General features: G+C 48.0%; 3 protein-coding genes across 3 annotated transcripts in view; 1 reads left to right on the top strand and 2 right to left on the bottom strand.

Moving 5' to 3' along the window:
• The window catches only part of LOC143838941 (myeloid cell surface antigen CD33-like), a 15,594-nt gene extending 2,464 nt beyond the window's left edge, over positions 1-13,130 (bottom strand). The window contains exons 1-4 of the mRNA XM_077340837.1: positions 13,083-13,130; positions 8,305-8,455; positions 3,944-4,372; positions 1,382-1,684 (exon numbers count right to left, since the gene is read on the bottom strand). Coding sequence (XP_077196952.1) covers positions 1,382-1,684; positions 3,944-4,372; positions 8,305-8,386 — 814 coding nt within the window. The 5' untranslated portion in view covers positions 8,387-8,455; positions 13,083-13,130. The remainder of the gene's footprint in view (positions 1-1,381; positions 1,685-3,943; positions 4,373-8,304; positions 8,456-13,082) is intronic.
• A 10,895-nt stretch (positions 13,131-24,025) lies between these two features.
• Positions 24,026-30,979, bottom strand: LOC143838940 (putative G-protein coupled receptor 33). Its single transcript, XM_077340836.1, has 2 exons — positions 30,813-30,979; positions 24,026-26,637 (listed from the first exon to the last, which is right to left on the bottom strand). The coding sequence occupies exon 2, from the start codon at positions 26,629-26,631 to the stop codon at positions 25,480-25,482; it is 1,152 nt and encodes a 383-aa protein (XP_077196951.1). The 5' UTR covers positions 26,632-26,637; positions 30,813-30,979; the 3' UTR covers positions 24,026-25,479.
• Positions 30,980-55,305: 24,326 nt separating this feature from the next.
• LOC143837013 (chemerin-like receptor 1) lies at positions 55,306-70,005 on the top strand. The gene is made up of 2 exons (XM_077336411.1): positions 55,306-55,586; positions 66,470-70,005. The coding sequence occupies exon 2, from the start codon at positions 66,474-66,476 to the stop codon at positions 67,431-67,433; it is 960 nt and encodes a 319-aa protein (XP_077192526.1). The 5' UTR covers positions 55,306-55,586; positions 66,470-66,473; the 3' UTR covers positions 67,434-70,005.
• Positions 70,006-71,123: the final 1,118 nt, after the last annotated feature.

Below are 71,123 nucleotides of genomic sequence, written 5' to 3'. Positions count from 1 at the left end.
AGACGGAGCTCTTCCACCATGTCTACGGTTGAGGCCGGGATGCTAAGGAAGATCTATATGACCCCCCCCCCCAGATTCGAAACACAGTTATACAGACGACGGCCATGGGTTCCACCTGCCCCCTTTTCTTTCTTCCCGCCCTCAAGGAGATTGTATTGAGGGGAATGTGTCTGAGATGGGCTAGAACTTTTTTTACCGCCATATCCTATTTCATTTTATTTTTCTGGATTGTAAATTATGTCTGTGATTTTAAGGGGAAGTTTTATTGAGGTTTTATACAGACTTAGTAACCCGCCACGAGCCACCCAAGAGTGGCGAGTAAGAAACTGAATAAATCATCATCATCATCATCATCATCATCATCATCATCATCATCATCATCATCATCATCATCATCATACCATAAAGTCCCCTGTCCAAAACAGCCATTTTCTCCATGGGAACCAACCTCTGCATCAAGAGATCAAGTGTAAGGTGCAGGAGATCTTCAGGCTTTACCTGGGGGTTGACGTCAAAGAAGGAAACCAGAATACCTGGAATCCCATGTACACAACCTTCAAAGACACTATATTCCAAGTTCTACAAACAAGGTTTATATTCAGAAATCAGACGTGTGTTACAAAGTCAACGGCCAAAGTCCTTTCATTTCAACGATTCTCCCAAAATTGTTTTGCTTGAAGAAGCTGAAAAGGACTGATGTCGAAGAACGTGGCTTTTGATGACTGTTGATGATCACGGCAAGGGGGGTGGGGGGTGGGCAGCTATTTAATCCCCGCCTCTCAAGAATTCGGTTTCAAGCTGCTCAACAAGAGGAGGCAACCTTCCTTAATTTTTGTCTATTTGACCTGGAGGTTGGCAACCGTAGTCCAGTGGCACTTCACCCACGAACAAAATCAATTTCCATGTGAACATTTTAGCGCTCTCCTGCTCAGACTCATAATGTGTAAATCCATTAGGACAGAGGTTCTCAAACTTCCTAATGCCGCGACCCTTTAATATAGTCCCTCATGTTGTGGGGACCCACAACCATAAAATTAGGCAAGGGTTCTTTCACAGACATTAAACCAAAATGGACCAATGGCATGAAAATCCATTGTTCGTGATTGCATATAAAATGTTCTTTTTTCCCGGGTTTTCTCAGTTCAGTTCTGCCTCTTGTCCCACCATGCTGATCTCACTCTTTTTCGGCTGGTCCAGACAGACAAATGCTCTATCTCAATCTACCCTGCAAGGCTGTTGTGTGGCTGCCCCCCCCCCCCCTGTGGCCAAGCTGCTCACCCTGCCACAATCTCAAAGGGGTCCCGACCCCCCGGTTGAGAACTACTGCATTAGGCAGATGTGTTTATTTATAACACAGTCTATAGAGAAGGGAGCTACTCACTGGTGACATCAAGACGGATGGTGCTCTCAACTTGTTTCTGTACATGAGGGTACCAGACCCGGCAGGTGAGCAATTTGCCCTGATCATTTAGGGAGGGTGTGAAGATGAAGTTGGACCCATAAGTCCAGCTGTCCTGGTTGTGCTGTTCACTCCACTCAGACGTGTCGTATCCTGTCACAGCTGTTTCCCATGAGATTTCAGGCTCAATCCTAAAGCAAGGCCCCGGAGCCAAGCAGGTCACAATGGCTTCCTCCCCAGAAACCAGAGTAGGCAATTTCACAATATCTGGTTTCTCAGTGAACTCTGAAAGAAGGATCTCCAGGTAAGAATGATATGAAAACACAGGCGGCGGATTGAGAACAGACCCAGAAAGGATAAAAGACTGATAAAAGCTCTCACGGTTCAATTGTTGCACAAAATGCAGAAAACGGAACCGTTCGGCAGGGCATTTAGATCACGGAGAACAAGTCTGCGTAACGTCTGTGAAATTTATTCCCTTTTCATCGCCTTGTTCCTTTATATACCACCCTGTTCACTGCATGGTTCATCAGTTTTGATGTTCAGCCAAGTGGTGTTGTTTGTACATACGATTCTGCTCTCTTCTGGTCCTGACCTGGGTTGCCCATGCTAGACTGATCGCGTTAGGCCTCAGTAGTGAAGCAGGGTCAGCCCTGGAGAGTAGTTGGATGGGAGACCTCCAAAGCATACCGGGATCATGACTTGGAGGCTGGTAATGGCAATTCTGCTCTGAATATCCCTTGCCTTCAAAATCTTGCAGCAACTCTTGGACATAGAGGCGCAAAATGAGACTTCTATATTACGAACGGCTTATTTTAGCCTAAAATCATGGCCAAACATCCATTGTTGTTCTTTATCTACTGAATATTAAAAATCCCAATCATAGATGGGCTTTCTCAACCAGGGTTTTTTGAAACCCTGGCATTTCTTGATGGTCCTGGAAGGGTTTCCTGAATGGATGGGAGTTAATAAATTTTGTATTTATAGTTTAAATTTGTTAAACATCTATCGGTCAAGATGACCATATACGTTGACCCACCCACTCCTTTGAAAATGGCCAGTGATGGGCCTGGAGGTGGTGGGGTGGGGAGGGGAGGGAATCTGGGTGGGCGTGTACACATCTATGCTTCCCAATCATGCCACTTCTAGGATTTCTCAAAGCCTGAAAAATGTTTTAGGAGTTCGCTGGCAGGGGGCTCCTGGGAATTGTAGTCCACGGACATCTGGAGGGCCGCAGTTTGACTACCCCTGCCCTACAGAGTCACCATAACCGATTCTGTACCAAGATATAAAAGGCATGCCACTTCCTGCTTGCAAACCCTCATTTGGAAACCGTGTGATTGCACGCTTTCCGACGGGAGACCCCTCCCATGTTTTCCCGCCATCTCATCGTGGCTTTTAGCCTCCCGACGAGGCAGCAGAGAATCCAAAAGCATAGACGACCTGAACTTCTCTCCCTGCTCCTTGGGCTGTCAATCAATACAAGTCACTAATCCCTTCTCAGCCACTGTTTGGGAGACTCAAACTTCCATTACCCCCCCCCCCCCGAGCACTGAAATAAAATTAAAAACAAAACAATACACTTTCACGTTGCTATGGGGAAATGCTACAACTGTAAAACATTTCTTTAGATCCCTTTTTGAGATCCTTTGTACAATGGTCTCTCTTTATGTTTGGGTAGATTTGTGATAGCCTGGCTATGGTAACTAGGCCCCGATGATTTTGTGTTCATGATAATGATTTAAAGCACAGAACACAGATGCCAAGCTAATAGGGAGAGGGCTGCTTCATCACATGCCCCCCTCCCTGTTCAGACCCCACCACCAGAAAACACAAACACGTGAGCAATGAGAGGCTGTCCAGGGGCAAATTCCACGTGCAGAATCAGTACAAAAGTCAGCTAGGACTTGACGGCATGTTCCAGCACATACTGGCCTGATTTTGGGCACCTGAGACAAATGACTTCGCCAGTTTCTCCTGGTGCCCATCCTCACACTACCTTCACTGGGGCCAAGGCTACACCAGCTTATAGTACCCTACATCCCAACAAGGATAAGTGTGGTATTCAAATTTAGTAACTTATTTGGAAATCCTGTTTCTTTTTTCCTGCTCCATGAGCCTGAGGCATTTAAAGGGGACTGAGATCCCTTTCAATGATTTGGAGTCAAGAGTTCAGGCCAAGCTGTGAGCTTACCAGGAAAATATCAAAAAGGGGGGGGGGGAGACTGCTGAGGTATGAGGTTTTTTTTTTTTTTAGCTCTGATTAGCTGAATGCACACCCTAGGAACCAGAAGTGCAACTGCTTCAGGAGTCCAGTTTCTCAAAGTGTCTCAAAAAAACCCATGCAGTTTCTCCAAGACGGAATTGGGCAACTTTGCTCCTTCTTCAGGAGACCTAAAAGACGGGCTGGGAAGGGTGAAGCATTTGCATTCCTGTCCGGTACCGTTGCACATAAGCTCTGTGGTCTCCAACTTTGCCTTCCCACCCCTACAGCATCAAAGGCAGCAAAGCGCAAGGAAAGAGGTAATTGGAGAAAATGCTTGCCTGTGACGAGGACTTGAACTGTCCTAGGAGCTGGGTCATGGCTGGTGAGATAGATGAATTTCACAAGGCTGTCCGCAATTTGAAAGACGTACTCTCCGTTGTCCTGCAACTGGGCGTTAAGGATGCTGAAGGAGCAATCGCCTTTATTCGGATCGCCTGATAAATGGAAGCGGTTTGCAAAGAACGGCTGAACCCTTTGCGTCTTGTCGTTGGTGGCCACAAGAACGCCTGGAGTGAGGAAAGCTTGCAGCAAGACATCAAGAAGGTTTGTCGATGTTTCTCTTTTCTGATACCAGTAGCCATAAAGTTTCCTCGAGATCTTTGAACGATCATACGTGAACTGGCAAGGAATGTGAATGCAGAAGCCATGTTGTACAGAGACAGAGTCAGGAACCGCCAGTGTAAAAGCCAGATTCTGGCTTGACGAACCTATTAGAGGAAGAAGAGATATATATGGGAGATTTCAACAGATCCTGTATTCAGCTAGGCTGTGCCCCTGTGGACAATGCTGTATAGAATCAATGACACACGTTTTCTTCCATTGTCCATTTTATTCTTCGATCCGAGCCAAATTTCTTAACTCGCTGCTGTGTAAAAGAGAACTGCATTCGGATGAACGAAAGACTCAGTTTCTTTTGACATCCCAGAACCCTGATATAATCGAACCAGTAGCAAAGTTTTTACATCTTGCCATGAGAAATCGTGAATGTGTTATGTCTAAAGCATGATCTTTGCCTTTGTCTTCACTAGCAGTGGATCCTTTTGCACTTTCCCTTCTTATGTTGTACTTTTATATGCTATTAAAGTCTTGTTGTTGTTGTTGCTGTTATATACAGGCAGTCAGGAAAGAATCAGTACAGGAAGATTTTTGACGTATAACCTCTCTGCAATTAAAACTAGCAGAAAGAAGAGTGAAGTGGCCTATGAGTTAAGAAATCAACGAGCCCATGGGGCAGGGTTAGTCAAACTGCGGCCCTCCAGATGTGCATGGACTACAATTCCCATGAGCCCCTGCCAGCGAACGCTGGCAGGGGCTCATGGGAATTGTAGTCCATGCACATCTGGAGGGCCGCAGTTTGACTACCCCTGCCATGGGGCCTGCAATGGCCTAGCACAGGGGTCTCCAACATGGTGCATGTGGACATCACAGGGCCTGCCATAGTGTTCACCAAGTGCTTTTAGAAAGTAGGCAAGTGAATTTGATTTTCATAAGCATGGTGGTAACTTACTGTAAGGTGTAGCTCCAATTCGCCTTTCTAAAGTATCTGATTTGTAGCCCACCTTCTAAAACGTGTATTATCTGAGGCCACCACGATGTAAAGAAGATGGAAATAAAATTATACAGTTCAAAAATATTAAAAATGCCCATATTTTAAACAGAATATCTCCATACATATGTGAGTGTGTGTGTGTGGGGGGGGGGGGGAGGAACAGAGATAAACCACTATGACAAGCCACCAGACAGATAGTTTAAAATGTAATTGGTTTGACATAGTGGTTTATCTCTGTTTATCTCTGTTCCTTTCCCCCACACACACACTCACATTCCTTCACTAGGCTTCAACACTGACCCATAGAAAATTGCTGGTGCCGTATTCTATCGGCCTGTTGCACGAGAAAAATGGATGATTCCAAATTAGTGACAAGAGAGAAACAGAATCTATCCAGTGGCTTAATAAAGCTTGAAAAGATAAAGAGTCTCTTATGTTATTTATTCAGGCTTCGACTCTGCCAGAACGGTCTCTAGATTTGTTTTCCGTTTTCAATCTTTCATCAGTGGCAGTGAGTCCGTCCTTGTTAATATTTGAGTATAATTAGGCAAACGCTCCTGTATCATGGAGAGTCAAGGCTGTGAGCTCAAGAGATCAAGACATCAAGAGATCAAGGAGATCAAGAGCTCACAGCCTATATTAAGGTGACCAGATTGTCCCACTTTTGGGGGGACATCTGGGGGTACCTGGCAAATTGTACTTATGTTGAAATTAAAATATATATATTACAATACTATTTTTGCATTCTATGTGTTCTATGAAACTTTTTGTTGCTCCATAGAGACCAAATTTTTAATCAAGAACCCCCCCCCCCCCCCCGGTCAATGGTGTCCCACTTTACCAATGTTAAAATCTGGTCACCTTAATTTATATAGTATAATATTATGTATATAGTATAATCAGAGTAGCTCAGCAGTGGAATGGACTGCCTAAGGAGGTGGGAACTTCTCCCTCACTGGAGGTCTTTAAGTAGCAGCTGGACTGAGACCTATCCTGGATGCTTCAGACTTATCCTGTGTTGAGCACAGTGTTGGACTAGATGGCTTGCATGGCCCCTTCCAACTCTATGATTCTAAATAACAGCGACCTTTTCCAGGCTAAGCATGTTGTGTCTGAGACCCTGCAGAAGGGTAGCTCCAAGCAGTAGTTATCAATCAGGCCTGCATATACCAAAGAGACCACACTCATCAGAGATGGCAGCTAGGAACCACCATTTTAACCAATCAGTCTCTTCATTTCAGTCCAAGTGGTGATAAAGTTCTTAAAGTGAAAGCCCAGAACGTCTCTCTTTTCAACAGCTGTTGGTGAAGTTGGTGTGGAGGAGCCAAGATTTGGGGGTGGACCATGGGGTGCGGGAACAGGGACTTCTGGGGGGGGGACCCCACCTTCCACACATGAGAGCAATGGTTCACAACGAGATTCTGCCATGTCACACAGGAAAACCCACTGACATAATGACTGCTGTAATACCTCAAGAGTGCATCATCCAACCATGTGTGAATGCAGCCTTAGAGACAGACCCTTCTGCCCCTCCACCCAGCATCCTAGCAGCATTTCTTGTGGTAACATTTCTGGGGCTCAGGCACATGGGCAGCCAGGTTGAGACGATCCAGCACCTGGCTGCACAAGCTCTTGGTCATTTCTCTATGAGAAACTGACCCCCACAGGCTCACATAAAACACATGATAGACTCAAAAGGAATGTAAGCCTTGCATTTGAAAATATGCTGGGCTTTCCAACAAGCAGGGTTGGAAACGGAATACCTGACTCAAATATAGTTCCTTAAGACCCCTCTGGAAAAAAAATCTCTGAACATGATGGATACTGGAATATGCAAGAACTGTACCGTGCATAATTCAAAGGGATATGAAGAATACCTACAGGGGGCATCAGAAGAGGTGTGTTTTTAGCATATTTAGGGTAGGAACTTTCAAATACTCTCCTCCCGTGTTCTGATTTGTTCCCTTGGAGACTTCCTGCTCTTAGTATACTTCCTCCCCACTTGCCTCAATTAACAGACAGAATGAATTAACAGAACAGTTAAACAGTTAGGTCTCTCTCTCTCTCTCTCTCTCTCTCTCTCTCTCTCTCTCTTTTTCCTATACAGAGTTTGTTTCCTTACTCACAATAAAACTATTTCATTCTTTTAAGCAGCATGCCACTTTGCACCTCTTGGCATATTTAAATTCTGCCAACACTGGAGCTGCACCTTGGCAAGGAATACCACTTGGATGTCTTCTCCGAATGTTGTGTGGTTAAGGTAGGAGAACGAAGGAGTTGAATTAAGCATTCTGCGCTCCTCCACTCACATTATGGGGGGAGAGGGACATCTCATTGACACCATAGGCTCCACAGAACTGCCTTCTCTCTAGCAGACTGGAGGAGGAGGGCAGATTACTTGCCTGATCCAGGCCAGGAAACACCTGGAGATTTGGCGATGCAGCCTGGGGACAACAGGGATATCGGTGGGGTACAATGCCTTAGAGTCCACCCTACAAAGAATTCATATTCCCCAGGCAAACTGATCCCTGTAGTCTTGAGAGCAGCTGTAATTCCGGGAGGGGGGGATCTCCAGGCCCCACCCGGAGGTTAAAATGAAATAGGAAGGGTAGGGCCCAGTGAAGGACCAGACACAAAGCAAGTAATAGGGTACTGGGATATCAGTATGGTATCTGGAACGTCTGGAACGCCTTAAGCTAGGAGGGGCAGTTGTTAGAACAGTCTTACTCCCTGTTAAGAGATTGTTCCTCTAAACTGAAGTTTCCTGTTGAAAACAATGAAATCGATCTCCCTTGAAAAAGCCGCACACCGAAACGTGTTGGGATCTGTTTAATATTCTGGACATCAAAGAACCAACTGAAGTTTGAAGTCTCCTTAGAAGTCTATTTATTATACTGCAACATTTGATACATCATAATGGTCTCCCAGTGGCCTATGACTTGCTCTGTCCCCACCTGGAGGTTGGCATTCGATAATGGAATTCAGCTCCTCTCCTCCCCCCCCCCCTCCCATCACCACCAGCAGACCATCCAATGAACTGACCATCTGGGTCATTGTCAGAGAATTGGCATTTCACCAGACCACACCTACTTCTGCACAGGAAAGCCCACACCAGAACAGTTAGTGTTGTTGAGGTTGTCACCAGATTCTGCCCTTTCCAGGGCGGGTCCATGATTTGGGGCCTCCTCCTGCCCCCCGGTATCTTCTTATGGCCGCAGGAAGTCTCGTCCTGGGGCAGCAGCTGTGGGGCAGAGGGAGGAGGGAAGGCAGAGAGTGAGCCCATAGTGACACCCCCGGCTTCTGCTTATGACCAAGATCTCTGGCCCCAAGCCCAGGAGCTCACATTTTATCGCTTTGCAGTTTTGCTCAGAGCCAACTTAGCTGTCAGGGTGCATGAGCAATGATTTCGTGCCACCGTCTTTTCTCAAATTTGATACTTTAGAAGTTAAGATCTTTCAGAAGTTACAATATTTTGCATAAAGCTGTATAGTATTCCCATTCATTGGGTCCTGGGGACACATGAGGCTGCCTTCTATAGAATCAACCCCTTGGCATATCAACATCAGCATTGACTTCTAAGAGTGGCAGTCACTGAGGTCAGAGTCTAGCTTGTCCTAAATTCAGTGCCACCTGTGGCAGAAAGGGCTTGCTCTGGCCTACAGGCCCCATTCCACCTTGCCCACTTCAAGGTTTTTGCCATCTCCTGGGCCTGTTCCACACACGTTGGATAAATGCCCTTTCAATGTTTCATGTATTGTTTGGACGTTTTATGTAATCTGCCCTGAGCCTTCAGGGAGGGCTGTCTATAACAATGAATGAATGAATGAATGAATGAATGAATGAATGAATGAATGAATGAATGAATGAATGAATGAATGAATGAATGAATGTGCTTTTGTAGCTGGATTTTCCTGGGTGGAACAGGAAAACCTACTTGAAAGTACATTATCTGACATGTGCAGAATGGACTCTGGAGAGGCTTGACTCTTGCACTCTAGGGTAACTCACCACCACTACCTGACCACTAGCCTTATTTTATTCCAGCATCCTGATTTCTAGGCATTTAGACATCACAGCAAACTGAGGTTTCCTAACCCAAGAAACCTTCCATCGCATCTTTCCCAGAAGAACACTAAAGAGGAACAGCAGGAGAACATACTTCAGAAGAATGGCCTGCAGGGAGGGTCAAGACTCCTTCTCTTCCCAGAGATGAGCTACGGGTGCCAGTCTTCAGGTCTGTTCCCCTGGAGAAAATGGCTGCTTTGAGAGTAGACTCCATAGCATTACACTTTAATGAGGACCCTCCCCACCCTAAATCTCACCCACTTCTGGTCCCACCATCAAAGTCTCCAGGTATTTTCCAACCCAGAGCTGGCAACCCTGTCTGAGGCCTTGATTCTGTGACTCCTGCTGCCCACTACCTGGTCTCCCTAGGGACAATTTACTACCCGGTGCACCCCTGGAGGAATTGCCACTTGCCAACTGCCAACCTCCGCCCTCCCTGAGCTTCTTTTACAGTAGTGTGTTTGAAACAATTGAGTTCTATCTGGTACAGAGAACCACTACCCACATCCAAATTTATATAGTATTTACTAAAACGAAAACCATAGAATCCTAGAGTTGGAAAGGACCATATAGGCCATCTAGTCCAACCCCCTGCTCAATGCAGGATCAGCCTCAAGCATCCAGGATAAGGATCTGTCCAGCTGTTGCTTGAAGACCTCCAGTGAGGGGGAGCTCCCCACCTCCTGAGGCAGCCCATCCCACTGCTGAACTACTCTGACTGAAACATTTTCCTTAATGTCTTGCCAGTACTCTTCTACATGTAGTTTAAAACCATCGCTGTGGGTCCTCTCCTCTGCTGCCAACAAGAACTGCCCCCTGTCCTACTCCAAGTGACAACCTTTCAAATACTTGAGGAAATCATGCAGAATATAGTTGGGGAACCATAGCTGTGTACATGCCCACCTGGGACCCCTCCCCTCCCCAACCCTTCCAGGCCTATCATTGGCCATTTTGGGAGGGAAGGGTGAGTCCACATGACCATATATGGTCATATCACTCTATAAATGTTCAGAACATTATTAAAATACTAGTAATCAAGCCCGCTGTATGAGTAATACAGCGGGCTCTAGGCACTAACCAGATCGTAGGAGGCCCGTCAGGCGGCGGGGCCTCTCCCGGGTGGCGGTCATTTGGCAGGCAGGGAGTCCCCGGCAGCCGCGCTCCGCGCAACTGCTGGGAGCTCCCTGCCTGGTGGCCTGATGCGGCCTGACGCGCCTGGCGGCCTGACGTGGCCTGACGCGCCTGGCGGCCTGACACGCCATAGAGGCGGAGGGCAGAGCGGCTCCGCGTCGAGGCGAGGGCGCAGGCGCGGCAGCCATTTTGGAAGGCAGCGGACAGAGGCGGGAGGCAGCACAGAGTCGCCTACAATCAACATGTCCCGAAGATATGATTGCAGAACGACGATCTTCTTCCCAGAACGCCGCCTCTATCAGGTGGAGTATGTCATGGGGCACGCGGGCAGCTGCCTCGGGATACTCGCCAACAACGGGGAACTGCTGGCTGCGTCAGGCCGCCAGGCAGGGAGCCCCCAGCAGCCGCGCGGAGCGCGGCTGCCGGGGACTCCTTCGGGCGGCGGCCTGACGCGGCGAGAGGCGCTTCGCACCTCTCACCGTGTCAGGGCGCCGGGCAGGGAGCCCCTGGCACCCGCGCGGAGCGTGGCTGCCGGGGACTCCCTTGCGGCCAGCCTGACGTGTCAGAGCAACTGCGAGCCGCGCTGTGCGCGGCTCGCAGTTGCTGGAGCTGGGAATCGGAGGAACCAATCGGCAGGCGCTGCGCGCCTGCCAATTGGTCCCTCCGATTGTCTGTCCTGAGGAAGGGTCCAATCCGGACCCTTCATCATCACGGACACATCCCGCCTTAGGACCCCTTAACGCTTTATTTAGTCCGTGGCGCCCGTGGCGCTACGGGCGGTTTAAAGATATTAAAATGAATGAGCTCCCTCCCATTTGGGAAACTCTTCCAGGGCCATCAAGAAATGCCAGGATTTCACAAAATCCTGGTTGAGAAAGCATGACCTAAGCCAATTTATCAGGCTGGGATTTTCAAGTTTTCATATATGATGTTAAAATATAGTCGTCCCCCCCCCCCCTACGACCAACACTAATTGGTTTTACCCACTGGGTAACCCAGTAAGAGTTGAGCTGAGGCTCTCACAATTTCTATTTTATAATGTTATTGTTATGATCTTGTTAAGTTATTATTGTTATAATGTTATTACTGTTACTGTTACCTGTTACCATATGTTAATTGTATCTTTTCCTGTTTTCTGTAAACCGCCCTGAGCCCTTGGGGAGGGCGGTATATAAATCAATCAATCAATCAGAAGAAGAAGAAGAGTTGGTTCTTATATGCCGCTTTTCCCTACCCGAAGGAGTCTCAGAGCGGCTTACAGTCGCCTTCCCATTCCTCTCCCCACAACAGACACCCTGTGGGGTGGGTGAGGCTGAGAGAGCCCTGATATTCCTGCTCGTTCAGAACAGTTTTATCAGTGCCGTGGCGAGCCCAAGGTCACCCAGCTGGTTGCATGTGGGGGAGCGCAGAATCGAACCCGGCATGCCAGATTAGAAGTCCGCACTCCTAACCACTACACCAAACTGGCTCAATCAATCAATCGATCAATCCTGACAGCCCCTCCTCCCCCAGACACACATCCTTGTTCTGCTTTGCCTGAAAGGAAAATAATATTAACTAAGTAAATACAAATTGGTGAGAAGTCTCGTTTACCCTTTTCCGTGAACGAATACACAGTGCATGCACTTTCCTCATAATGTGTGTTGACTAATCCCATGTTACATCACTTTCAATGCATGTGAACTCCAGTCTGTAGTTTTAAACCTATATTTATCCAGATACTGATCCCTGGTGCCATTTGTGAAGTGAGTGTGCAATAGCTGTTTTGTGAAAACAGGTGAATGCATATAATTGCACTCGCTGTAACAGGTCATAGGGTTGCCAATCTCCAGGGGGAGCCTGGGGACACCTCCAGACTACAGGGATCTGTCCCTATGGAGAAAAATGGAGGCTTTGGAGGGCAGACTCTATGGCATGGTACCCCACTGAGGTCCCGTTCTCCCCAAGCTCCACCCCCAAACCTCGAGGGAATTTTCAACCTGGAGCTGACAGCCCTACATTTGAACGAGATTTCATGTTCTGCCAATGCACATTCAGAAGAGTTAATGCACATTCAGAAATCTTAAAGCTTATTAAGGATTTCCCTTGGACCTTCTGCTAAGAGACAGCAACACAAGGAAGGCAAATCAAATTTCTCCCCCTTGCTTTGATTCCCTGAAATTCACAAGAGGAACAGTGGTTTTTTAAAAAATATATATCTATTGCTATTTTGAACCAGTTGAGGGTTCAAGAAAACCATAAGATTTTTAGATTCAGTTTCTTTCCTCATTCTTGGGGGGAGTGGGAAATGCCTCTCTAACGGGTGTTTTGTTTTTGAGCTGGGGAATCAGGTTTTGTTTTGACTACCCCAGGTTTCCTATCCTCCAGGTGGCTCGGGGAGATCTCTCATGATGATAACTGATCTCCAGAGGACCCAGATCAGTTTTCTTGGAGGAAATGTCTGCTTTTGAGGATGGACTCTACGGCATTATGTCCTGCTGAGGTCCCGCCCCTCCCCAAACCCCGCTCTCTCCAGACCCCAAATCTCCAGATGTTTCCTGGCTGAGAGCCAGCAACCCTACCAATGGTAGGGAAATAAAATTGGGAAGTGGGTAAACAGCTGGTTCCCCTCTTCCAAAACCTCCTTGCCCCCTCTCAACTCACTTTCTATGCACTCCTCTGAGTAGACTTACTTCTCCTGCAGCCACAGAGGAACCACCGACGTGCCGCCGCCACCTCCTTTCTACGGTCTCAAGCACTAAGAAACTTCTTGTAAAGACAGAGAGGAAACGAGGAGACAGGAACCAGGAAAAGGAGAAGTGGTGGCACGCAGCTTCTCTGAGATGGCCACGAGGGGCTTTTCTTTGTGATGTAGTGCAGACTGCATTTTCATCGCCTGCATGTTAGTGGCATTTTCAACGATTGCGTTTCTTGAAAACGTGGCTGATTTTGAGAAAAGGTAGTCAGGCCTCGGGCCCTGTTCTATGCTGAATCTGACTAGGATTTGGGCCAATTTGATAGCAGAGTTTTGTCATAAAAGGAGGCCATACAAATTCTGGCTTGTGTTTTCTTCACTGGTAACTACAGGCAATGAAGAAGAACAGGACATTTCAACTTCCCTTACAAGTCAGTTATTATGTACCCAAGTGCTGTTAAGTCCCAATGGACTGACGGAGACCCGGCAAGGTGTCACAACCGTCTCTGGTTTTGCCATTTGTTCTTTTATTGCTTTGCGCTGTTTTCTGTCCATGTAACTGATTACCTTAGATGTCTTAGATGTGAATTATAGCAATAGGGGTTGGTAGGTTAGTAGGGGGATTTCCTGTCCTGTCTTGTTGCCCGCTATCTCTATGGCAGCCTTGAAGGGTGGTTGTGTCTCCCCAGTTAACTGAAGGATGGCATCTGGAATCTTTGCACCTAACTGGACGGGTGGGTGGAGCAGTGGGGACTTGGAAATTATAGTAGGGCAACAGATAGCAGAAATTAGTCTTAGCAAACCTTCCAGGTAGCGAACATTGACGTTCTTTTCAATAAAGATATTTTCCTACAAATGGATTTTTCTTATTGAAAGCAATTGGCTAAAACCTCACACAAGGGGCTTTCAAGGCCAGGGAGAAACAGAGGTGGTTTTACATTGCCTTCCTCTGCAAAGCCTTTCTTGGTGGACTCCCACCCAAGTATTGGCCCTGCTGAGCTTCTAAGGTCTAAACAGATTGGGTTTCACCATGCTGTTTCCCCCCACATGTACTTAGTCCTGACCTGGGTGGGTTCTGCATGTAAAGGTTTTCATCAAAGCCAGCAAACATACAGACCCTTTTAAATCATCATTTTTTTAAACGGTTGTGTTTTTCTACAAGGATTATGCATAAGACAGACTTATGACAGCAAATAGTGTGTGGAGGGGGGCAATTCCTCCACTGTGCTAGATCAGTGGTTCTCAACCTTGGGATCGGGACCCCTTTTGGGATCGGGACCCCTTTGAATGTCCCTTTCACAGGGGTCATGGCAGGGTGAGCAACTTGGCCAGAGATAGAGCGTTCATCTGCCTGGAGCAGTGGAAAAGAGTGAGATTGGCATGGTGGGACAAGAGGCAGAACTGAACTGAGAAACCCTGTAAAAATAACGCAATTTATATACAATCATGAACAATGGATCCTCAGGCCATTGGTCAGTTTCAGTTTAATTTCTGTGAAATAACACTTGCATAATTTTATGGTTGGGGGTCACCGCAACATAAGGAACTGTATTAAATAGGAAGGCTGCGAACCACTGTGCTAGATGCTCATTGGCAGGCTATGGTCAGCTGCAATGTCACATGACCACCACGCTGGCACAGGCTACTGGCAGAGCCTTATGAGAATTGTAGTTCATGGCCAGGGAGACCTCAACAAGAAATTTCTGTGGGGGCAAACAGTTTTCTGAAAACACTACAATCTTCCCCCTCAGAGGTAAGCTGCTCCTTGTAGAGAGTGGATTAAAATGCTTGCAAATGCCTTTGAGGGAATGAATAAATTAATCTTCCGCTGGCATAATCTTCTGCTGGCATAATATTGTTGGGAGGGTCTGCGCCAAACTAGGGGTGCCTCAAGCTCTCATTGGTGGATGAGGGACTAGAGACTGTCTGTTTCCCCCATTGGTGTATGGTGGCACAGGGGAGGAGATCAAAAGCACACAAGCAAATATGCAAGCAAAAACAGGCATTTTCGTGACCGCTGTAAAAAGAAGCTTGTTTTAAGGTTAGTTTTAAACGCACACAATACCTTTATTGTCATAAAGTAGATTAGCAAGATAAACAAAGAGTCAAGTTACATCAGTCAGTTTGCATTTAAAAACTGAAGACATAAATTCTGCCATAATAAAAGTGACATCGGCATCCTTATCACTCAATAAAAATTGGCAGATCAGGTCTCTTGAATGGTTTCTCCATTTTGGTATAAAAGGTATAATATGCCTTCGCTGGACAATGAACAAGGGACAATCCAGTAAGATATGTTGGATGGTGTCAGGAGAATTTGATTCACAAATGCATAGTCTGTTTTCAAAAGGAATTTGGAAAATCTCCCTTGTAATACTTTGGATGGAAAGGCATTTAGCCAAGCAAGCGAAAACGCCCTGCGATAAAGAGGATTTGCCAATTTATAGAAATAAGCCAGCATTATCCCTTGCTTCACTTGGAGACCAAGAGCACGGAGAGAGCAAATTGCCGGAACACTAGGATGGATTTTTTGAAATTCCTGATCAAGTAGCCTTTGTTTGATTTGGCACATAATGGAGTATTCATTCAGAGATAAGATGTAATTGTAGTCAGTGCCAATGTGTTGGAGTGTAGTCAGGATGGTAGAGAAACATTTAAATTTAAAAGAGTCTCTCAGTAAACAGGCCAATAGACTATCTGATCGAACCCTAAAATGCAGTTTTAGCCAATATTTGAAGGTGAAAATCCAGGCCTTAGTTTCAAGAAGAACATGGCCAATTTCAAGACATAAAGAGGAGTAAGGGGCACAATTTGGAAATCCCAAAATCTGCCGGACAAAAGGCAGACTGTAACCTTTTCAAGTCTTTGTTAAAACCTGAGATCCACAGAGGGATACCATATAAAATTTGGGGAAAAATTTTTGAGTCAAACACATGACAGGCAGCTGGGACAAACTGATTACCTTTAAGGAAGAAAAACCAGTTTAGATGGGTAATGGAACAGTTAGCCTGCAAAAAAAATCCTATTTCTATGTTTTGTCCAATGCAAATTTTGTTGGAAGGTGATGCTGTGCAAAGACCATCCTTTGATTTTTTCGAAGTTTATTGATAGGTCATTAAGTTGGCAATATTCATAGAAAGTGACATTTATGAGTCTTAGGGTTTTTGGAAGATCGTGTAAAAAAAGGTTAAATAAATGAGGAGCAAGGAGCAAGCCTTGTTTAACTCCTCTCAGGATGGGGATTTGATTAGTTAAATAACCCTTTTCAGTAAATTTAACCTGACAGGTATTGTTGGAATGGAAGTTCATTAGGAGTAGTAATAGGCGCAAATCAATATTAAGGTCTTGCAATTTTCTCCATAGTAAACACCTGGAGATAGAGTCGAATGCACCCTTGAGGTCAGCAAAAGCTGGACAGGGTTTCCTCCTACCTGTATGAAGATATTTGTCTGCAAGAGAATAAAGGGTTAAACAGTGGTCTAAAGTAGAACAATTTTTAGTAAAGCCAATTTGTTGGGGATCTATTAGGTCATTTGAAGTCACCCAATTTAGTAGCTTAAGTTCTAGATGTTTGGCATACATTTTGCTGGCAATAGATAGAAGGCTAATAGGATGGCAATTTTCTGGAGAGCTGGAACCATCTTTTTTATAAATAGGCACAATGACTGAGTTAAGCCAGGATTCAGGGAATATTCCTCATTGGTCAATAGCTGTAAAAAGGACAGCCAGGAGTTGTTTCCACCAGTTAGAGCAGGAGTAGTCAAACTGCGGCCCTCCAGATGTCCATGGACTACAATTCCCATGAGCCCCTGCCAGCAACTGCTACAGTAGAACAACATTTGAGACCAGTGGAACCTTGAAGAGCAACTTAGTGTGCATGCACATGAATGCTTACCCCCATAATTAATTTGTCGGTCTTCAAGGTGTCACTAGACTAAAACTTTGTTCCAAGGCAGTTCATTCCACTGCTGAACTACTCTGACTGAATTTTCCCCCCCTGATATCTAGCCAGTAGCGTTCTACACACAGTTTAAACCAATTATTATATGTTCTACCCTCTGCTGCCAAGAGGAACTTGTCCCTGCCCACCTCCAAGTGACAGCCTTTTAAATGCTTAAAGACAGCCATCATGTCCCCTCTCAACCTCCTCTTCTCCAGGCTGAACATTCCCAGGTCCCTCAGCCTTTCCTCCTAGGGCTTGGTCCCCTAGCCCCGGATCATCCTCGTCACTCTCCTCTGCACCCTTCTCAATTCTGTCCACATCTTTTATGAAGTGAGGCCTCCAGAACTGCACACAGTACTCCAGGCGGGGTCTGAGCAATGCCGTACACAGTGGGACTATGACAACTTGCGATTTTGACGTGATGCCTCTGTTGATATAGCCCAAGACTGCACTCTCCTTCTTTACCTCTGCATCACATCATAACGTAATGTAAGTGATGCACAGTGCATGTCCTTTGTTCATTATTCTGTGGTTTTTCCTTGCTTTTTTTGTAATATTTGCTAAGACAATAAAGATCTATTCATCATAGAAATATATTTCTTTTCTATAAGGATTTCTAGGTGCATCTAAAGTGTTTGTGTGCTTTCTAGAGGTGCTTTCCAGATTTGTGCCCAACTTGGGAAGGGCTCTAGGAAAAGGATGTTTGCTCAGAGACTAAACTCCTATGTTGCCCAATAGAAGTCAGAAGTTATTCTTGTGAACTCCGATTGAGAAATTAGTTCTTAGATTGTTCTCCTTCCTGGCAAAGTCAGAGCAGCCAGAGAGAAGTCTCATCACTTTGTGCCCGGGATCCTGATCCCTGATTGATCAGAGCTTGGGCAGACAAGGTGGCAAGGAAAGGGGAAGAGATTGCGTGAACCTCTTTCCCAAGCCCCGCAGAGGGCAAAGGCGGTGAAGGGGGCATCAGGGATGGATAAGCCTCGTTCCCAGTCAAAACAGCAGAGGTGGTAGCTGGATGAGAGGCAGAGAAAGTGAAGCTGCCAGCCCAATCAGAGTCATGGTGGTTGGGGAAGAGGAATCAACTGGGCAAGGCAAGCCTCAGAGCCAGGGGAAGCAGCGGAGGAGCCAGGAGGACCCTATAAGGGGTTTGGAGGCGGTACTCAGAGAGGTGTGGGGGGGGAATAAAAGGAAGCTCCAACACAAGGTCAGGGAGGAAGTGAGGCAAGGAGACCTGTGGTGGCAAACATTGCCTCAGGGAGTTGAAAGAGAGGGGAAGTCAGGACAAGTCATCCACATACCTCTGTGTTCTGAGACATGAAATTCCTTCCAAATCATGGAGTCCAGTCAGTTAGAAGAGCCAGCTTGGTGTAGTGGTTAGGAGTGCAGACTTCTAATCTGGTGAGCTGAGTTTGATTTTGTGCTCCCCCACATGCAACCAGGTGTGGGACCTTGGCCTTGCCACAGCACTGATAAAGCTGTTCTGACTGAGCAGGAATATCGGGGCTCTCTCAGCCTCACCCACCTCACAGGGTGTCTGGTGTGGGGAGAGGAAAGGGAAGGCGACTGTAAGTCGCTTTGAGACTCCTTCGAGTGGAGAAAAGCAGCATATAAGAACCAACTCTTCTTCTTCTTCTAATATGCCTTGCCTTTTGAAAATTTGTTTTTACCTTGTTTTCACCCAGTCAGGAAACCCTTCCAAAGCCATCAAGAAACCCTTCCAAAGCCATCAAGAAACCCTCAGTTTGAGAAAGCCTATGGGGTTTGGACTTCAAGTCAGTGGGAAAAGGATGTGGGTAACGCTGACCTGATGAGAGCTGGGGTTTTTTTTTCCTGGTCTTTGCTGGGTGGGGCGTGTCTATTGCCCCAACTTTCAAATAAGCCTTGGGTCTCTAATATTTTTGAGCCTGTAGGCACCCTTGAAGTTTTGACACAAGAACTTGGGCACAGGCCCAAAATATCCACCCTGGGAGGCAGGGCCATGCATACAGAGGAAGATCAAGTACAGGGAAAAGGAGTAATTTTAAAAAAAAGCACTCGGGAAAAAAGAAGCATTACTTTAATCTGCATAGACAATCAGGTCTTATGTCCAATCTGTGAGGATTCAGCTGATTGCTCCCAATAAGCAGAATTTATTGATGAAAATCTCTTTCTTGAGGATACAAGGATGCTGACTTATCTAAACCTTTGCTAAGACTAAAAACCTAGGAACCATTTTGTCAGGGCAACCGATCCTGACACATTTCCTCTTCTTAACCTCCAGCCCAGAAACTCACATCACCACCTGACCATTTGGGTGCAAAGCATCCAGCTGCCATCCTACATACCCAGGCCAGGAAGACACAACTGATGCTTCCTGCCCCAAGGTCAGAGGGAGATAAAACATTCCCACACATCAAGCAGCTTTACTTGGTACAAACTGCACTACCCTAAACCCACTACATCGGTACAAACTGCACTACCCTAAACCCACTACATTCATACCTAATGCAATTAATTATACAGAACAAAAGGCAGGCAAAACAAACAAACAGCAAATGGCAAAAGCAAATGGCAAAAGCTGGCCTACCTGATTTTCACAAAACCCAATGTCTTGCTGGGAAAGAGCTCCCTCTAGCCACGTCCAGTTTCTAAAATTGCTTGGTGAGCCCCCAAAAGGGTGTCAGAGGGCACCATGACACCCACAGGCTCTACGTTGGGGGCCCCCTGAGGTAGGCTGTCAATCTAGTTCCTGGTTTACCTGTTCATGCGAGGGTTAGGGGAAGGAAGGGATTTAATGAGTTACATGTTGATTAAACACAACGCTGAAAAGAGAGGGCATGAAGTGGATCCTTTGGCTGAAATCAGTGGTGATTCAGTCAGCCAGCTGGGAAAACAGGGCTGGTAGCTGAATGTCAATCAGCACAGGAACCCAGGAGGCAGGCAGCACCTGGAGCCTGAGCCAAATATTCCCCTGCGTGGGAGCAGGAAGAGGTGAGGCAACCTGCCCTGACTCAAACTCCAGCCTGCAGTCTGGCACAAAGCCTCCAGTGCAGAAAGTGCCCAGAAGCAGAACAGACGTGGGCTGTTCAGGTAGAGAGCAGGACCATCAACTGGCCTCGGGGGTCAAGAAAGACCTCTGTTGAAAATTATGGCTCCTAGCTACCCCATTCCTTGTGGGGACTCCAGACTGTTCTTGGTTCTCAGAATCGGCAAGGACTATGTGTATGTACATTGTATAAATGTGATCAATAGACAGATACAAAAAACATTCCATCTCATTGTAGATGTTGTCCTTGTTCTTCTGATCGAACTCCCAGCCTCATGATCAGAGCTTCAGACAGCATGTCGGCTGCCTTACCACCCTGCGCCACAAGAGGCTCTTGCAGGAGGCATAGTCAACCCCAAAATGTCCGGGAGCGAAGTTATGCTGAATGCTCATAGTAATTTCCCCACATTTAAAGCAGAAGCTTTGCTTAAAAGTTTGCCTGGCTCTGCAGAGCAACCTCGGACTTCCACAGTGGTCTCCCATCTACATATTTATATAAGCATAAATATTCATGTTAGGATTAGGGTTAGTTTAGGTATGGGTCTGCATGGGTTTATTGTCTTTTAAAGGTAAAGGTATCCCCTGTGCAAGCACCGAGTCATGTCTGACCCTTGGAGTGACGCCCTCTAGCGTTTTCATGGCAGACTCAATACGGGGTGGTTTGCCAGTGCCTTCCCCAGTCGTTACCGTTTACCCCCCAGCAAGCTGGGTACTCATTTTACCGACCTCGGAAGGATGGAAGGCTGAGTCAACCTTGAGCCGGCTGCTGCATGTCTGCTCCCTTACCACCCTGCGCCACAAGAGGCTCATTTATTGTCTTTTAGGGAAGGATTATTTTTTAAAAATACCTATCTATAATCATGTTAGGAGTGGGAAAATACTTATACAGCCCATGGCCCTTCCTAACCATGTCACAAAGTCTCCCCCTCCCCCCCCCCTAACACTCCCAATACATTTTAATTAGGGTTGGCTGCTTAGCTTCCAAGATCTGGTGAGATCAAGATAGTCTGGGCCACCCGGATCAGGACAGAGATAGTTTGCCATTGCCTGACTCTATCTAGTGACTCTGGCCTTCCTCGGTGGTCTCCCATCCAAATATAAACCAGGGCCAACCTTGTTTAGCTTCTGAGATCCGAGAGGATTGGAGTAGCCTGGACCATGCAAGTCAGGGGTTAGAATAAAAGTGGGAAATAAAACACTTTGACCTCAGCGTGGAATCCAGATGTTCTGTTTTATACTCTTTCACACAAGCATGAGCCCACTTCCTCCTTTCTCATCGTGGCTGAAGCCATCCCAGTACTTGGAGCTGCTGCAACAGCCCTTCCCAACAGCAAAGCTGCAGCTCAGATGTAGCATTTTGGGGAACCTGCAGAAGGGCCTAACATCTTCTGACAAGCATCAGAAATCAGCCAGTCAGATCTTAAAGACCTATTCAGAAAGATAAGGCCACTTTCTCCCCTATCACAGTTGATCATGACTAGTCTCTTGGTTTCAACCGAGCAAAGGAGATGATAAAACAAAGAATCTTGGATATCCACCGGCAACAAGACTTCAGTGAAGTAAAAAAATCCATTTTCCCAATGCCTCCACTTACCGTATATACTGGAGTATAAGCCGAGGGGGGCTTTTTCAGTATAAAAAATGTGCTGAAGAACTTGGCTTATACTCGAGTATATATGGTAATAATTTGAGGCCATTACCTTATTTATCTAATCTAATTATCCCAGATCATAGGAGATCATTTAGGCTTCTACGATATAATATGCTTCCATATCTACCTTTTCTATTTTCTATTGTTATCTTTTAAGATGTTTTAATTCCTGGTATTAATGGATGTTTCTGTATCATCTTATGCTGGTCTATGACCATAATAAAACTAACTGAACTATGCTTCCATCCGCTTTTAGGGAAGGCTTATTCAAAAAAAAAAAAAAACCTATCTATAATTGTTTATGCATCTGCCAGGATGGGAGCATTGAGATATCAGAACACGTATTACTCCAATGTAACTTATACAATCAAATCAGGAGAGAACTTATTCTATCGTTCCCATAGAAAAGGAGGTGATTAAAGATACATTGTCAGATAAACACACTGAAATAACTTCTGTTGTGGCCAGATCTGCTCGGAGGCAATCAAGACCTGGGTGAATTTGGAGTAACTTAGGTAAAGGCAGTCTCAGTTGCTAGAGATAATGCATGTGAATTGTAAAATGTAATACTTACAGTTGGAATTTGTAAATTGTTTATACTATTTTAATCACCAATGGATACTTTTATGTACATTGTAATTTGATTACTGGTCTAGTACTGTAATAAAGACTATGATGATGGCTAGTCATATTTGTGCAGGGCTGGGTTATCCATGTAGCACGTGCTATGGGCCCTGTGTGGTGCCTTCCCCCATGGATCAGGGCAGTAACATCTCTCCTACTCCCCTTTTACCTGTTTAAGGACACTTGGAGTGATGCCCCTTTCTACTTTGGGAGGCCCTCTGCCCTCATTTTGGCGACTCCCACCATAATTGTAATCTGCTAGGACCCTGCAAATCCCTATACTGGCTCTGGTGCTACAAGCCCCACGAATCCTTAAACCTGGATTTGAGTCCAATAGCACCCTAGCACCCGACAGCATCAGGCAAAGTGATTAAAGAGCAATGGACTCCAAACTGGAGAACTGGGTTTGATTCCCCACTCTTTCCCATGTGGCCAGCTGGGTGACCTTGGGCTAGTCACAGTTCATAGAATAATAGAATCATAGAGTTGGAAGGGACCATACAGGCCATCTAGTCCAACCCCCTGCTTTACGTAGGATCAGCCCTAAGCATCCTAAAGCATCCAAGAAAAGTGTATATCCAACCTTTGCTTGAAGACTGCCAGTGAGGGGGAGCTCACCACCTCCTTAGGCAGGCTATTCCACTGCTGAACTACTCTGACTGTGAAAAATTTTTTCCTGATATCTAGCCTATATCGTTGTACTTGTAGTTTAAACCCATTACTATGTGTCCTCTCCTCTGCAGCCAATGGAAACAGCATCCTGCCCTCCTCCAAGTGACAACTTTTCAAATACTTAAAGAGTTCTCTCAGAGCTGTTATTACTGAGCAGTTCTCTTTGGGGTCTCTCAGCCCCATCTACCTCCCAAGGTGTCTGTTGTAGGAAGAGGAAGGAAAAGGTGTCTGGAAGCTGCTTTGCGATTCCTTTGGGTAGTGAAAAACAGGGAATGAAAAAAAAAACATCTCTCCTCCCTCAGTTGAGAGTCCACGCTCCCTTCCCCAGACATAAGAAGAGACGACTTGCTTAATGGATCCACAGTATTCAGCTCAGTGTTTTTCAAACTTCTGTAAAATGAGATTAATAGAAAGGAAGGTGAAGGTAATATCAAGGTCAATGCTCTTTATGATATTTAGCTATTTAAATCTACGCTGACCGAAGGTCAGATACAACCTGAATGACAGATTAGGAAAGGGACTATCAATCCTAGTGGAAATCTGAACCACATTACTTCTAATTTATACTTAGATTTCATGCATGTTTAGGGCAGGTCTAGGAGAGAGACACACCAATGCTAACCACCGCCATTAATTCATCACTAGAGGCAAAACTCGGATTGTGGCCTTCGTGGGTGCTGACCGCAGGGCAAAAGCAATTTATGGGTAGCAAAGCATGCTCTGAGGCTGGCTCCTCTTCCATCTGAAAAACTTCTGAAACTGGCATGAAGTTGGAGGAGGAGAGCTGATCACTTATTAGCCTTTCCTGGCTGTGAATTTACTCCTGATTGGAGCTAAACAACCAATCCAATTCCTGGCTGAGAACCATGATTTATTCATGAGTAAACATTCCCAGGGTAGAGGCTTTGCCTGGCCACTCCGTGTCCCAGAGGGCCCGCAGGGAATCATTATTGGGCTTCCCAAAGCCCCCCCCCTTCAGGAGGCACACAGAGGCTGTCCCAAGAAGCAACTCACCCCCCCCCCATGTCCTCTGAGCTGAAGGAGGCTAGGAGTCCAGTGCAACTTATTGGCACCAGGGCATGTTCTGAAGCTACCTTCTCTTCTGAAACTGCCAGAAAGTTGGAGGTGGAGAGCTGACTACTTATTAGCCCTTCCTGGCTGAGGGCTCTCTCCTGATTGGGGCTAAACTACCAGGGCCGGCTGATTGGCCCTCATTTGCAGAGTGCTCTGATTGTATCGGTGGCACACCATGAGGGAGGGCCAATCAGGGAGCAAGTGACCTGTCTTTTTGGAAAATATATGGTTTACTGATATAACGCCAATATCAGGGTGTGGCCAAATGTACCCATCTAAACATGACTGTGCAAACTCATGACTGCCATATTTATACATTTGTGTGCATGGAGACACGCAGAAAGGATGGTGCTTGTGGAAACTCATAAAAAGTCAGATGTGGAGCATTCTCATGGAGTTCTCTATTTTCATCATTTATGTTTCCCAATACAAAAGATACAGGTGGAACAACACTGAAAGAAGCAATCTTCAACAAGGATAGATTGGCAGCAGATAGGGCATGTCTGCAAAAAGGAAGAGGAAGAAGAAAAAGAGGAGGAAGAGGAAGAAAAGGAGGAGGAAGGAGGAGTTGGTTTTTATAGAAGAAGAAGAAGAGTTGGTTCTTATATGCTGCTTTTCCCTACCCGAAGGAGGCTCAAAGCGGCTTACAGTCGCCTTCCCATTCCTCTCCCCACAACAGACACCCTGTGGGGTGGGTGAGGCTGAGAGAGCCCTGAAATCACTGCCCGGTCAGAACAGTTTTATCAGTGCCGTGATGAGCCCAAGGTCACCCAGCTGGTTGCATGTGGGGGAGCGCAGAATCGAACCCGGCATGCCAGATTAGAAGTCCGCACTCATAACCACTACACCAAACTGGCTCTCTTATACCCCACTTTTCTCTGCCGAAAGGAGTCTCAAAGCAGCTTACAAATGCCTTTCCTTCCTCTCCCTACAACAGGCTGCATGTGGGGGCAGAGCAAGGAATCAAACCCAGCTCACCAAATTAGAAATCGCCATTCTTAACCACTACACTGCACTGGCCCCTCAAATCCGAGAGCTGGAATGGATTCATCAAGCCATACAACAAGGGCAGCGGAATAGCCAAGCTTCAAATATATGCAAAGTGAACATCCATCAGCACATGTTCAAAAAGCTTCCTTTCAGATCTCCGGATTCAGAGAGACACAGCAGCCAGAAAGCCAATTGTCTAGAAACGTCAAGTCCAATGTGCCAAGACAATGTGCTTGGGCATGAAATCAAGAAACAGTCCAGCCTACAACATTCCTAGGTCCAATGGCCAGCTGGCGAACTGACCCCATTCCAACTGGACTCTTCCTCGTGGAGATGAGATTTCCTATCATGAAGGGTGGCCATTGATCTATGCAGCCCCTTATGAGTCTCATGTGGAAAAACCTTTATGGGCTTAGTTACACCAGGGGGGAAGACGGCACCATTTGCTCTATGGCGGACGTAAGGGAACTTGTTCGGGGAGAGGACCGACTGTTTCCACAACTGATCTTCAGTTCCAGGCTGCTGCTGCTACAGGTTTGGTGGCCCACCTCATTGGCGTTGACCTCGCCCACGGGGATGATGGGAATATCCACAAAGCCTCTCTTAAGGACGGTGAGGATCGACGTCTTGAAGACCTGCTGGAACTTCTCCCCGATAAACAGATAGAGAATGGGGGTGAAGCAGAAATTGAAACACTCTCCGGCGTACATGAATCCCCGCAAGACCATTCGTATCGTTCCAGATGCTTCCCAATGTGTGGCCGAGCCATGATAGATGTGGTAAGGAAGCCAGCAGATGAAGAAGGAGGCCGCAGCCGTCAGCAGGACCCAGAAGGGCTTTCTGTTCCTCACCAGCTGTTTCTTCTTTATCTCCCAACCCATCCTACAATGGCAGCTCGTGATAATCAGGAAGGGAAGCAAGAAGGCCAGGAGGAGCCGGACCAGGAAGACCGCTAAGTGGACACGATGCCTCAAGGCCTGTGTCTCAGGCCTGTTCCAGTCACTGGAGAAGGCGAAATTGCTGATGCACTTTGTCCCGCCCGTCTCCGTGACTTGTGTCTCCTGGAAGGCCACGTAGGGGACGCTGAGGACGAAGGAAGAGAGCCACACGCCTGCGACAAATCTCCGGGCCTGGGGAACTGTGCGGTTGTGCAGAGACCAGACGGGATGGCAGATGAGGAGGTAGCGGTCCACGCTGATGACGGTGAGGAGGAAGACGGTGGTGAACATGGTCAGGGAAAATACGGAGACTATCAGTTTGCACATCACCATCCCGAAGACCCAGTGGAATCCGAAGAAGCTGTAGATGGCAAAGAACGGCAGGAAAGTGCAGAAAAGCAAGTAGGTGAAAATCAGGTGTGAGAACCAGAGGGTGTTCACCGTCCTCTTCATCTTCATCCCCAGCACCCAGAGGAAGAAGCCGTTGGATACCGTCCCCACCAGTAAGGACGCCAGGGTGAAGATGCCAAGTGCCAGGTTCATGAAAGTCGTCATCTCCGGGGAAGGGCTGGGGGGCACCCTTGTGCTCGAGATATTCCTCGACAGGATAGTCACGTTGCCTGGGTCCATGAGGCCCTGAAGGAAGATGGAGAAGAGGCTGAGTCAGTGGCCAAGTAATACACAGCTTGCTGCTCCAAGATAATAAAGGTAAAGGTATCCCCTGTGCAAGCACTGAGTCATGTCTGACCCTTGGGGTGACGCCCTCCAGCGTTTTCATGGCAGACTCAACACGGGGTGGTTTGCCGGTGCCTTCCCCAGTCATCACCGTTTGCCCCCCAGCAAGCTGGGTACTCATTTTACCGACCTCAGAAGGATGGAAGGCTGAGTCAACCTTGAGCCGGCTGCTGGGATTGAACTCCCAGCCTCATGGGCAGAGCTTTCAGACGGCTGCCTTACTACTCTGCGCCACAAGAGGCTCCAAGATAATACATATAATACTCAAGTTCCTCAAATATGCTATTGATTTCAAACCTTGCACATGATTTTGAAAATATAGTTAACCAAACACTGTTTTTCATCCACTGCTCTTCTAACAGGGTGCCTTTTGGACGATCCTTGAGAAAGGCAAGCCCGAAATGGAGAATTTGCCAGAGGCCCATCTGATCTAGCTCCCCGGCTCCTTTTTGAATGTGGGATAAGATAGGAACGGCTTTCGCCTGATTACTTTGTGAACTATGCATTCAAATTGGGTATGTTTGTTTAACGTAGCAGCAAAGCTAGAAACGTTTGCTCGCCATTGAGCTTGGGGATCTCACCAAGCTCTCAGCCCCTAACCACGTACTTCTACCATCTAATCAACCCACAACAGCGTAGAGCATTCATGTTAGCTAGAACTAATGCTCTAACTTCTGCTGTGCTGTATGGGAGATTTCAACAGATCCCGTATTCAGCTAGGCTGTGCCCCTGTGGACAATGCTGTATAGAATCAATTACACACGTTTTCTTCCATTGTCCATTTTATTCTCCGATCCGAGCCAAATTTCTTAACTCACTGCTGTGTAAAAGAGAACTGCATTCGGATGAACGAAAGACTCAGTTTCTTTTGACATCCCAGAACCCTGATATAATTGAACCAGTAGCAAAGTTTTTACACCTTGCCATGAGAAATCGTGAATGTATTATGCCTTTGTTCTCACTAGCAGTGGATCCTTTTGCACTTTCCCTTCTTATATTGTTTAATGTGTCCCGGTTCGAACAGCAGACTGTTTTGCTGCCAATGACACTGCATTAAAGGAATGGCTACTTTTCTTATGACAAAATCAGAGTCCAGTAGCACCTCTAAGACCAACAAAGGTTTATTCAAGGCGTGAGGTTTCGAGTTCAGGCACTCTTCGTCAGACTTCTCCATCTGAGCAAGATAGGTAATCGTCTCAACGCTGCTGCCCTCTTCCCCAAACTTATCCATTTCCTATCTTATTATTTTCTGCTGTAGGTGTTAGCGTAATTGCTCAGTCTTATTCTGTAAATAAGAGCCTCTTGTGGTGCAGGGTGGTAAGGCAGCCAACATGCTGTCTGAAAGCTTTGCCCATGAGGCTGGGAGTTCAATCCCAGCAGCCGGCTCAAGGTTGACTCAGCCTTCCATCCTTCTGAGGTTGGTAAAATGAGTACCCAGCTTGCTTGGGGGTAAACGGTAATGACTGGGGAAGGCACTGGCAAACCACCCTGTATTGAGTCTGCCATGAAAACGCTAGAGGGCGTCACCCCAAGCTTCAGACGTGACCCGGTGCTTGCACAGGGGATACCTTTACCTTTACCTTATTCTGTAAATACATCTATAATATTATTTCAAACAGTATTTGTTGTCTACCTTGGATTCCTGAAGGGCTTTATCACCTCGTAAACTGTGCAAAACAGATCTTGCTGGTTATTCTCCTTTTCACATAGCTGATTCCCCGAATTTTTGATCAGAGCATTTGGGGATAACAGAGCATTTCGCTTAACTGATTTCTGCCAGGGTGGGTAAATGCACTTTCTGATCCCGCCCCCTACCTCCTAACTACAGGACCTCCGTCTTGGAGGGGTTGAGTTTCAGGCGACTCTGCTCAAACCATTCTGTTACTGCTTCCGAATTTGTGGCACGTGTTTCTGGGGGAGAGTCCAGGCAGCTGTCCATGAGGAGATAGAGCTGGGTGTCATCAGCAAACTGATGGCATCCCAACCCAAAGCTCCATACCAGCTGGGCCAGAGGATGCATGAAGGTGTTAAACAGAACTATGTCCTGTGGGACCCCACAAGGGAGACTGTAGGAGCAAGAGAACTCATCCCCCACCACAAACCTCTGGGTCTGGTTATAGAAAAAGGAGCCTATCCAGCAAAGAGATGTGCTCCCTATCCCCATCTCCATGAGGTGATGGACCAACAATTCATGGTCAACTATGTCAAAAGTGGCCAACAGATCTAAAACAACCAGCATGGCCAACCAGCCCTGATCCAGCTGGTGAAGGAGATAAACCAACAGGGTGACCAGCACTGTCTCCACCCCGTGACCAGGATGGAAGCCAGACTGATATGGATGGAAAGCCGAAGTTTCCTCCAAAAATGCCAGGAGCTGGTCTGCCGCAGCCCTTTCAACTACCTTGCCCGGGAATGCCAAATGTGACACCGAGCGGTAGTTGGCCGGGTTCTGCAGATCCAGCGATGTTTTTTTAAGGAGTGGTTGAACCACTGCCCCCTTCAGCCTCTCAGGGAACTCCTCAGAACCCAGGGAGAGATTGATAATATGCCTGAGCTGGCCTCCTATCCACTGGCCACCTCCTTTGAAGAGCCAAGAAAGGGATCAAGGGGGCAAGCGGTCACCCTAAACCACCCCAGCAGCTTGTCCACTTTGGAAGAAGAGAACCACCCGAAGCCATCAAACGTCACCTCCAAAGACGGCCAACAGGCCTCCAGTTCATTTGCTGTATTTACCGTGGCCAGAAGGCCGCAGCAGAGTGACAAGACTTTATCCACAAAATAGCTTGCTAATGCCTCACAGCCGAGTTCCAATTGACTAGAATTTTGGTGCCTCACCTCGGGGGCGGTAAGAGACCTAACTACCCTAAATAATTGGGCTGGGCAAGAGCTTGTGGACACGAATTCCGCGGCAAAAAACTCACGTTTTGCCGCTTTCACCCGCTTTAACCCCATCTCATATGCCCTCAGAAGCGTGCAATAATATTTTCTTGTGAGTCTTCCACCACACTCAGTCTAGTCATCTGACTTCCCTTTTCTTCTCCCGAAGCACCCCAGTATACCAAGGGGCCCATTTGAGTCGAGGGCAGAGAGGGCGTTCAGGGGTAATCTTATTTATGGCAACCATCAGGCGGGACTGCCAGTCCTCCACCAAGGCCGCCATTCAGCCGTCTTACTCAACAGGAGTACTCAAAGAAGATAACAGCAAAACATTAATTGGTGGGTTCATAGAGGTGTACAATAATACAATAATACATAGAGGTGTACAATAAATGAGCCTCTTGTGGCACAGAGTGGTAAGGCAGCAGTCTGAAAGCTTTGCCCATGAGGCTGGGAGTTCAATCCCAGCAGCCGGTTTAAGGTTGACTCGGCCTTCCATCCTTCCGAGGTCAGTAAAATGAGTACCCAGCTTGCTGCTGGGGGTAAAACAGTAATGACTGGGGAAGACACTGGTAAGGCCATCCTGTATTGAGTCTGCCATGAAAACGCTGGAGGGCGTCACCCCAAGGGTCAGACATGACCCAGTGCTTTAAAAAGGTAAAGATACCTTTACCTTTTTATGCAAATAAAAAATTCCAAGTCCCATTTGTTGTCCAGTCCTTGGAAGCCCAAGGAGAAATTCTCCATAAGGCACACTGAACAGGATTCTGGGAGAACAAAGCCTGTTTCATGTCTTTCCTCAGCAGAATTAACCAAACATCAGGACATCAGCTCTCCATGCCACCTGGCTCACCGTGGCTTGTGTGACTGCAGGAGGTATTTTTCTGGTATCTGCTGATTCTCCTTAATGCTGCTGAAGGAAGTCGTGAAACAGGCTTTGTTCTGCTGGAATCCTGTTCGGCATGCCTTATAGAGAATTTCTCCTTTGGCTTCCAAGGACTGCGCCATAAACGGGACTTGGGAATTTTTGATTTCCATATTATTGTATTGTTGCATACATCTATGAACAGGCAAACTATTTTTTGCTGTGTCTTTTACCATGACATTTGGGGCCAGGGACTCAGGAGGTGGGACCTCCTTAAGGAGAAAAAGGGAAAGAGCCCCACCCACCCCCATCCACAGAGCATCAACCAACTTACCTTGAAGCAAGCTGATGAAGTCTCCCCGTGGCTACTGCATGAGATCTGGTCAGGCTCTGATACAATGCTGATGCGGTTGATGAAGAAACAAGAAAGATAAGGAGAAGAGGCAGGAAATAACTTCTGCAGACGTGTCAGTGATGAGCAGATGCTGTCTTGCCTTCTTCTTGCTGCGGTGCTTGAGAGCTTTATGGCAGCCAGAAATTCAGGAAGTGAAGCTTTCTGCACCACTACAATCCCACTTCCAGGTGACAATAGTGCTTAACAAACTTTTCATTTGTCAAAGACACAGGGACTGCTCTTTGCAGACCAGGAGGGTCCTTTTTTTGGAACAGCAGCAGATCTATTAAAAGATGGACTCATGGGTAAGTTCCTCCAGGAAGACCTTCAATGGTCAAAAGTAGCAAGGTGTTTTTTTTAATATTATTATTTCTAAACACACATGCACAAAAGAGGTAGTGCGACATTTCTACAGAAAAGTGAAAAGCATGGAAGACAAGAATTGAACTAGTTTTTCTGGCTGACTGAACAGTAGGGATGGACATGAACCAGTTCATGAGTCAAACTTTGGCATGAACTTGGCCTGGTTCATAGCCCATGAACCAATGCTCAGGGAAGGCACCTTCCCTGAACTTTATTGGGGGCTGGCTTTTTAGGCCATTTAAACCAAATAGCTAAGCAGGGTCAGTCCACCCATCAGCTGCTAGGTTTAACCCATCAATTTTGCTCTCCCCCCCCCCCCTCAGAGGAAGAGAAATGAACAAATTAAATGGCGCAGAGCCATTTAAACCTAACAGCTGGCAGCCATTTAACCTGTCCATTTCACTCCCCACTCCCTGCTTCCAAGGGAGAGAACAAAATGGACCGTTGAAATATCTACCTTCTGAATAATAGTTGATGGGCCCCCCTGCCCCACTGTTAAGATGAAATGGTTGTGAGTCATTTCATCTTGCACCTGGAAGTGGGGGGTGGGGGGAACTGACCGGTGAAAAGGCTCCAATCCATTTCAACTTAACAGCCTGGCCAGTCTACCGATCAGCTGTTAGTTGCAAAAAGCTGCAAGCCGTTAAACATGTCTGTTTCACTCCCCAACCCCTCCCCCAAATCAGGGGGAAGTGCAACAGACAGGCAAAATAGTGGCCAGGAAAAAGGGCAATTCCAGTGGGCTCATTAGGTTTGGGGAAAATCTGGTTCGGTTCGGGGACTGCCTCAAACCCTGAACTGGAATGTTTAGGTGCATACCCATCCATACTAAACACATTCTGTAGATATCTCTGGGCCTGAGCGATGGATCATGTTACCCTTACTGAACGTCATCTGGGCTTGGCAAAGAGGAGACCAAGACTGACCCCATTTTGGACGTCTGTTTCAGGGGTTTCTCAGGGCTTCTAGTTTTGAACCAGCCGCAAAGCATGGTGAGAAATTTCTAATCCTGCCAAAGAAGGCTGTAACCAAAAACTTTAACTTCATGATATTAGGGTATTTTTGCCTTCGGTCCTCAGAAGTGTACAGAGTGCAAAGCCACAGAAAAGGTAGAATGACACCGAAATGTGCAACCTTGGACAAGAGTAAACCTACCAGTGGGTTTCTTGACAGCCCTGAAACGTTTTCCAAATGGCTGGGATTTAATTATTTTTTAATATAGCTTTTCAAATTTGTTAAACATTTATCAGGTGATATGACCACATATGGTCATGTTGACCTGCCCTCCCCCTCCTAAAATGGCCAATGATAGGCCTGGAGGGGGTGGGAAGGGGAGGGGCCCTGGATGGGTGTGTCCACAGCTCTGCTTCCCAGCCACGTTTTGCACATTTGAGCCACTTCTGGAGTTTCTCGAAGCCTGAAGAATGTTTCAGGGGTTTCTCAATGGTAAAAAAGTTGAGGAAGGCTGAGTTAGGATAATCAGAATGTGGAGGTGGAAAGTCCCATCAAGTTGCCACCAATTTATGGCAATCTGTAGGGTTTCCAAGGCAAGGGACAAGCACAGGTGGTTTGCTGTGGCCCCACAATGGGCTTCTTTGGTGGTCTCCCATCCAACTACTAACCAGGGCAGGCCCTGCTTAGCCTCTCAGATCTGACGAGAGTGGGCTAGCTAACCTGGGCCATACATGTCAGGGCAGTCAGAATGTAATACAACCACATCCCAGGTTTAGGAACTGCCTATCGTCCTATGCCGTCCTATGCTCTGGGTGAGAATTTACTGGTAGAGAATTTACCCCTAGCCTCAACCAGGGCCAGGGCCTTTTCAGTTCTGGCCCCCACCTGGTGGAATGAGCTCCAAGGTGAGCTTCGGGCCCTGTGGAACCTTCCAGCATTCTGCAGGGCCTGTAAAACGGAGCTCTTCCGCCAGGCTATGGTTGAGGCTGGGGCAGTGAAGGAAGGTCAGTTGGGGCCCTCCTGATGTTAGATGCAATCTGTGTGATGTAGGATGGGAAGGGGGTTGGAAGGGTTCCACCATGTTGTTGCTGTTATGTTGCTATTGTGTTGTGATTGTCCATTTTAATGGGTTTTAATGGAGTTTTAACTGGACTTTTGTAACCCACCACAAGCCTCTAGGGAGTGGCAAGTAATAAACAAACAAACAACACAACACAACACAACAACAACAACAACAACAACAACAACAACAACAATAATAATTTCCCAAAAACCCATCTTGCAGCATGCAATATCCTCAGCTCTGAGGGTTGGCTGATTAGTCAAATGGATACTTTCACACCAGAGACTTCCTCACAGATATTGCACAATGGAGACTCAGCATTCAGCCACCCAACCCCTTTTGAGTGCAGAGTTTTTGATATTCAGGAACAAAGGTTTTGCTCAGTGAAATGGACACAGCCTTCTCTGAGTGAATCAAGGTAGTTTCTTCAGGGAGATGACTAACAATTTCCTTGAGTGAGCTTCTCCTCCAAGCTGCTGATCCTGCCCATTTGGTGGCCCTCCTCGTCAGCATTGCTCATGGGGATGATGGGAATATCCATGAAGCCCTTTTTAAGCAGGGACATGACCATCTTCATGCATAATGCCTGTTGCGTGAAGTGGAATGACTGCCAATGCATCAGCAAATTGTGGTAGAGATGATAGGGAAGCCAGCAGATGAAGAAGTGGACCACAGTGGCCACCAGGACCCAGAAGAGCTTATTGTTCTTCACCAGCCTCCTATTCTTCATCTCCCAACCCATCCTACAATGACAGCCTGAGGTGATCAGGAGGGTAAGCAAGAAGGCCAAGAGGAACCGGACCACAAATTGAACACAAGCCCTCAAAGCCTGTATCTCAAATCCATCCCACTCATTGAAGAAAGCATAACTATTGAGACACTTCTTCCCACCCTCCTCCATCTCTTAAATCTCCCAGAAAGTCAAGTTGGGAGCACTGAGTATGAAGGAAACCTGCCACAGGACTACCACCACTCTCCATGCCCAGGGAATTGTGTGGTTGTTTTGGGCCCAGATGGGATGGCAGATGAGGAGGCAACGGTCCAGGCTGATGTTGGTGGTGAATATTATGAGTGAAAATAAGAAATTGAGGAGGTTGCAAACCACCATGCCGAAGAGTCAATGGACGACCAGCAGGATGTAGACAGAGAAGAAAGGAAGGAAAGAACAGTGCAGTAAGTAGGTGAAAATCAGGTGTGAGGACCAGGGAGTGTTCGCCATCTTCAGCCCAAAGAATCTAGAGGAAGAGGCTGTTGGAAACTGTCCCCACCAGTAAAGACACTAAGAGAAAAGGGCAGTGGCCAGGTTTACAGAGGTCATTTCCTCTGGGGAGCAGCTCGTTTCCACTTCTGCAGTCGAGATGTTCCCTGGAAGGACGGTCTCATTGACAGCATTGTCCTGGAAAATGGAAGAGTTGGAACAGAGCGTGGCATTGGTGGAAGAGGGAGTGAGGCAGGAAAGGAGAAGCTGTGAGGAAAAAGTGGGGAAACTCCCTACCAAGGCCAGCATTAGTATACCGTAACCTAGCCGTTTTCAACCATTTGACCATGGAGGAGCCCCTGAAATATTTGTCAGGCTTCAAGGAGCCCTGGAACCAGGCCGGAAGTGATGTCATCTGGCCCCGCCTCCCTGCCATGCTTGAGGGGGGACAGTGGGGGGGGCAAGGAAGTGGTTTGAGGCAAGAGTAGGCATTCAGGCTCTGCTCGCTTTCCCAGGCATGGTAACCATGTGAGAACGTCACCCCAGGTCAATGGAAATGGCCAGTTCCCTGCTTTCACAGCAATGTCAGGAATAGTTTTTGGCCAAGTCTACTAAGGCAGGATATAGAGGGAAGGCTGAAGAGGCCTTGGGGAGCCCTTACGGAGCCTGTTGGGCATCTCTGCCAGGGCCCAGGATGTCTGGCGGTGCCCTCTGCTACTGACCCCTGACCGCACACTTCCATTGCTGTATGCCTGCAGGCCCTTCCCTGGCCTCCTTGCTCACTAGCACTTCATCTCCGTTTCTCCTAGCTACCTGGCTTGTTCGTCACTGCCAGTGAAGATTATGCAGACAATGAAGGTCACAGCAGTGGCACACCCAACTGTGTACGCCTCTTACAGCCACTGAGGCAAGGGCATGCGGGTGGTCGTTGGAGGCATCAGGAGCAAGCAGGGAGAGGACGCCGAGGCTGTTAGGTGGAATGCACAGGTGGGGACCATGAAGAGAGGTATGAGTGGTTGCCCTGGTGGTGGGCACAGGAGGGGAGAACTCTCTGCCCAGGGCCCATGAAAACCTAGAGCCGACCCGGCCCCCTACCCACTCACGTGGCCTTTAAGGACTTGCCTTCTACCAAGCCGATGCTCTCTGCTGGGCCTGGATAGCATGAGATCCAGCAGGACTCTGAGACAACATCAGAGATGGTTCATGCAGCAAAGAGATAAGGAGAAGTGACAGGAAACGACTTCTGCAAACGGGGACCGTGTGTGTTTCTCAGGCTGATACCACAGTCGTTTCCCTTGACCAAGCTCCTAAGCCGGTAGCGACTGCAGGGCAATCAGAAATGCAGCTGCTGAAGCTTCCTCCACCAACTACATCCCATCTCCTACAGCAGAGAACATAATAGTCATTGAGCTATTCTTGGGTCACCAGCAGGAAGCTGCTCAACGAAAGGCTCAGGAACCATCCTGCGTGCTTCAAACATGCAGCCTTTCCAGCAATGCACATTTCTGCTGCAACGCATGACTCCAAACTCAAAAATCTCTAACAAACCATTGCTTAGCCTCAGCCTGGAGACCCCTGGGGCAAGAGGACCATGGCTCTCTTCATAACAGGTCCTCCCTTGTCAGACAACTCTTCCTGTGAGGAGGGTTCTCCTAACATTCAACTGAAATCTAGCACTCGGCCATAGGGACCCACTGGATCCCAGCTTGGCCTCTAGAGCAGTAGGGAGGAAGATGTTGCTAACTTCTGGTCTTTGAGGAGGACCCTTCGGTTTGCTCCTCTGCCTTCCCCTTCCGTCATTCTCAGCTTTTCCTCGCAGGCCTCGTCTTCCAGATCCCCGCCATCTTTGCTGCTCTCCTTGGGATCCATTCTGGTTTGTCGACATCCTTCTTAATGGATAGTGCCCAGCAACAGAAGATGCATGTCCCCAAATGAAATATGGTTGGAGTGAAGCAAGTACACAGCGTGGCTTGTATAGAAAGCTTCTGTCCATGCCACCTGAGAGCCTTTGAGTCCAATGGCACCTTTGCCAACAGAGTAGTATTCCAGGTATAAGCCTTCCTGTGCATTCAAGGTATAAGCTTTCGTGACTATGTACACATCTTCAGATTCCTTGTTAGAAGGCAAGTCCATAAAGAGTGCGTGGGGGACATGGACGGTTCTAGGTTTTCATGGGCCCTGGGCAGAGATTTCTCCCCTCCTCCACCTCTAGGACACCCACTCATACCTCTCTTCCTGCCCCCACCTGTGCATTCCACCCACCTACCTGCATGTTCACCCCTCCAACAACCAGCCACATGTCCTTTCCTCAGTATCTGACAAAGTGTGTGTGCATGCACAAGCTTATCTGTGGGACCACCTATCTGCTTATGCCCCCTGCAGGGCCCTTCGTATGAATTTACTGGTGGTCCCGGGTCCCCAGGATATATGCCTGGCCCCAACCTGGTGGAATGAGCTCCCGGAAGAGCTATGGGCCCTGTGGGATTTGTCAGCTTTCCGCAGGGCCTGCAAGGTGGAGCTCTTCCACCAGGCATATGGTTGAGGCCAGAGCAGTTCCTGGTACTGTCAGCTGTGGATCTCAAGCTGAAACCAACTAAGTTTCTCACTCCCAGACAGAGAGTGAGAGACCCATGCTGAATGGTAGGGAGTGGGTTATATATTTATTATCCACCCTCTTGATGTTGTGTTCTGATTATGGTTTAATGGGTGATTTTATGGGATTTTATTGCATTCATGCTTTGTAAACCACTGTGAGACATTTGAGAGTGGCGGTATATAAACATGAACATGAACATGAACATGAACATGAACATGAACATGAACATGAACATGAACATGAACATGAACATGAACATGAACATGAACATGAACATGAACATGAACATGAACATGCTGGTTTTCAAACTCCCATTGGATTCCAACTTTGTCCTGCAACTTCAGAACAACATGGCTGAATCGACCTCAAATCCCATTTGGGTTATTTTTTCTTTTGCAGCCACATCACACTTCTGACTCATGTTCCATATGGGTTTGACAGCCATCCTGAGAGCCTCATCGGATTCCAAGGCAGGGATCGCCCATCCTGTGCCTGTGCCTGCTTTGTTTGCCAAAGGGCACAAATCAGCAGGTGTCTTTGTTTAATCACTTTGTGTTCATTCAGCCAAGCTTTCCAACCCGTCACAGTCATTTGAATTTTGTGTGTGTCTACTTGTCCCAGCTTTTGATAAGGACTCCCCTCCCCCCGCCCCCGAGTCATGGATAATAATGTTGAAATGTACAGGGACCATTTGGCAGCCCACTTGAGAGCTCCTTCCAGGTGCCATCCATGCTCCTTCAGTAGGGGGGTCTGCCAACCGTTGCAAATCCATCTGACGGCAGATTCATTTAGCCCACATTGAACCAGTTTGCTAAACTGAAGCATGGCAGGCAGCTTGATCAAACATTCTGCCAAAATCAAGAGCTTGGTCTGTTTAGCCTGGAGAGGAGAGGACTGAGAGGGGATCTGATAACCATCTTCAAGTATTTAAAAGGCTGCCATATAGAGGATGTTCTCTCTTGCCTCGGAGGGATGGACCAGAACCAATGGGATGAAATTAATTCAAAAGAAATTTTGTCTAAACATCCGGAAGAAGTTCCTGACAGAGTGGTTTCTCAGTGGGACAGGCTTTCTTGGAAGGTGGTGGGTTCTCTATCTTTGGGAAGCTTTAAACAGAGGCTGGATAGCCATCTGATGGAGAGGCTGATTCTGTAAAGGTTCAAGGGGTGGCAGGTGACAGTGGATGAGTGAGAGGGTTGTGAGTGTCCTGCATAGAGCAGGGGGTTGGACTAGATGACCCAGGAGGTCACTTCCAACTTTATGATTCTATGATTCTAAGACTAGGGATGGGTACGAATCAGTTCATGATTCAAAATTCCTCATGAATTTGACCTGATTTGTGCCCTATGAACCAAGGTGTGAGGGGGGCCCCTCCCCTGAACATTTACAGACTTTTGTCCGGTTTGGGATTTCAGGCAATTTAAACCACCCTCTGCAGTCAAGTTTAAGTGGCTGGAAGCCCTTTAAGCCTTTTGTGTTTCCCCTGTTCCAAGTGTGGGGAAGCTCCAGCCATTTCAACAATTGGTTTCACTTCCCCACACTTTGAAAGGGGATGGAGAAAAATCTGCCAGTGGAGAGAAGTGAAACCAACCAGCCAGAACCGCCTAGTTCATTTTGCGGCTTTTGATTCAGTTTGCGGGTTCGGTTCAAGAACACCTTGAACCCAAACTGAACCAGAATTTTTCAGTTTGTGCCCCTAGTCGAGACATCCCAAGGTATGTCAAGCGACGGCATTCACGGACCCACTAACCTGATCAAAACAGACGGTAACTAAAGCCACCGTGGATTTTAAGGAATAAACCATGTTAGCCTAGTTTTTGCTTCCTTTTCAAGACACTCTCACCCATTACTTTGTCATCTGTCCTGATATCTTCCCTGGCACCCCAGTCAGACCAGCTGGTCAAATTTGTAAGAAAGGCAGGGCATAAATAAAGCCAGCAAGCAACTAACACAACGGGAGTGCCTCATCTGTCACTGGGGAGTTCTCCAAGAGGAAAGTCAGAGTTTGTGAGATGTTCTCAGCAAGTTCCTTCAGTACTCAAGGATGAAATTCATCCAACCTCGACTTGGACTCATGTAAGGCTTGTCTGTCACCTGCATTATTCGGGCCAACTCCTGGTTTATCTTGTCCCCAGACCATTAATTTTCTTTCATGAGTTTGGCTGCAGTTCCCCATCTGGGAGAAGATGGCAATAAGAACAAAAATCTCTTCCTTGTCCCCTGTTACCTACTACGGTCCTTACCAGTTTCCTCTTTCTCTTCCAGGGAAATCTTGGCTGTGATTCTTGGCAGTCTCCAACAGCCTTATTTGCGGAGCCAGATTTGGATCGTGGCTAGAACATTCAGTCTGCAGGTTCAAATCCCCAGTCTACCATGGACGCTCTTAATGGATGAGTCCAAAGCTTCTCAGCCTAACCTATTGCAAAGAGTTAATGTGAGGATCAAAGGGAAGGGAAAGCATTAAGGAGATGGCTTGGGCTCTTTCAGGAAAGGAAACATGCACTAGTCAAACTAATGGGGTTTTGCCAGATAAGAATCCTACCATGCTTGTGGCTAGGTCTTCCCTCCAGCTGTCTTGGAGATGGAACTTACACAAGGAGGGGGCTCATAAGTCCTCTATGTGGAAAGTCAACATGGTGCGGTGGTTAAGAGAGGTGGGCTCTAATCTGGAGAACTGGGTTTGATTCCCCACTCCTCCATATGCAGCCCACTGGGTGACCTTGGGACAGTCCCAGTTCCAACTCCAGGATCCATTGATTCTAGGCCAATGCAGGAGGGGGGGGTCACAGGCCCACTATGAACCATATTGTACATGCTGCTGTGGTTAAGCCAGTCAGATGCTCTGTATAGTGGTTTCTACCAGGGCTGATTCTGCACTTTATTTTTTTCCGTTGTGGATCCTGCTGAATTCAGATCTATTTGAACTCGGGTCTTCCTCTATTCCACCCCACCCCAAAAAAGAAATAATTGAAACAGAAAATGTTCTACACTTGATTGGGGAAGCTCAGAACTGGGGGTGGGGGAAGCCAAGCACAGCAGGAGCCTCTTTCTTTCTTTTCTTGAATGGTAGGGGGGATTGGAGACAGCAGAGGAGGGGGAAAACCAAGAGGCAAATCTCTGCTGAGAGAAGTCAGGGCTTCTGGAGCGCAATCACTTTAAGACAAGCCTTGCAACCAGGAAGTCTTTGAACTGACACCCTGGCCAATAGGGAAGACTGCATGGCTGAGAAGGGAGTTAATTGGAAAAAAGCAAAAATCTGCACACTTCCTGATGCTGATTGTTCAAATATTGAGTGTTATATTCACTCCAGGATATCACGGGGGAAAGGAAGGGTCATTCCAGATCAATCATGCATGTTGCAGAGGAAAAACTTAAAGCGTCCAAAATCAAAATGGAAATCGAATTCAGTGTAGATGGGAGGGATTCATTCAAGCTGGGAGTGGGTAAAAGGCCCAGTGCAGATGACACCCTGTACTTCCTGATACTCCTGTTTTGCTGCTGTTACAATTATGGTAGGAGGATAAGTTCTGTTCTAACGCTCCCTGCCTACCCCCATAAGCTATTGGGAACAATGTAAGGAATTTGTTCCCACATATGCCTAATTGTACATCTGTCTCATAATGCTCACCTTGGTGCCTCTGCTTCCCCAGCTTTCAAAAAAGCTCTTTGTACTCCCAGTTCCCACCACAGGGCTTAACCCCTTATTTGCTGTGAGCTTTTCCCTGGAGTATGGAGGCATTGCTTCCAAAGCCAACTGCACATGTTTCTGAACTATTTGAACTCGGGTCTTCCTCTATTCCACCCCTCACCCCCCAAAAAAATTAAAACAGAAAATCTTTTATTGAAGTTTACAGAGAACAGAGGAAAAATAAGAAAAATACATAAAACATAGAATATAATCCATTATGCCTTGCCATCTGCGAATACATTCCTTAATTACCTAGAGGTTCTCAACCTTCTTTAATACAGTTCCTCATGTTGTGGTGACCCCCAACCATAAAATTATGCAAGGGTTCTTTCACAGAAATTAATGCTTGAATCTCCTGCTTTTCCTTTCTTTTAGCAAAAGGGCAGCTGCTTCTCCGCGGGGTTTGAGCATCTAAACCTTACCAAGTGACTCACAGGCCTACCACTGGTGCCCCATGCCACTAGAGGAATGAGGGTACATTTGCAAACGTTCTCTTACACAAAGGGCATGGAGAGAAACCAATATCACCAGGGATTCTCCTTGTATACAGTTTATTATGAACCACAATCAGCTAAACAAAAACAAACAAACCAAAAAAAGCCATGCATAATGCGCATTGAATACATAAACAGGCTTTTGATTGTCCACTCTACTAGGAGCCAAGAAGCAAATACATCAAGAGATTTTCGTTGGACCGGATCTTTCCTGCGAATTTAGACAAAACGGTCTTCTTGTTATCGGATACCAATCCCCTAACTAGTGATAATGTATCATCATTTGCATTAGCAGCAAGGGAAATTCGGGCCAAACTTACGCCACCAGAGAGTTAGAGACCTGAATTCTTAATGTATTTTGTTACGCGCTGACTCTTGTATATATCATTTTGACTGCGGAATTGTTTTATTGGCTATCAACAGCTATGATATTGCTTGGCATTGTAATGGCCTTTGGCTGGAAGCAATAATGGTCTGGTTCATTCATCTTCATAAGCAGGTGTTCTATGCAGCATTCCTACAATTAATGATAAAATAAAATTATTAATATACTAAACTGTGTCCTTACGGACCACACCGGCGCACAAAATCTTGCTCCCTCGAAGGCAATTTCATTCAAAAAGTCAGCAAGAGGAAGGGAAACATAAAAATCATTGGATCTGCCTATATCTAGATGAAGTGGTCCACCCCCTGAGGTCACTTTTTAACACTACGATACCAGCCTGCTTCTGTGCCATTGCTGTCTCTGTCCTACAGTGATCTGCCTGGCATCATGCCCTTACAACTCTCACCCGCTGAAATTGGAGGGAAATTAGGGAGGCAGGCGTCTGCTGGTATCCCGAGAACAGCAGAAGGGAAAGTGCCTTCATGACCACAGTCAGACAGAAGCCCAATTTGAGGAAGTAAAGGATTCCAGCAGCCCCTCCCCATATGTCTCTGGCATCTCTGTTCCAATTCCATCAGAAGCCAGTGCTAGAATAGCAAGCATTTGATTCAGGAAAAGAGCCCCAGTGTGTGGATTGGCTGCTCCCTCCCATAACTAATGGAGGGATATTAGCATGCTGCTCCATGATTGGTGGCTGTTGACAGTGTTGCTATGGACTTTCAGGATGTTGCCATGTTCCATTGCTTATAGTGATATCAAACCCCGCCCCCCATTTTTCTTTTTTTTTATAAGGTGCTGGTAAAATTTCATTGAAGTTTACATAGAACAGAGAAAAGAGAAAATAAGAAAAATACATAAAACATAGAATATAATCAATTATGCTTTGCCATCTTCTAAAACATTCCTTAACTAAATACCTAGATCAGTGGTTCTCAGCCTTCCTAATGCCGTGGCTCTTTAATACAGTTCCTCATGTTGTGGTGACCCCACATCCATAAAATGATGCAAGGGTTTTCACAGAAATTAAACCAAAACTGACCAATGGCGTGAAGATCATGATTGTATATAAATTGTTTTTTTCCCCCAGGGTTTCTCACTTCAGTTCTGCCTCTTGTCCCACCATGACGATCTCGCTCTTTTCTGCTGCTCCAGACAGACGAATGCTCTATCTCGATCTACCCCACAAGGCTGTTGTGTGAATGGTGCCCCCCCTCCCGGCCAAGCTGCTTGCCCTGCCATGACCCCTATGAAAGGGTCATTCGACCCCCAAAGGGGTCCCGACCCCCAGGTTGAGAACCACTGACCTAGATAATCGATATAATAGCTCCAGAGTTCCTGGAATTCATCTGCAGAGCAATTGTTCATTAGGCTTGTAAGTTTTGCCATTCTGGCCAACTCTCCCAATTTCTCAAGCCAATCCATGACTTTGAGTGTGTCCTGTTGTTTCCACCTCCTAGCCACAACCGATTGTGCTGCCATTGTTGTACGAAATAAGAAACCACCAGCTTTTCGAGGAACCTTAACCGGTAACACACTCAGTAACATAAATTCAGAACAAAAGGGAAATCTGACTTTCAACATTCCATCTAAATTACCATGAATATTTCCCCAGAGTTTTTGTCTTTTTTACATGTCCACCACATATGATAAAGGGAGCCAACTTTTTTTCCCTTCACTTCCAGCTTTTTCTATCAATGTTTCTAGAAATTTTACCCACAATCTTAGGAGTCACGTACCATCTATAAAACATCTTATATCAATTTTCCCTTAACAGCTGACATATCATCCATTTCACAGTTTTGTTCCATAATAGTTCCCACTCCTCTAAAGGAATAGTACGACTCAAGTTCATCATCCATTTCACCATACAATGTTTAACTTGCACAGACTCGGTGTCCTGCTTTAATAAGAGTTTGTACAATTGACCAAGTAAATGCAGCTTTGCCTGAAATAATATCTTTTCAAAGTCAGAACTGACCCAGATTGCGATTGAAACTCAGATTTAAATCTGGAGATTTGATGATATTCCAACCAAGTGATATCAGTGCCTTCTTTGATAAGGATATCATGGGTTTTTATTTTCCCTGTAGCTGTCAGAAGCTCCTTATACCTAAAGCAGCCCAGCCTGGTTTTTGTGTCCTTTATCAAAATACACCTTGATAGGCAATTTCAGCAGTGATGTATTAGATGTAAGCGTCTGTTTGTATTTCTCCCAAACGAAAAACAAATTCTTGGCCCAAAAATTCAAAGCAGTCAAGAAGGCCTCACTTCAAGAAGGACGTAGATAAAATTGAAAGGGTACAGAGGAGAGCGACGAAGATGATCTGGGGCCAAGGGACCAAGCCCTATGAAGATAGGTTGAGGGACTTGGGAATGTTCAGCCTGGAGAAAAGGAGGTTGAGAGGGGACATGATAGCCCTCTTTAAGTATTTGAAGGGTTGTCATTTGGAGGAGGGCAGGATGCTGTTTCCATTGGCTGCAGAGGAAAGGACACGCAGTAATGGGTTTAAACTACAAGTACTACGATATAGGCTAGGTATCAGGAAAAAAAATTCACAGTCAGAGTAGTTCAGCAGTGGAATAGGCTGCCTAAGGAGGTGGTGAGCTCCCCCTCACTGGCAGCCTTCAAGCAAAGGTTGGATACACACTTTTCTTGGATGCTTTAGGATGTTTAGAGCTGAGCCTGCGTTGAGCAGGGGGTTGGACTAGATGGCCTGTATAGCCCCTTCCAACTCTATGATTCTATTTATTTTTGTGTCAATAGGCCATAGAAGATCATGTAATCCATTACTTAGACTTGCTTTTTCAAAACTCATGTCCCTTGACAGAGGGAGCATAACCCAATCTGCAATCTAAGAGATTGCTGCTGCATGTAAATACAGTTTTAAGTTTGGGGCATTCTGTCCACCTCTTGTCTTAACATCTTGTAGAGTTCTGAAAGCCACTCTAGCTCTCTTATTACTCCAGATAAATTTATTCAGGGTACTTTGCCATTTAGCGATAATCTTGTCGCTTGTTAAAATTGGAATCACCTGAAAAAGAAAATTCAATTTAGGCAACACACTCATTTTAGTAGTCGCCCTTCGGGCTGACCATGAAAGATTTAATTTAGACCACCTCAACAAAGTTGATTGTTCAGAAACCCCATACAACAATATTTTGGTCTTGGAACAGTTTACTTTATAACCTGCATGATGACCATACTCTTTCAATATGTCAAATAAACAAAGCAAAGAACTTTCAGGATTGGCTAACATCAGAACAACATCATCTGCATAACTTCTTATCTTCCATTCATTTCAATCAATTTGTAATCCAGGAAGATCTGTCATAGCCTGCAATTTAACTGCCAGAGTCTCTAAAACCAAATTGAATAATAAAGATGAAAGAGGAAATCCTTGCCTAGTACCCTTCATTATCTGAATCCCCCCCCCCATTTTTTGGGTAGAAATGTGTAGCATACAGACAATGTTATGCTGGAATAGCACATCAGCGGTATGGTACCATTAAGGTTATGTGGGTTTTGTGCTCAATGCAGGATCAGCCTCAAGCATCCAGCATAAGAATCTGTCCAACCACTGCTTGAAGACTGTCAGGGAGGGGGAGCTCCCCACCTCCTGAGGCAGCCTATCCCACAGCTGAACTAGACCCCCCTCACAAACTGGTGGTAGAGTGTGTCAAAACCCCCTGTAGTTGAGGATGCGGAGACTAGATGAGTAAGATTATGCCATCATTGCTGCTACTGTGACCGTGGTTACTAACTATTGTAATTTTATTGTTATCGTATGGTTTTTAGTGGATGGGGTTATGTAAGCCGCCTCAAGCCTTCGAGGGGAGGTGGGATACAAATACAATAATGATAATGATAATGATACAGACTCATAGAATCCTAGAGTGGGAAGGAGCCATCCAGGCCAGCTTGTCTAACCTCCTGATCAGTGCAGGATCAGCCTGAAGCTTTCATGAGAAATCTGTCCAGCCACTGCTTAAAGACCTCCAGTGAAGGGGAGCTCCCCACCTCCTTAAGCAGCCCATCCCACTGCTGAACTACTCTGAGTGTGAAAAAAAATTTCCTGATATCTAGCTGATATCATTCTTCAAGTAGCTTAAACACATTACTGCAGGTTCTCTCCTCTGCTGCCCTCCACTAAGTAATAGCTTTTCAAGTACTTAAAGAGAGCCATCCTGTTGCCTCTTGACCACCTCTTCTTCAGGCTGAACACTCCCTAGTCCCTCAGCGTTTCCTAAACCCCCTCTTTATGACTACTTGAGATTGCAGTATTGCTCCTATTTTCCTGCCACTTTGATCAAACAGCTGCCTGGAGGATATGGGGAGTTTAACAAAAGTTTATCATGATGGCCAGTCCCCGGCTGGGCTGGAAGTCCCGGCCATCTCCCGGTGGGGCTGGGAGATGCTGTCTGTTCTCAGCTGAGCTGACCTTGGAGCTGGAAGCATTCCCAGCTTTAGTTATCAGGCTGGGCAAGAATCCAGCAGCACAGTGGGAGTCTTCACAAGCCCTGGCCAGCTTGCTGGGAGCATAAACGGCACACACAGTCAGTTACCAGATTCCAAGAAGCCAGTTGGAGGTGGGTCAGTACACAGTCCAGAAGTCCAAAGGCAGGTGACAATGCAGAATGCAGGCGGCAATGCAGAATAGTCAGAGATGGTCCAAGTGGAGAGCTGAGGGCCCTGAGGGAGCTCTTGGTGTTCCGCAAGGCCTGTAAAATGGACCTCTTCCACCATGTCTATGGTTGAAGCCGGGGAGGGCAATGAGAAAGATCGATGGGGCTCCCCTGGTGTTATGCAGCAATCTGTGTTATCTGACCCTCCAGAGGTAGGGATGGGTGGGGGGGGGTGGTATTTTACCAAGTTCTCTGTTTCAGTGTGATCTTGTGTCCATTCGAATGGGGGATTTAATGGAATTTTTATTGGACGTTTGTAATCCACTACGAGCCGGCTTCAGGAGTGGTGCGGAATAAATTAAATAACAATAATAATTACAGAAACATTGTCCTGGACTCAGGGCATTTCCGCACCCGTTAAATATAGTGAAATGCTTACCTTACGTAATCGTTATTTTCCGGCCCCTCCAGATGATGTCGCCAACATCTAACGTCTGGGCAGTAACCGGCCAGCTACATCCTCCATTTTAAAGCGCTAGTTGGGGAATTGCATAAAGTGGATTCCCGAACCTATTTAGCACAAGCTACAGGAGAGCAACCAGCAGGCAACCAGCAGAGGGAAGGTATGGAGGCTCAAACACGCTAAAGATGCCTGCCTCATCCCACCCTCGCCCTGCCTCCCTCTCCCTTGTTTCTGGGGATGGGAATGTCTTTTTTAAAAACATCTAACTTCCTGGAGCATCTAATAGGTGGACAAGCATGCAAGGAATGCCAGAAATATTTTTTTCCCAAAGCTGTTACACAAAGCATGCCTCTCTAAAGTCCCCCCCCCCTCAAAAAAACCAGGAACAAGATTATCAAGTATCAAGACCTTTGATTCCATAAGGGGTGTCATTCTAAGGAGTGGCATAGGCATAGCAACAGAGAACTATGAATTAAAAAAAATTAGCGGGCTTCGCGGGACCTTTAAAACAAGGATAAAGGGGATTGGCTGCTTGGCTTGATTGACAGGCAGAAGAAAGTCGCCTGTAAAGTCGCCATTTCCAACAGGGGATGTGGAGGGTGAGAAGTGCAAAAAGGCAGCAGACTAGAGCGAGACAGGAAAAAGGTGAGGAGGGGCTGGGAGGCACGATAATGTTTAGCGCTATGCCATTCAGCCGGTGTAATGCTATTTTTGCCGATGTGCAGAAATGCCCTCGGTTTTTCTGTTCTGTTTTCAGCTTTCAACCTGATATTAAACCATACGCCCATCATACCAGAGAGCTTGCTGGAGCAGAAAGTTGACTGCATAATCTGCCATGATCATCACACGCCTCATCCCCCAGTGCTGCAGAGACAGAATAATTACTGTGCCTGGCAGTGAAGAAGAAGGATCACTTCTAAAAGACAGGAACTGAAAATGAAATTCAGTGGTGTGGAAGCTGGATTTCCAGAACTTCACCCTAACTAATACATATGTGAAACTCCTCTGATCAAAGTGAAAATTAATTCCCTTTCTTCATCATTTTGATTTCCCTTCATAATTTCCTTCGGTTCCTTGCATTCTCTCCCTTCAGCTCGAGAGGGGGTGTAGAAAACAGGGATTGTCAGAAAGTAGTTGGCACAAAGGTAAAAACAATTTTTCAAATGGCAAGGAGTATTAGAAGAAGAAGAAGAAGAAGAAGAAGAAGAAGAAGAAGAAGAAGAAGAAGAAGAAGAAGAAGAAGAGTTGGTTCTTCTAAGCCGCTTTTCTCTATCTGAAGGAGACTCAAACCGGCTTACAGTCACCTTCCCTTTCCTCTCCCCACAACAGACACCCTGTGAGGTGGGTGAGGCTGAGAGAGCCCTGATATTACTGAAGAAGAAGAGTTGGTTCTTATATGCTACTTTTCTCTACCAGAAGGAGTCTCAAAGCGGCTTACAGTCGCCTTCCCTTTCCTCTCCCCACAACAGACACCCTGTGAGGTGGGTGAGGCTGAGAAAGCCCTGATATTACTGAAGAAGAAGAGTTGGTTCTTATATGCTACTTTTCTCTACCAGAAGGAGTCTCAAAGCGGCTTACAGTCACCTTCCCTTTCCTCTCCCCACAACAGACACCCTGTGAGGTGGGTGAGGCTGAGAGAGCCCTGATATTACTGAAGAAGAAGAGTTGGTTCTTATATGCTACTTTTCTCTACCAGAAGGAGTCTCAAAGCGGCTTACAGTCGCCTTCCCTTTCCTCTCCCCACAACAGACACCCTGTGAGGGAGGTGAGGCTGAGAGAGCCCTGATATTCCTGCTCGGTCAGAACAGCTTTATCAGTGCTGTGGCAAGCCCAAGTTCACCCAGCTGGTTTCATGTCAGGGAATGTGGAATCAAACCCAGCTCACCAAATCCTAACCACTCCTAACCACTACACCAAAGGCAACACAAGACCCTTCCTCAGCCATGTAAGCACTGCCCTTGAACTCTGGACCAGCCAGGAAGTGGCTCAACATCAAAGTTATTAGAAAATACCCTGCAAGGCAGAGGGCCCATAGTCATGGCTTTAGGCAACATGCAGAACGGTACCAGCTAGATACCATGGGGGAAATGTTCACAGTCGGAGTAGTTCAGCAATGGAATGGGGCTGCCTAAGGATGTGGGGAGCTCCCTCTCACTGGTGGTCTTTAAGCAGCAGCTGGACAGCTACTTATCCTGGACGCTTTAGGCTGATCCTGCAGTGAGCAGGGGGTGGGACCAGATGGACCCAAAGGCCCCTTCCAGCTCAATAATTCTATGTTTCTATAGGAGCTGCCAGCAGGAAGAGTTTCTGTGAGTCACCAGTCTTCTACCTAACATCCTTGGCATCTTCTTTCACATCAGGCAGAACCAGATGGTTAAAAGATCCAAATACAGACATGTGAGTGTGTGTGTAAAGAGCTGTCAACTCACAGCCGACTTAAGGAGACCCTGCGGGGTTTTCAAAGCCAAGAGACGTTCAGTGGTGTTTTGCTGTTGCCTGGTCTAAGGTAATGCGGCCAGGATCTTAGATGCGTCAAGACAGGAAAAGGAATACACAACGATAGGAAAACACAGATCTCTGATGCACAGCAGATCAATATCAGCCCTTAGAAGAAAACGGAGTCCAATCTTAGATGCTATTGATCAGTAAAGATAACTCGGAAAGAAACCACACATTTATAGACGGCGTGTGTAATCGGAAAGGATGTGGCATGTGGCAGGTGATGTTATGATTGTCGGAATTAGATATGTGTTTTTCTTGTTTATGTGTTGCAGAGTGGCAGCTGAGTTCTTTTTGTAATAGCAGTTCTGAAATACGTTGTGTTTTTTCCATGAATAAATAAAATATTGCGTAGAGCAGGGGGTTGGACTAGATGGCCTGTATGGCCCCTTCCAACTCTATGACTCTATGATTCTATCACCCACTGTGGGCCCATGTGAGGGCAAGAGATATGCTCTGCTTTGCCACTAGAGGCAACTCAAACCGTAGAGAGAAAAGAGGGCTTTTCTACGCGCTATAAATATAGCAAAATGCTTACCTAATGTAGGTAATAAAAATAAATAAATAAATAAATAAATAAATAAATAAACAGATAAATAAATAAATAAATAAATAAATAAATAAATAAATAAATAAAAGTATGCTTTACATTGTGGCATGCTGTGTGTCCTGGTCGAGAACCGTAACAATAATCTGACTGACTGACTTCAGGGAGTGGGTGAGCAGCAAAGCAGCACAAGGATAAAGTAAAAGGTGCTTAACAGGCGCAAGGATCAAATGGAAAAATATGGTCACCATTTGTGAGGGTTTAATTCCGAGGGAAAATACAGTGAAGGGAATGATGTCAAAACTGGAGACAGATGGGCTGAATTGAATGCTGAGAATGATTAAATCTATCCGTCTTCTCTGCAACATGGAGGTAACATAAAAGCATCCCTTTCTCTGAGGCGGGGCAACTGGCTGCGTAGAGTTCTCCCTCCTGTCCCCAGACCAGAGAGAAATATATTCTGATCTACCATTCCAAATTACATGACATTCTAGTATTCATCACATTACATTAGGCTGAGGGGGAGGGGGGGCAGAGCCAAGCACAGCAGGAACCACTTTCTTTCTTTTCTTGAATGGGGGGGGGGGGAAGAGGATTGGAGACAACAGAGGAGGGGAAATAAATCAAGAGGAAAATCTCTGCCGAGAGAAGTTAGGGCTTCCTCTTTAAGGGAAGCCTTGCAACCTGGGAACAAGGAAGCCTTTGAACTGACGCCCTGGCCAATCAGGGCTTTTTTATAACATTGGAGGCTCGGCAGCAAGTTATTTCAGGGAAAGCAGGCAGCTGCACACTTACTCATGCTGGTTTTTAAAATATCGAGGGTTATATCCACTCCAGGATATTGCGGGGAAAACATAGGGTCACTCCGGATCAATCATGCTTGTTGCAGAGGGAAAATTTAAATCACCCCAAATCAAAATGGAAATCGCATTCAGTGTAGATGGCAGGGATTGAATCGACCTGGGGTTGGAATAAAAGCTCCGTGCAGATTCAGCCAGGGACAGAAATCAGTGAGCCAACAGCAGAGGGATGCTTGGAAGTTTGAAATCCAAGAGGAGCAAAATAAGCCTGGCCGTTCCCTGGTCAGTTCGTGAGCAACTCCAGGTGGGCTGAGGCAAAATGCAACTCTCTCCTGCCTCAGCTTTTCTCCCACGATGCCTGGCTGCTTTTACACAGCTGAGCAGGGACATTTTGGTGTTTTAAACAGCACACACAGAAGCGGCACGCATGTGCTCCCGGTGCCACAAACGTGCTAATGAGTGAAAGTATCTTGCAATTTGCTTGCTTGTAATGGCGCCTAAATTGCCTGTCGAAGCAGCTACCTGGCAGGCCCTTCTCAGAGCAGAGTTACAGGGGTTTATGGAGACAATCATTTCAAGGAAGAGCTCTGAGCACTTAAGAGCACAGGCATTATAAACCATTTGCCTTTGAAAAGCAGGACATGTTTCCAAGGGTGCTGAACTGAGTGCCTGGGCTATTTGTAAAGAGGCAGGTGAAAAGTATTTATGCTTCAGGTTTCATTTTTCCCTTAAAAATAGTCCCGGGAATGGGGGAATACAAGTTTCACCACAGTTTCTTGTGCTATGCGCTGGTTCCTTGTCGAGGGGGAATCCTCACAGGTGTCAAGGTGCAAGAGCTTAATCTCCCATGGTCTGACCTGGGCTGAATGTGTACAGAGCTTTTACTCCAATCCCAGGTTGATTCAGTCCCTGCCGTCTACACTGAATGCGATTTCCATTTTGATTTGGGGTGATTTAAATTTTCCCTCTGCAACAAGCAGGAGTGACCCTACCTTTCCCCCATGATATCATGGAGTGGATATAACCCATGATATTTGAAAAATTGGCATGAATAAACATGCAGCTCTCTGCTTGTCCCGTACTAACTTGCTGCCTCAAGCCTCCAAGGCTGCAGAAAAGCTCCTAGCCAGGGCATCGGTTCAAAGGCTTCCTCGTTCCCGGGTTGCAAGGCTTCCCTTAAAGAGGAAGCCCTAACTTCTCTCAGCAGAGGCTCAAGAAGCCCTAACTTATCTCGGAAGATATTTTCCTCTTGGATTTATTCCCCCTCCTCTGCTGTCTCCAATCCACACCCCCCCCCTTCAATAAAAGAAGGAGGCTCCTGCTGTGCTTGGCTCCCCTCCCCTTTCTGAGCTTCCCCAATCACATGCAGAACACTTTCTGTTTCCATTGGGAGGGGGGCATAGAGGAAGACCCGAGTTCAAATCGATCTGAATTGAGCAGGATCCACAATGGAATAAGCAAAGTCCAGAATCAGCCCTAGATGGCTCAGGGTAGCCTGATCTCAGCAGGTCTTAGAAGCTAAGCAGGGTCAGCACTGCTTAGCACTTTGATGGGGGACCTCCAGGGTTGCTACGCCGAGTCAGAAAATGGCAAATCCAGACTTTGGGTCACCTTAAGTCAGCTATCACTTGAAGGTACTTTCCGCCTCCAGTTTCCCAATGCCTTAGCTTGGATAGGCCAGGCTGATCTTGTCCGATCTCATAGGTTCAGAAGGGTTGACCCTGGTTAGTACTTGGATGGGAGACCACCAAAGAAGGACTCTCAATAGCAAACCACATTGGAACATCTCTCACCTTGAAAACCCTACCCGGTCACCATAAGTCACCTTTAGCCTTACGGGACTCTCCACCACCACCGATCTCTCATGAGCCTGGGCTGTCACAACTTACAAGGAATGCTCAGAAAAGCCACATGCAGTGAGCACTGGACTGTTCTTTGCATGTATGTTAAGTCATTCTCATGTTACATTCAACACATGCTCAGGGTGACTGGAAGGACACATTTATCCATGCAGAAATTCCGCTCAAGTATATCCAGCCTCAAAGGATGGTCAAGGCAGGTAAGGGCAGGATTGAATCATGCTGTTGGGCAACCCACAGATCCGGGGGAGAGAATCAAGGCAAGGGATGCCCTCACTGGGGATGTATGGCATAGAGCAGGGGTAGTCAAACTGCGGTCCTCCAGATGTCCATGGACTACAATTCCCACGAGCGAATGCTGGCAGGGACTCGTGGGAATTGTAGTCCATGGGCATCTGGAGGGCCGCAGTTTGACTACCCCTGGCATAGAGGAAGCAATGGCAGGGGAAAGATTGAAATCAGGGCCCTGCAGGACCTGGGACAGTTCCACAGAGCCTGCAAAAACAGATCTGTTCTGTCAAGCCTAGATTGAGACCTGAAATAATATTGAAATTCTGGCCTCCCTGTGCAAAACCTCGGTCAAATTGCCCACCTATCGATCACGCTCACTAGAGAGGGGGTGGCGGTTTCTGGAATGGTTTGATTTTCAACTGAAATATAAATTATATTTTAGGATTTAAATATTAATGATTGTTTACATGATTGTTATTGTATAATTCGTATTGTTTATACCAGCCTTTCTCACCCTTTTTGCCATTGAGAAACCCTGAAACTTTCTTCAGGCTTTGAGAAACCCCAGAAGTGGTGTGATCATGCAGAATATAGTAGGGAAGCAGAGCTGTGGACACGCCCACCCAGGGCCCCTCCCCTTCCCACCCCCTCCAGGCCCATCATTGGCCATTTGGGGAGGGGAGGGGAGGGCAGATCGACATGGCCATGTATGCTCAATTCACCTGACAAATGTTTAACAAATTAAAAAATATATATTAAAAATTAATTAATTCCCAACCATTCAGGAAACCCTTTCAGGACTGTCAAGAAACCCCCGGGTTTCATGAAACCCTGGTTGACAAAGCCTGGATCATACAATTGCTGTTACCCATACTCAGTCTTTGGGGAAGGGGCGGCAAAAATAAAAATGCACATTTAATTACTCGCCATTCATTCATTCATTCATTCATTCATTCATTCATTCATTCATTCATTCATACCATTCATTCATTCATTCATTCGATTTACATCCCACCACTCTCCGTAGACCTGTGGTGGGTCAATGAAGAAAGCTGACAAGAAGAAAGCTAATTCCTTTGAAATGTGGTGCTGGAGGAGAGTCACACTGTGAACTGCCAAGAAGACCAATAAGGGATTCTAGATCTATAGAATCATAGAATAATAGAGTTGGAAGGGACCTCATGGGTCATCTAGTCCAACCCCCAGCCTGCACTATGCAGGATCCACTCACGTCTGAACTCTCCCCTGGTTTAAAAGAACTGAATGGAATTGATCGTGCCTTGGTCCCATGATGAGAAGACCAGGCTCGCTGGGAAAGGCAATCCTGCTAGGAAACGTTGCAGGCAGCAGGAAAAGAGGGACTTGACACAGGATGAGATGGCTCAATACAGGAAGTCCCCAAGACCAGAGCAAGCCTGACCATGACAGGATCCTTGGGCAGACTTTAATTCGTAGGATCCCCTGAAGGCAGAAGAAACTTGACAGCACTTCACACGTCTACACAGAGTTGCCAACTCCAGGGAGGGAGGGAGGGAGGGAGGGTGGAGCCTGGGGAGGGCAGGGCTTGGGGATGTGCAAGGACCTCGTTTAGCTATAAATCCATAGATTCCACCCTCCATAGATTCCACCTTCCACCCTCTGTTGTCTGGAGATTGACTGCAATTCCTGGAGATCTCCAGGCCCCACCTGGAGCTCGGCAGCCCTAAGCGCTACTCAGGGCATGCTGTGGTGATGCAGCTCTTTGGGACAAATGCGTCTGTCCACAACCCGAAGGGAGGACCGGCTAACTATGCCAATGAATACAGATCAGCAGAAGCAGCAGGAAGCAGCTTGGGGAAATGCACTTGTGGCTAGAGACGGTTGTCACGTTGGATTTCCTGCCCTGAGCCTTTGGACTCACAACAGCTACTCAACAGACAAACTGGGGTAGGGAAGCTGTCCCCATCACCGTTCCACCCCAAGCCTGGAAAAGTTGCAGCTTTTCACTCCCTGCAGAGGGAGAGAGGGAGGCGACCCGGCACTCACCTTGCAGAGACCCACAAAGAGTTCTGTGCTGCTCTGAAGTGGGCGCGCAGCTGAGGATGCCCATCTAGAGAAAATAATCCCAGCTGCGGCTGAACGGAGGGCGTCCTGCTTCGTGGACCTTTGGGCTGGAATCAACCCCGTCGATCTCAAAGGAATGACTGGAGTCTGGTTTCATGCCTCTCTTGAAAAGCAGCATGCCTCTTGTCTTGTCTGGGGTTCACGTGTGTGAAAGAGATCCTCAGGAAGCCACCAGAAAGAGCTTTCGCCCTGCTCCGGTCCAAGCGCATCACAAAAATTGCCATGTTCCCCACAACAAACCTGCCAGGCGGGCCAGCCTGGTGAGCAGCCATATGACAGCCCTTTGAGGCCAAGGCAACTAATCTTTGGGCTTTTTCAGTTTTCAGACACTCAAAACATCAGAAGAGCTTGGGGCAAAGGCGACCCTCGAACTCGAGCTCCTCCACCTCTGAGCTCCTCCACACCACCCTAGGCAGGACTCTACAGCCAGCCAGAGAAAAGGAAAGGGCTGGAGGGGAGTGAGGCTGTTTGTGGCATCCATTAAGCGTGAGGGAGACACCCCTCTGGATCTCGCAGGGATGCGATTGGGCAGCGGAGTTTTCTCCGCATTCAGCTCGGCTCACTCCCCTCAGCACAAGCTCTCCCGGCTCCCGCAGGCGGTGGAACCCAGAGAAGCACCTGGCAAGGAACAGCTAATCCGCCTCGCTCACAGCCAGCCCCTGGCCTCGCCCGAGGAGGAGTGGCACATCCCTACCTGTCCTCCCGCCCAGGGCTTCCTTTGAAGAGCATCTTCTGCCTGCCGGGGGAACCAACCTGAGGCTCACCCGGCAGATGGGCAGAGGGAAGGCGTCGGCCCTTTAACCAGCGGGAGAGGCGGGTGGCAGCCCACCGGCAGCCCCAGCGGCAAGGTAGGACACGATTCTGTTCCGGGCCGCTTCTCCATCCCCCCCCCCCCCCCCATACCCAGACCGCTTGAGAAGAAATTGCTGGTCTCCTTCAAGGAGGCTTTGGGGGAAGACAATTTGTCATTGCTAGCAGGTTTCAGAATGACCATCCTCAGGAATAATAATTGCCTTTCTAAAGGGGCAATTCAGAAGATGGGCAACTTTTTGGGAAACGTCCCTGTGGGATTTCGCCGGGGGTGGTGCCAGGCTCGTGCATCTCGCCTGTTTGAAGATCAGGCATGGGTCCCTCTGTGCTCAAGCAAGGAGATTTGATGCATTATTGGGCATTCATGTGCGCTTCCCTTCTCGCCGGAGACCAGCTGCCCCCCCTCACCACCACCCCCCCCCCGCTTCTCATCCCTATAGGCCACTGCGGGGCTCTTTATTTAAAACACATTTCGCCAAATACTTCAGGGCTCCAAGCGACAATAAAAACCCATTTGTGCGTCAACAAGAATCCCGTTCCAAGAGACGGCAGACAACTGTTGATCCTGTGGCTGCACTGTAGAGGGGGGGGGGGAGAGGAAGGGCAGGCTGAGAGGGCAAAAGCAGAGTGGGAAGAATCGCAGGGCGAGGTATGACCAAAGTGGGTTTGATTTAGCGCTCTGCCCCCCCACCCATGGTCAGTCAAGGCTCAAGGCATGACTCCGGCCAGCTCCTACTTAGAGCCTTGGAGTGAGGGTTACCTGTGGCCAGCCCCTGGCAAATCAGAGGTAGATTGCTGCTGGACAGAGAGGCTCTGTTTGGAAAAGTGCCTCTCCAGCGGGCCTGGGGGCCAGAGATCAGAGATAGGCTGCTTCTGAATTTGGAGGCACCACTTTTTAAATGGTGCAAAACTAAGCAGTCGCTTTTCCAATGACTCTGGGAGTCAGTGATCAGGGCTAGAGTGCTGATGAATAGGGAGGTTCCATTTTGAAGAGCGCAGAACTAAGAAGAAACATCGCATATATGATGCATCCAGAAGCCGATCTTCAGAGGTAGACTGCTTCCGGATAGAGAGGCTCCGTTTTTAAAAGACGCAGTGTGAAGCTATGAAATCACAATATGGGAGATGCGGACCTCAGTGTGCAGGGGGCTGCTAGAGAAAGCAGAATGGGTGGGGGAACCAGATAAGGGGGTCCGCAGTCCAAACCCCATGTTCAGAATAATGCCCTCGAGCACAGGGGTGGCCAGACTGTGGCTCTATAGATGCCCATGGATGTCAGGGGCTCACGGTAATTGCAATCCATAAGTATCTGGAGCCATAACAGTTTGGTCACCTCTGGTGTAACATATCTGGAAGGTGGGAGTGCCAGGCAACTGCGGTGGGGGGGGGGGCAGAGGAGAGGGTAGTGCGGGTGACGGAGGGCTTAATTCATGGTTGCCAGCCTCCAGGTGGGGTCTGGCGATCTCCCGGAATTGCAATTGATCTCCAAACGACAAAGAACCGCTCTCCTGAAGAAAACGGCCGTTTTGGAGAGTCAACTCTAGGCGTTAACCCCTCCCCAAACGCCGCCCCCACTTATCTCAAACCACCGTAGCATGACCTGAACGAACGCCCGGGACAGTGAGTGAGAGCTGCACTTGCCAACCTCCAGGTGGAGGCTGGAGATCTCCATGGGTTGCAGCTGATTCTCAAGTAAGGTTTGCCGGGTCCCCTGTGGCCACCGGCGCGGGGTGGGTCGGGATGCCAGGCTGGGAAGCTCCTGACGATTTGGAGAGGGCAGAGACCTCAGAGGGGAACAGAGCCCTAGAGGCCGCCCCCCAAAGGTCCCATCCGGGAGAAGAGCTGTCACTCCAGGTCCCACCTGGGGGTTGGCATCCGTGGGCACAGTTCCCCTGGAGAAACTTCGCAGCCTAATCCAACCCCACTGAAGGGTCCCCGCCCATCCCCCTCGGGTATTGGCCAAAGAGACCCGCGCTCCAGGCGGGCCAATCCGTGCGCGGCTCCCGCGGCTGCTTCTTCGCGGCCCGGCAGCTGGACGCGCAGCCATTAGGCGCCTAATGAGGCTCGACGGCGGCCAAGCACGTGGCCCGGACGGGGAGCCGCGCTTAGCCCTGCCGTCAATGGGGGCGGGGACGCAGCACCGGTTGAATGTCCGCCTTCGAAGCGTGCGCAGCTCCGGCCAACCCCCTCTGTCCGTTAAGCAGTTGAGGAAGCCCCGAAATTGGGACTGTGTGTGTTTTACGCGGCGGGAGGCGGGGGGGGGGGGGTAGATGTGGGTGGACATTCAGCCGGTGCAGCTCTCCCACGGTGCAGCAAAAAGGCCACGCGGCCCACGTTGTCCCGCAGCGCTGGGAAGGGGGTGTTCATTTCAGCACCACGGGTTGCAGTTATCTCCTCAGCAACCCTTTAATCCAGTTCCTCATGTTGTGGTGACCCCCAACCATAAAATGATGCCAGGGTTCTTTCACAGAAATTAAACCGAAACTGAACAATGGCGTGAAGATCCATGGTTCATGATTGTATATAAATTGTTTTTTTTCTGGGGTTCAGTTCTGCCTCTTGTCCCACCGTGCCGATCTCGCTCTTTTCCGCTGCTCCAGACAGACGAACGCTCTATCTCGGCCTACCCCGCAAGGCTGTTGTGTGGATGGCGCCCCCCTCAACCAAGCTGCGTGCTCTGCTGTGGCCCCTGTGAAGGGCTCATTCGACCCCCCAGGTTGAGAACCACTGCTATACGCTCATTTGAACCTGTACGAAGCCAAAGGGGTGGCGAGGAGGGGAGGTCCCCAAGGAAAGCCGTTCATGATGGCCAGGGGAAGTGACCGTTTTCCCTCCAGCCCCAAGCCACCAATTCCAAATACGTTTAGAAGAAGAGTTGGGTTTTTTATACACTGCTTTTCACCACCCGGGGGGGATCTCAAACGGCTTACAATCACCTTCCCTTCCTCCTCCCCACCCTGCGAGGCCGGAGGGATTGAGAGAGCTCTGAGAGAACTGGGACTGGCCCACAGTCACCCAGATGGCTGCATGTGGAGGAGGAGGGGGGGACCTAACCCAGTTGTCCAGGTTAGAAACTGCTAAGCTTAACCACTACACCAAGCTGTTTTTCAGGGGGGAAAACTGCAGCTCAGGGCACCCAGAAGTGAACAAAAGGAGGGTATAAGTCCTGCAGGGGTGACTGGGGAAGTCCAAAGCATTTGGGGGAGGCCAAAGCATCGCATGGAATGTTGAGTCCTAATATTCTGGGTCAAAACTGGAAAAGCAGAGGAAAAGAAACAGGGAATGCTATCTCAGTGTGCACCCTTTTCTGCCTGGAGTTGTGCCTCAGCTTCCTTGACAAAAGCCCAGGAAATCCCTGTTTCTCCCGGATGGGAAGCAAAGGCACAGGCTTGCCAACTCTGGATGGGGAGGTTCCTGGAGGTTCAGGATAAAGCCCTGGAAGAACAGCCCCTGGGCAGGCAGTGCTGTAGAGACCAACTTCCCTTGTTTGATTCCGATGCCAGGAGGCCTCCAGGCCCCTCCTGCAGGTTAAAATCACGAGAACAAATTGGCCACACGGTATGGGGAGCCAAACATGAAGACCGTGAGAGGCAAATATAGAATGAAAGTTCATTTTGTGGCAGTAAGAGCCTCCTCAATAAAGGGGCCTTTATTTTAACTTGCTTATGGAGAACTCCCTTATGTCTAGCGGATCAAGAATTCGGCCGTTTCCCCCTAACGCTGCTTTCAAATCAAGACTCTTCATCAGAATCCCAATTATGTCGCCTAGAGCTGCTAACCTGGAGTTCTTGATAAGGAAATTAAAATACAGAAGCCTTTCTTGAGGCTCTTACTGTCACAAAACAAACGGGGAAGATTCATTATGCATTTGCCTCCCACAGCCTTCGTGTTTAGCTCCCCACCTGGAGGTTGGCAACCCCAGGAGAAGGGTTCGTAGGATCCATCGCCCTATGTCTGTTTATCACAAGGGGCGACCCTAAGTGATCTGCTGGAGGCATCTCTGAGCTGAACTAAAGCCCAGGAGCACCTTCATGGAGAGCAGCCACTGTGGGAAGTTTTCTGCATAATGTGCTGCTGGGTGTTCAAACAGCACCTGGAGTCACCTGTAAGTTACCCAACACCTGTACGGAGACCCAACAATAGCTCAGTAAATAATGCGGCCTCATTATGCTGTTGCATAACAGGATTGCGTCCTTCGGAAGATCTGCTGTGGAGGGCAAAACAGATAAAAGCTCAGACTGAAAGCTCCCTGGTAAATTTTCCGTAATTCAACCGCCAGAGGTTGCATTCTACAGAATTTTGTGAAGCAGGTTTCTCCCCCACTCCAAGTAGGAAACGTCTGGTGCCTAAAATCTGACCCCCACCACAAACTGAATGACACCAGCCAAACCTGAACATTCTAAAAAAAAAAACAAAATTCAAAATTCTGCTGTTTGGCTGTTCAGTTTCAGCTTGCAACTCTGATATGACTGGATTTATTTCCTTCTAGGGCATCTTCTCTGAACTTTTTCACCACTGAGAAACCCCTGGAACATTTTTCAGGCTTTAAGAAACCCCAGAAGTGGCACAATCCTGCAAAATAGAGTTGGGAAGCAAGGCTGTGGACACGCCCACCAGGGGCCACTCCCCTTCCCATCCCCTCCAGGCCCATCACTGGCCTTTCTTTGGGGGGGGGGAGCAGGTTGACATGATCATATATGATGATATCATCCAATAAATGTTAAACAAAATTTTAAACTATATTTTAAATAATAATTAATTCCCACCCATCCAGGAAATCCTTCCAGGGCTGTCAAGAAACTCCAGGCTGAGAAAGCCTGCTCTAGGATCAGGGCTAATTAGCTAATAAATCTCTTCATTTAATTAACATTTGGTGCAAATCCACAGGGAGGTTCCAGAAGGCCAAAGCTGGGTTCATCTAATGCAGCCAAAACAGGGACTTGTGGGCACCTTAAAAGAAAAAGAATTGATCAAGGCAGAAACCATTATTAGGATTTATTTAAAGCATATCTGTGTCCCCAGGTAAGCTCACAAACACATAACTCCAAAACCGAGGAGGGACAATAACACTTCTTGGTAGGGGGGGGGGAATTCCTGGAGATTTGGAAGTAGAGCCATGGAGGAGGAGGAGGAGAAAAGTTGGTTCTTATATGCTGCTTTTCTCTTCCTGAAGGAGTCTCAAAGCGGCTTACATTCACCTTCCCTTTCCTCTCCCCACAACATACACCCTGTGAGGGAGGTGAGGCTGAGAGATCCCAGATAAGACTGAAGAAGAAGAGAATTGGCTCTTATAGGTTCTTATAGGTTGCTTTTCTCTACTTGAAGGAGTCTCAAAGTGGCTTACAGTCACCTTCCCTTTTCTCTCCCCACAACAGATACCCTATGAGGTAGGCGAGGCTGAGAGAACCCTGATATTACTGAAGAAGAGAATTGGTTCTTATATGCCACTTTTCTCCACCCAAAGGAGTCTCAAAGTGGCTTACAATCCCCTTCCCTTTCCTCTCTCCACAACAGACTCCCTGTGAGGAAGATGAGGCTGAGAGAGCCCTGATATTAGTTTGATCAGAACAGCTTTATCAGTGCTGTGGCAAGCCCAAGGTCACCCAGCTGGTTGCATGTGGGGGAGTGGGGAATCAAACCCGGCTTGCCATATTAGAAGTCCACACTCCTAACCACTACACCAAGGACAAGATTTGGGGAGGGCTGGGTAAAATGCCCTGGAGTCCACCTTCCAAAGCAGGCTTTTGGGTTCAGGGGGACTAAATTCTGTTTGGAGATTAGTTGGAATTTGGGGAGACCTCCAGGCCCCTCCTGGAAGTTAGCAACCCTAGTTATTGGTGGTGTGCCAAGCAAATAGAGCCTTTTATAAGCCCTGCCAGACCATGCTCCTGAAACGGCTCATGAAAACTTGGTAGTCTTATTGTGCCAAAAAAATGCCACAACACCCTCTGGTCCACTAGCCTCTGCCTGCTGATTCAGCTCTGTTCCCCCACATAGCCTGAGAGCTTTGAATGGCACCCAGAGCCAGTGTGCCCAGTTGGACCACACGGGCCGAACCAGCTCCCGGTTACATCAACACCCGCCCCCTTCTCATGTGAACAGAACAGCCCTGCAGTCTGACTACGCTTTTCAATGCTTTGCGCAAAGAAAAGCTCCATCCCCAATGGCCTTTCCTATCTCTCATGCACTCTGTGTAAATTTCCGAGCCACGGCAGAAGTTGTAACCAGAGCAACTGAGCTTGCCCTTGAGAATTGCAATTATAGAGATAGGGATGGGGGGAAAGGTGGCGGCGTAAGGGGGTGGGGGCCTGCGTGGGAGAAATGTCACCATGGAAAAGAACCCCCGCGTCCAGAGTTCCCAAACCACACCGTCACCATCTAACTTAACCAGTATTCTCTTATGCGTTGACCTCGCAGCCCAAGAGGGAACCCATTCTCCGTTCCAGCTACAGTTGGTTGTACAGGAAGGAAGGAAAGAAGGCAGGCAGGCAGGCAGGCAGGCAGGCAGGCAGGCAGGCAGGCAGGCAGGCAGGCAGGCAGGCAGGCAGGAAGGAAGGAAGGAAGGAAGGAAGGAAGGAAGGAAGGAAGGAAGGAAGGCAGCCAGGAAGGAAGGCAGGCAGGCAGGCAGGCAGGAAGAGAACAGTGGAAGGAAGGAAGGAAGGAAGGAAGGAAGGAAGGAAGGAAGGAAGGAAGGAGAGAGGAATTGGGGGATGCCCCAGAGGTCCCCCACAGCCTGCAATCCTTTGAGTAGGGTTGTCGTCCTGCTAAAGAGATCTTATGCAATGAAAGAGGTTTCCTGCTCTGGGTTCTCAAATAAAGTAGCCCTCTTTGTAGATCGTGCGCAGTGGTGTGGTTGAGAATCTCACCATGGAAAAGGCTCTCTAAGTTGCCACTTGAAGATAAGAAACGGGTTAGATCAGCGCACTTGCCAAAGGAAGTCTCCTACCTCTGTGTGCAGATGGTGGGTGAAGGTGTGTGGCACCAACAGGCATTACGGTGGCCAAAGAACTAAGAGGGGAGAAAGGCTACGTGAAACAGAAAACAAACACTCTAACAGGAATTAGCTTGGACCTGAAAGGTTAAATGAACCTATAAGTCAGGGATTCCCAACCAGGTGTCTGTGGACCCCCGAGGGTCCATGGGAGTTTGGAAGGGGGTCCACGGCAGCTGGGAAATGGCATGATATGAGGGGGGGGGGTCTTGGCTGTCTTCTCAGCCCCTCCTCTTCTTTCTGGCCTACATGAGTCACAGCTGTCATAGTAGTAGTAAAGGCAGGGGGAGGGAGCAAAAGGGTGTGGGCAGTGATGTCACTTCTGGGGGCGTGGCAGGGGGTGCGGCCAGGTGACATCATTTCTTGGACTCCTGGAAGTCTGAACAATTATTTCAGGGTCAAAAGGTTGAAAAGGGCTACTCCAAGTCCTAAAATATGCATATGATATGTTTGGCCCATGCATACATTTTTCACCTGGATTTTATTTCACCTCTTCCATTTTGCGCAATAAAACATTTGCACACAATAAATATTTATATCGTTTTATAACTTGTTCTCTAAATTGTACAGACATCCAGCCTTTCAGTTCTTACCTAATTCCAGTTAGGTTTTTTGTTTTCTGTTTCGCACGGCCCGGAGACAGTTTATCCGGGGGTGGCCGAGGCCTCCTCCCTCTTAGCACAGGGCTTTAGGCCTTTATGGCCTCCACATGTGGCCCTTTGGTTTGAGCCATCACGCCTACCAGCAGCTGACGGAGCAGTGAATCTGTCTCCCTCCCCTTTTAAAGCCACTGATTCTCCTGGCTGTCTCTGCCTTCTCGGTAGTAATTTCTGCAATCTGCTTTCGGGTGCAAGATGTCTTTCCTTTTGTTCAGGGGTTCTCAACCTTCCTAATGCCGCGACCCTTTAATACAGTTCCTCCTGTTGTGGTGACCCCCAACCATAAAATGATGCAAGGGTTCTTTCACAGAAATTAAACCCAAACTGACCAATGGCGTGAAGATCCCTTGTTCAGGATTGTATATGAACTGCTTTTTTCCGGGGGTTTCTCAGTTCTGCCTCTTGTCCCACCGTGCCGATCTCGCTCTTTTCCGCTGCTCCAGACAGACAAACGCTCTATCTCGGCCTACCCCGCAAGGCTGTTGTGTGCGTGAAATGGAAGAGGAGCGATGTCAGCGCCTTTGGGACCCCCTTGGAAAGAAGGGCCCTGCTGTGACCCCTGTGAAAGGGTTGTTCGACCCCCAAAGGGGTCCCAACCCCCAGATTGAGAACCACTGCTTTAGTCCACGAGCTGCTTCCATGGTGGGCAGTGAGGTAATGATTCTCGGCCTTCCTGGAAACTGAACCTCCAGCAGCATGAAGTATAACTTCACTGGGCAGCTTGTACCTGTTTGTACAGCTCCTGGGATGCCCCTTATGCGAAGGCTCACCAGGAGAAACCCACAGGAGGAGGAAGAGACCAGAGAGCAGCCTGACTCCAAGCCTCTTTGCAGGTTACAATGCTTCTTCCGCCTACCTGGATCTGTTCTCATTGCTCAGCAGAGATGTCAGGTCCAAAGGTTGGCTGCCCATGAATCAGAGCACTTTAGGGGATGCAGCCCCTCTCTCATGCGTCATGAATACACCGTCAGATGGCTCATGCAGAGACAGTGTATGCAGCATCGCCAGTCCATACTGGGGGTCATCCTGAAGCAGACCTAGAGAGCACAGGCAGATCTCTCAGAATCTAAGCAGGGTAGGCACTGGCTTGCCCCTGGAAGGGCAATGTCAGAGGAACGTGGGTCTCGTGGCGTAAAGGTAAAGGTATCCCCTGTGCAAGCACTGAGTCATGTCTGACCCTTGGGGTGACACCCTCTAGCGTTTTCATGGCAGACTCAATACGGGGTGGTTTGCCAGTGCCTTCCCCAGTCATTACCGTTTACCCCCCAGCAAGCTGGGTACTCATTTTACTGACCTCGGAAGGATGGAAGGCTGAGTCAGCCTTGAGCCGGCTGCTGGGATTGAACTCCCAGCCTCATGGGCAAAGCTTTCAGACGGCTGCCTTACCACTCTGCGCCACAAGAGGCTCTTTCTCGTGGCTTGGGGGCAGGCAAAAGCAAGACACCTCTGAACATCTCTTGCCTGGCAGTCAAACAATCTAAGGAATTCCTGGCTATATTACACAAATTGTATGAGAGCCAGCAGGGCGTCGTGGTTTGATTCTCTAATGTGATTTGATTCTCCACTCCTCCTCCACATGCAGTCAGCTTGGTGACATTGGGCCAGTCACAGTTCTTACAGGTGTTCTTGCAGACAGTTCTCCCAGGGTTCTCCCCGCCCCACCTACTTCTCAGGTTGTCTGTTGTAGGGAGAGGAAAGGGAAGTCGAATGTAAGCCACTTTGAGACTCCTTCGGGTAGAGAAAAATGGCATATAAGAACCAATTCTCTTCTTCTTCTCCAGTGATATCAGGGCTCTCTCAGCCTCACCTCCTTCCCAGGGGGTCTGCTGTGAGGAGAGGAAGGGAAAGGTGCTTGTAAGCCGCTTTGAGATTCCTTCAGGTACTGAGAAGCAGGGTATAAAAAAAAACAGCTCTTCTTCAAATGATAAATAAAATAATAATAATAATCCTGAAGCATAAAGCAGTCATATATAACCCTCAAGATCCTTCTATGTGGAGATGTCTCAGACTGACCCCTGGGGCTTTCTGTATGCAAGGGAGGGGCTCTAACCACTGAGCCATTCCTCTGTTCTAAGAATACTGGCCAGCTCTGCAGAGCTGTTGTAAGGCTTACTGAGATACAACAACCTTGCAGGGCAGAGCAATGTCATCATTCTGAGATGGCAGACAGCTTGTCTAATGGCATCAATTGAATTTGTAGCCCGCTAGATTTGAATGAAACCTTTCCTCACTGGCACCTCTTAAAGACCCTCTTAACACACAGGGTTTCAAAATGCAGTTCTACATGAGGACAGTGCTCCCTTCCCGAAATCCAGTAACTAACCTTTTTTAAAACAGAGAAAAGAGATGGAAACTGTATATGCAGAGAGAGCAAAAATAAAAAATATTACAGTAAGAGCAAATCTACACATACATTTCTATTAAAACGTGTCCATATAGCTAAAAATAAGTCCATGTGTGATTGCAGCTTATAGCCATGTGTTCAAATATTGATCAAGTTGTAAAGCTCCAGGATCTACTGATATACAGGAGGCAGGCAGATACTGGTTTTCCGCATACCTATTTTCCTTGTCTATAAGTCCCTCTTTTCCTGTTTTTCTGTTCTATACATAGTTTGCTCCTTCCAGCAGTCAATATCACACTGTTTTGTGTGTCCTATATCCCTGCAGATTTAACAGGAAGGGTTTTATGCCAGACGTAAACCAATGCAATAGTGAATTCGCCACCAGGGGGAGCAAAACGCATGTGGAACAGATCTCCTCCGCCCCCCCCCCCCCAAAAAAAAAAACCTGCAGGAACACACAAGCAAGGAAAATAAGACTGCGGTAACCCCCTATATCTCCAATGTTGTAACTACAAGACCTTTGTTTGTAATGAGGGCACCGAGGGCTCGTTTTCATTGACCATCAGTGGGCTGCTAAGAAAAGGGAGGAGAGTTTAAAAGTATACAGGCATCCTCGAAAAGAACAGAAAAGAAAAAGATTCAAATGAGTAGCCGTGTTGGTCTGAAGTAACACAATAAAATCAGAGTCCGTTAAGACCAACAAAGATTTATTCAAGGCGTGGGGGGAGGGCATGCTAATATAGAACTGATATGAGTAACGGTTTTCTCCCAGAAAAAAACAAAATGACTGGATGTATTCAAAGCATATTATTAAGGGCTGAGTCCTGGAAGTTAGAACCTCCACAATGGAGGGGGGAGAGAATCATTCTGTCCTCAATAGATATCTCTCTCTCTCTCTCTCTCTCTCTCTCATTTTCTTTTTATCAGGGAGATGTCAACAACGCCAGTGGCCAATGAGTCCTCTCCCCCCATGCTCCTGGAGGACCCCGCCGTGCGCCATGCAGTCAAGGTCACCACCGGGGTGGCCTTCAGCTTCATCTTCCTGACCGGGGTGACCGGGAACGGGGTGGTGTTGTGGGTCACCGGCTGGAAACTCCGCTGGACGTCCAACACAGTCTGGTTTTTCAACCTCGCCTTGGCTGACCTGGCTTCCACCTCCCTGATCTTGGTCACCGTGTTGAACTTGTCCCTCGACCTGGATTGGCCGTTCGGATCCGTGGCCTGCAAGGTGGCCAACTGCCTCTTTGGACTCAGCCTGTGCAGCGGGGTGCTGCTGCTCAGCTCCATCAGCGTCGACCGCTGTGTCCTCGTGGTGGCCCCTGTTTGGTGCCAGAACTACCGTACCCCGCGGCTTATCTGGGCAGCTTGTGGAGCCCTCTGGCTTCTCTCCTTGGCCTTCTTCGTCCCCAGCTCTTACTTCTTCACTGAGACCTTGATAGAGAAGAACCGGACCTCTTGCAGCAACCTGGATGTCTTCCAGGACTGGCAGGAAGCCGAGGTCCTCACCATCTGCATCTTTCTCTACCAGTTCCTCATGCCTTTGCTGGTCATCTCCATCTCCTACACCATCCTGGTGATGACCATGCGCAAGAAGAAGTTCAACAAGTCCAGCAAGCCCCTCTTGGTGGTCACCAGGGTCGTCTTCTGCTTCTTCCTCTGCTGGCTGCCCTACCACGCCCTAGCCCTGGCCCGGATCTCCATGACTGTCGTTCCGGACGCCGTGCGCATGGTGGCCATCCCTCTCTCCAAGTGCCTGGCCATGTTCAACAGCTGCATCAACCCTTTGCTCTACGTCTTCGTGGGGCAGGAGTTCCAGGACGCGGTGAGGCGGTCCCTATTGCAGGTCTTCAAGACGGCTTTCGAGGAGGCGCCGATAGCAGCCAGCGTTTGAGGGCGGCTACGGAAGCACAGAGGGGTCACGCCCGGAGGGTCATAGTGTACCATTTCAGTGTCAGCTGGGGGCCTCCTGCTAAGAGGAAGCGGAGGGTGTATTTCAAGGGCACCGGCAGTGCATATTCCGTGCCAAATTCCGCAATCCCAGATTCCGTTCTGCAAGTTGAGGGCTCCGTCTCTCGCGTGCACAAATTATCCTGCTTCTGCTCCCACAACCCTGACTGTGGAACACGTGAAGCTGCCTTATATCATGAGAGACCATTGGTCTGTGACGCTCGATGTTGTCCACTTTGACCATCAGCAACTCTTGCACATGGCTTTACTAACCGCCGGGGTCTGAACCTGAGACCTTCCGCATGCAGAGCTGTGCTCTTGAGCTGTGGACCCCCCGCCCTCTATAACAGGAGGCATCCAAGTGCTTTCTGCCAGATCAGGCCCTGTCAAGGTCAGTATTAAGGTCAGAGGGCAGGGATTTAACCTGGGACCTTCTGCCTACCAGGCAGATGCTCTGCTAACTGAGCCATGCCCCCTACCCAGCCTCTTCAAGCTCTCGCCTGCCTGTCTTTTCAAAGGGCTACAATTGGATTTCAAAAACAAATCACCAGATTGCTGCATCCTGTGCCCCTAAGCCAGCATTCTGCACCGTGAGCACAGAACTTCTACCCCCTCACCCCTCACCAACGTTGGCTTCTCTGCCCCACAGCATTGCCCTAAGGGGTGCGTTCTGCAACCTGCCTAGGTACGGCTGGGTCAGTTGCTGAAGACAGGTATGCCTTGCTTTCGAAAGCCGTCCTGCGCTGGAAACAGCCAGCAGGGTCAAGCAATTTTTGTGCCTGTAGCCTAGGATCTGAAAAGGCATTTTCCTGTTCTCCCGCATTAAAAGAAGAATAGTCAAACAATTGGCTAATGGCCCACCAGTAATGGGGTCCCTGGCAACGAGACCCCCGCTCTTAGCCTGGACAAGATGGAATATTCAGATAATCTTTTGCCCTGTCCACTGATTAACTTGGGAAACATCCCAGGGAAAAATCCCGCTCTTTTGCCTTCAACAATAATGCCTGGAAATGTGATATTTTCAAGGACGTTAACTGGATGCTTGGAGAATGTAACATGTAAGAACAGCCAACGACAGCACCTGCCAACACATTCCCTTGTGCCCACCGAGTGCTTTTATAAAGTGGGCGAGCCAGCTGGGGCTTTCACCCAGCAGGGCTTCTAACTGGCCTGCGGAAACCTCGGCAATTTTTAAAAATTTTACCGTGTGACAGGAGGAGAGCCGTGGCCACCATTTTGCAGCTGGCTCCACCTCCTGCAGCAGCCATTTTGTGGCCGCGCCCACCACGCTGGGTCAGATTTCTGAAGGAACTCAGCGGCTCAGAAAAGTTGGGAACCCCAGTGGTCTTCAAACACTGTAGATGTGAATAGCCGCCATAGACAACTCCTCCTCTAAGCCACCCATTTAACCCAAACAGGATCCTTTAGCTTGGAGCTGCATGCGGCCAAGCCAATGCTGAATGAACGTCTCAATTTGGAATGTGTCAAATCAGTTTCTTTCAGCACAGGGGCGAAAATACGGATGCTGGAGGGAGAGGAGGCTGCATGCTGCGGCCGGAAGCAAACCAGGCGGCCTCCTGGTATGCACGACTGAACAAGTATTGTGGACTTGCTTGCTTCTGCAGGTCAAACCAGCCATCTTTCACACCTTGGCCCTTTCTGCCACCCTGGCTGCCCCCCCCCCCACCAACCTGCGTGCCTCGCCCTGGCTGCCCTGCCTCACCAAATGTTCACTGCCTCGACTGGACACCAGCAACCCCCGCCCAAGACCTTGCTTAAAACGGAGGAGGCTTTCCCTTGGCCGGTGTGGTCCTTAGCAGAGGTGAGTCGGGACAGAACTCAGAGACTGGACTATCTGTCTGACCTCCCTTCCGCTGCAGCAGTGGCAGGGACCTCACACACTCAAGAGCAGGAGATGAAATCGGAAAAGCTTACAGCCACCTCCGTGCCCCCCAAATCTCCAGGACTGTCCCACCCTGGCGTCTCCAACCCTCTGGCTCCCCCTCCATGCTAACTTTTCAAAGTAAGAACTGCATATACCACCCTGAGCTCCTGGGTAAGAAGCCGGGGGCATGCCGGAGTTCCGTGGCACCTTGAAGACCAACCAGCTTTTACTCAAGGCCAAAGCTCTCCTGGGCCCTTGGTTGGTCTTCAAGGTACCACCAGACTCAAATATTTGTTCTGCTGCTTCAGACCAGCATGGTGACTGTCCAAATGCCGCCAGCTATCTATCTGCTCAGGTTCCGGCACCAGGCCTTGGTTCACCAGTAGCTCCGTGGAGGATTACTGTGGATGGGCAACTCACGGGGTGTGTGCATGCTTATGTGTGACGTCTTACAGGGCACCTGGGTGGCAAAGACAGAGAGTTTGTGCCGGGCATGCCCTGGGCTCTCTAAAATCTCTGGGGGTGCTGTCTCTCTCCGTGGGGGTCGAGTGCCTCGAGACCGGGCCTGCTTGCCTCTGCCCGCTCTGTGCTTCGATGTCTGTCAATAAAGCAAGTCCCCCACTCCCCTGCATATGGTTGCCGGCTCCTGTGCATTCTCAGTCCCAGGAAACTATCCCACTCTGCTGAGCTGTCCCTGGGACTTCTTGCCGCTGGGGGGAAAGCCGAGAGTCACAGGCGCTCTTCGGATTATTTTTTATTGGTTGTTGGGCATGTGTGTGGTGTCGCCAGGAGAACCCAAGAGAACCTGGCTGCTGTGCAATGGTCCTTTGGAGGTGGTTTGCCATTGCCTGTCCCCCGCATCAAGATCCTGTTGCTCACTGGAAGTCACCCCTTCTGCTGCTAGCCAGGACTGGCCCTGCAAGGCTTTTGCAAGATCTTATGGGATCGAGCTTGCCTGGGCTGTCCGGGTAAGATGCTCTCTTCGAAGAATCTAATTGGGGGGAGAACAGGAAGGTGAGGGGCAGGCTGTGGGATTCAAGACTGCTGGAGACTGACCCAAAGCTCAGTCCGGAGAAGCCAGGGCTGGAAGCGAGAGGGCAGCGTTACTGTGTATGGATGCCAGTCTCCAGGTGGGGCCTGGAGATCCCCTGGTTTTACAGCTAATCAGCAGGCAACAGAAATCTGTTACCCTGGAGAACATGCTGCTTTGGGGAGCAGACTCTGTAGCATTATACTTCACTGAAGCCCCTCCCCACCCACTCCTGGTTTCACTTAAAACTCCAGGTATTTCCCAACCCAGAGCTGGCAACCCCTCATTACCCGGAAGGTGATTGCACAGTCTTGCGAAACAAAAGAATCCAGTCCAAAGAAGAGAGGGTTTTGCATCCAGATTTTCAAAGCCAGAAAAGAACAGGGTCATGAATGCATTAGTAAGGGCTGGGGTCCCCCACCCCCTTCCTTCTGCCATTCCACTTTAGCAGGCTGTGGGGGGGGGGGGGCTGGCCACATAGTACTTATCCCGCTCCCCAGCTCCCTGGTCACATCCATGCGTGCATGGCGCTGTACTTTGGCACATGGCAAGGAGGACATTCCTTAGATCAGGGGTAGTCAAACTGCGGCCCTCCAGATGTCCATGGACTACAATTCCCAGGAGCCCCCTGCCAGCAAATGCTGGCAGGGGGCTCCTGGGAATTGTAGTCCATGGACATCTGGAGGGCCGCAGTTTGACTACCCCTGCCTTAGATTGTA

Source organism: Paroedura picta, chromosome 5 (genome assembly GCF_049243985.1).
Source record: "Paroedura picta isolate Pp20150507F chromosome 5, Ppicta_v3.0, whole genome shotgun sequence".
Taxonomy (NCBI): domain Eukaryota; kingdom Metazoa; phylum Chordata; class Lepidosauria; order Squamata; family Gekkonidae; genus Paroedura; species Paroedura picta.
The sequence above is the reverse complement of the archived record's forward strand: the minus strand, read 5'-3'. Positions and strand labels throughout refer to the sequence as shown.

What these genes read in the sequence shown, in the direction of transcription:
- LOC143837013 (XM_077336411.1), top strand. Translation starts at nt 66,474, where the DNA reads ATGTCAACAACGCCAGTGGCCAATGAGTCCTCTCCCCCCATGCTCCTG.
- LOC143838940 (XM_077340836.1), bottom strand. Translation starts at nt 26,631, where the DNA reads ATGGACCCAGGCAACGTGACTATCCTGTCGAGGAATATCTCGAGCACA.